The following is a 67,076-nucleotide window of genomic DNA, read 5'->3' on the forward strand; positions in this document are numbered from 1 at the left end:
TTTCCACCAATGGGTATGTCTACATTCCAGTCCTGGGGCGTGACTGCAGCTCACATAGACAGCCCGAAGCCAGCTGTGAAGCTGCGGCAGCATGGCTAGCTCCTGAAGTAATTACCCAGGATCCAGGCAGACTTGTACCACCCGTACTGAAGACCATGCCGCTGTGGCTTCACCGCTCCAGTACCTGAGCTGGCTAAATTAAAGCTGTGATTGCAGCATAGGCATTGTAAGGGCTGGGGTGGGGTCTCGAACCTGCAGAGCTGCCACCTAGCAGCAGTTCTAACCAGCTTGCACTCCACTACCTCTGACCCACTGTGGACACAGATCATGGGAAGTCCCACCTCAAGGGGTCTGACAGGCAGCGGCCTCATGGCTCCTGATTGGCTCCCTGCCCTATATAAACCCAAGGGGCATTCCAGGAAGTGTCCAGACAACAGTGCAGATCTCCTGTAGCTGTCATGACCACTTCTGGTCTTGAACTTTGACCTCGGCTTGATTTGGACTCTGCTTCCTAAGCTGAACCCTGAAACCTGACTTGGCCTCTGACCTTTGGTATTGACCCCAGCCTGGAACCTGACTAAGAACTCCTCCACTACTCCCTGCCTCAGGTTTGGCCCTGCTCTAACCCTTGTTCCTGACTATCCTTGCTGGGATCCTGATGACATACCCCAAGAGTAGAATTTGGCCTACATTGTACACGTGTGGACTGAGTATATTTCTTATGGTATCTAATGAGTCAGATACCAGATGGGTAGGGAGTCATGAAAATCTATCCGAGAGTTGGTCGAAAGATTCATTCGTCTGAAATGTTTTGGCTTAAACTTTCAATTTTTGCTGGAAAAATTTGAAACAGTTTTTATTTTGATGCAATTTTCGAAAACTGAAAACCTTGAAAATTTTGGATGTTTATGTTTTCTCCTTTCTGTTTTCCACTACTGAATGCCATAGAATGAATTATATCTTGCGGTTTACTTCTTTTCTTTTCTTTTCTTCTTTCCCCCCTTTTTCCACTCTGTAATTTCTCAAGATTTCTACAGCTTTGGAAAAGTTAGAGTAGCACATTTATATTCTAAATTCACATTCCTTGTTGTTGTTGTTGCTTATTTTTATTATTATTTCAAGCATATTTCATTTCATACCATATGTGCTTCACAAAAGGAAACTGCCCATATATGACTGTACCCTAAGTCCTGCCTCCAGGGTTCTCCAAGTTTTCCACTCTGCAGAGCATTCTGGGAAAGAAAGACCTTATCATGAGCCAGCTGCCCACCTCACTGCTTGGTTCTCAAATATTCCATTCCGTGGACCACCAGGAAGGGCTCTGTGACCTTTGGTAGTCCCTACACCACAGTTTGAGAACCACATAAGTATATGGAAAATAATTGGAAAATTACATGCAAGGGCTCTTTTTCCATGTGTGGCTTTTCCATGTCCAGTACTGCGGAGTGAATGACTCATCAGTAAATCAGGACTGCTAGCCTGTTGAACTGAAATGCATGGGGCACATTGGGCATGGAGCAGTTACAATAGCAGAAAAGCAGCAAAATTCAGATTAGGAAAACAAATAGTAACATGGGTATTCATTGAAATGGCGGGTCTGGCTTGTACTTGGAACCCAACGGGGTGCAGCCTGTGAGAGCTACGCACAGGCTACAAACCCAGCACCGCGACTGGCAGATCCCTCCGAGAGGCCTAGGGCTGAATGGGTTTGGAGAGTGACCTGGTCCCCCACCCCTAGACTGGGAGGTCAGTTCAGGGCAGTGTACATGGGTGGGGAGGGAACAGGACGATGCGGGGACGCTGGCGCTGCCATTCACCCTATTGTGTTTGTCTTTGCATTAGTGACATTAATGGGGGTTGGATCAGGCCGTTTTCCTGGCCAGGAGGTTGCCAGGGTCCCTGAGTAAGAGGTGAATATTTGTGAAGTCTGTGGGAAGCTGAAGTCTGAGGCCATCCTGTTTTGAAATGTGCCCGTCCATTTTATGCATTCTTCTCAAGATAGGTTACAAACAGGGGGAAGAGGAGTAACATGAGTGAGTGGTGGAAATCCATGTGGCAGGCACAGCGAGAGCTCCTGTGCTTGGAAAAATATGATTTCCTCTTCCGTTTTGTTTTAAAAAATCTCCTAACTGCAACATTACAACTTCCCCCCACCCCACTCCAGACACCCCCCAGGAAAAGGAGTGGGGGTTGGAGGGCGATTCCCTCTCCCCAGCCTCGCCTAGTGGGGCTTCGATGGATGCGCAGTGACACCCTGTGGATACTCGGAGTAAAGACGTCTTTGGCCCCTGTCACAGACGGAGTTGAAGGAGGAGAATTATAAAGTAGGCAGTTTCTTTTTTGCCAGAGAACAGAGGCTCTCGGCTGGAGAAGCCACTGCCACTCCCAACTGATCCCTTCTCTTCATCAAAAATAGACACCAAAAACTCTAAGAAAAGAAATCCAACCCTTCCAACGGAAGATGCAGAAGCCCTATTGACACAAAGATTCCAAGAATTTTCCCGATTTGACTTTCTGGAGGAAACTTCAGTCTTGTTTTCAGGTAGGCAAAGACTCCTGCTTCACCATTTAATATCTCCACAAATCTTCCTGCTTCTTTTGAAGCTGCTGCAGACGTGAACAGGGAAACTAACCTTTTTATCTCCAGGTTGTGTTTGAGCGTATAATCCATCCAGTGCTGCTGGCTGTTGTGAACTCTTGATCGATTGATACAGGAGACTTTTTAGGCATGTTGCTTTCAGAGACTAGCCACAGTAAACAGACGGATATTTCACTTATCTCTCTGAGCTGCTTGATAGTTCAGGGATTTACATGTGTGGATGTTTTGGGCAACAAACTCCCTTAGGATTAGAATAATTGTTAATGAGGTAGCTTTCTGAAGGAAAGCTTTTTGGGAGAGATTCTACAGTCTGCAGTCCCTTGTATAGGAACTCAAGTTTCAGGCATCAGGGCCAACGGGCTAGTCAGTCACTGTAAAACTTGTTGGGCCAAATTAATCCCTAGTGTAACTCCACTGAAGCCAGCGGCGTTACCTGAGGGACAAACTTGGCCGACTGTAGCAGCACCAGAATGTTGATGCTGCTACAAAGCCTGAATTATTAGACCCAAGGGCGGCTCTTGGACTTTCAACCACACACGAGTACAAGATCCTCTTTGCGCCCCACAGAAATCGGGTGTTTTGTTCTGCTGAATTTCACCAGCGTGCCTGTTTTCTGCAAAGAGGTAACCGGCAGGATTTGACCGGGGCTCAGGGTTGTTGCTGGAGTGCGCGTAACTTGCTTTGTTCAGGCTGGTGGTTTTAGGGAGTGTACTCTGATTTCATGCTCGCCACTTGAGCTGTGCATGTGGCTGGGTTGCTGGTACTGTGATGCCAGCTGTTCGCTGATGGCGGTGGCTAACAGGGCAGTATAAGCCAGCCCTGGAAGAGGTGCCGTGTCTGCACAAGTGAAAATGGCAACCAGGCTGAGATTGTTCCTCCCTCTCAAAATGACATTTCCAGGCCTCTTGCCGCCTCCTTCCCGTGCTATCTGTGCTGGTTGAAGTCCTGTGTTGTTTGCAGTAGGACAGACGTGGTACAGCTGGGTGCCAGGCAATGGAGGGGAAGCCTTTATAGTGGGCGATCTGCCTGGAAACCGACAACTGAGCACTAAGGGAAAGATCTAAGCAGATTGTTTGTTTGACACATACTGAAACGACTGGCACCTGCCCTGAGTGAGCCCGGCCTGTGTGTGCCTGAGGGCAGGAGGCAGGCATCTGCCTGGGCATTTCTTACAGATGGAGGCACAGATTTCTCCTAGTCTTATCTTACTTGATTTTCAGAAGAAACCCTAGTGCCTTGGACAGAGCTAGAGCGGAGGCTGCCTTTGTGACTGCAGACCTAGGCACAGGTGTCAGGGTTGTACCCCGAGATCACATATTCCTGCTTCTCCACACACTCAACACAACCCATAGCCACTGCCATGAAAACCATGGGCCTGGGTGGTTCTCCGAGCAGGAATACGGAGTGTGAAACATTACTGTACATTTGCCATTGGTGAGATGATGCACATGGGAATAGCTCTCTTCCTGTAGGCGAAACACATCTCATGGCATTAACTCCACTTCTTCCATACAGTGTTAGCCCAGACACTGGGGCCGGGACTGGTTTGCTCAGGTCTGCTAGGGGCACCTCAGGCAAGTGAGATACTCAGGACTCCCTCAGGGATGCCAAGTAGATCTTCAGTGTAGGAGGTACACAAGATGGGGATACCCAACTGTGAGAGCTGGGAGCATCAGCAGGTGAGAGAGTGGACCAGAGTGATATGGGGAACCCTGGCTATGCAGGGAGGTTCTGGGGAACTGAGCTGGCCCTTCTGGCGTACTAGGGGATCTGCAGGCTGTCTCCACTCTCAAGGATGGGACAGAAGGTCTGTCATGTCTGCTGGCTGGTGTCCCGCTGGTCTGTGAGCAGAGGGAATCTGTACCCCTCATTGTGAGATTACTACCACATTTCACTGGACTCCACACTCCACCAGCCAGAGTCTCCCTTCTGTTGTAGGAAAGGGCAGCAGGGACAAATGATTTGAATGATCTCACCATGTGCAACAAGACTTGTGGGGGAGGACTTCAGGGGAGGGAGAGGTGTCTTTCCATTCTGCCTGCAAGCGCAGAACTAGCAGTCTCCTGCACGGCCACTGTCCTTGCCAGGCCACTGCTTGGCCATTAGGGCGTGCTGCAAACAAACAGAGCAACCTAGGACAGGTGCGGATGGGTGAGCTCCTGGGCTCGCTCCTGTGCATCGCTCCTGCACGCGCCCCCTCAAGTCTCCATAGATCGCTTGAGGTGAGGCCTGAACCACGTGCAGGGAGAGGGTCACAGCACAGGCTGGGGCCTTCCGCGTCCGCTGCGTGGACATGAAGCCAGGCCTGGCGAGTCCCAGGGCTGCTCCCTCCTGTCTCTATCACCAGCAGGGACATCACACTTCTGACTCCCAGACTCTGGAGGAGGGGAGGTCGGGGGAAGCTCTGAGAGGGTCCCCTCATGGACTCTGCTGAATCACTCCTTCAGCCCCCGCAGGCCCATGAGATCAGTGGGAGGCCACTCCCCATCATGCCAGGATGCCCTACGCGGGCCAGAGTAGGCAATACTGTCCAGGCAATACGACCTTCCCTGGGCACCTGTCTGCGGGGCTGCCTGGAGGACGGTCAGTATGTCCGTCCGTCGTCCCCCACTTCCCCCGCTCACACACACCTCCCCAACTGCCCACTACCTCCATGTGGATCCTGGACTCAGCAGAGAACCCTCCACGGGATCCAGGGGGAAGGCAGGGGACAGCGCCTAGCCAGTGACCTGCGGCCCTGTTGGCATGTGGGCCTGGGGAACACGCTGCCCCCATGGGAGGCTGGGGGAAGCAGATGGAATGGTACCACGGGAGATGGGGTGGGTGGGAGCTGAGATGGGGTAAGGACCCCGTCTGCTTTAACTGCTGCTCATACAGCGACTCTTGATGGGAGCAGGCCAGTCCCAGAGGAAACCTCTGGTTGCAAACGCCAGGTGGTTTGCCCGGGGGCTCTTGGGGGGCACAGAGGAGAGAGGGCTCTGGGTACACACCAGCAGCTCCAAGCCAGCCCTACTCTTCCAGTAGCATCATTCCTTCTGATGCAGAAGAGGCCGTGGCTGGCGGAGCTTCCCCGCCCCACGCAGCGAGTGCAGCCCTCTGCCTCTCGCCCTTCCAGCAATCTCTCACCATGCCCATCCCCTCCTTGGCTTCTCCAGTAGGGGGCAGCAAATTGCCATGGGGGGCCCAGGGATAATCAGCTAATTCTTGAGCCAGGCTGTGCTCCAATGACTGGCCCCAGACTGCACAGCAACATCGTCCTCCAGGGCTGTAATCCTCACCTGTCTTTGTTGTTGGGAACCTCGGATTCTCTTGCCTAGAAATGACCGTTCGGCCCGGGGGCTGCTGAGACCCCATGGAAGCCTGGGAGCTGTTAGGAGCCCGCAGACCCTCGCTGCACTTTTTCTGCCTCTTGAGCCAACTCCAAGTCCTTGGTGCTCTGAGTGCAGCTGGACGTCAGAGGGAACCTGGCCCTTTCCTGCAAACTAAACAAACGGGGCGCTGATTTCGCTTTGCGAGCACAGCTTAAGTATTTCTTTAATAGGCAGATGCTCTTTGAATGCTGGCTACAGTCCTGGGGCTCAGGATGGGGCCCAAAAGGGCTGAGGGGTAATACTGCAGGATTTGGGGGTCTCGGAATGCTTGGCACATCTCTCATCCGAGCCCCTCAAGCACTTTGCAGACATGACTGTGTTTTCTCAGCGTCCTGCTGGCAGGCAGGAAGCTATGGCATGGGATCCTGATTCCCAGGAGAGGAAAGAAAGGCACAGTGGTTCAGTGACTGGCATGCGGCCAGACAATGGCTCTGATGCTGATCTCACATCCCTGTGAGTCAGGAATAGCCTTGTTGGACCCAATGGCGTGATGCTGGTGGAACCAGCGTGAACCTAGCGAGTCAGTGCAGTCGGGACAGCCTGACTCCCACGCTGGCCACCAGACCCCATCCCTGGGAGCCACATGGGCTGGGGAAGCAACCGCCCATCTGGCGTAAGGTAAAAGCCACTTAAAAACAACTCCCAGCCACACTCCAAGAAGAGGGGCGTTTAAAATAACGTAGCTGGATTAGTCAGACCTGAAACCTAACTGAGAGTCCCCGAGGTCCGCCACTCTGCGATGAATGGGGGTGGAGCCGCGCTCTGGCCTGCGCAGAGAGCACTTTGCTTGGTGGGTCATTACCAGCTTTGCCCCGTGCTGTGAATTGTAGATTCCAGGCCCCGAAGGTCGCACTGTGATCATCCAGTCTGCCCTCCTGCAGAGCACAGGCCAGGTGACTTTTGGGATTCATTCCTGCTTAGACGAGGGCACTGTCAGAGAAACATCTGCTCCTGATTTTAAAATGTCCAGTCGGGAGAGTCCAGCCCAACTCTTGGTAAGTTGTTCCGGTGGCTAATTACCCTGACTGACTCCTGGGCTCGGTTTGTTCTCCTGCAGGAAGCTGAATGCGAAGTGGCCTGGCCGAGATGTCCCAGCTGGCCTTTTTTGCCATTCTTCTTTGCATGACGCTGGTTCCCCTCCAGGCTCAGTTTGATGAGGACTATGACACAACCTTCAGTCTTCGCCCAACTGCCTGTCCAGGTACCAGCAGGAAAACTTGTCTCTCTGCCTCTGTCCTCTGTATTTAGCATTAACATTGAAAACTCCCCTGGGTTCAGTTCTAAAGGCTGCTCAGAGGGGCCACACAGTGGCATCTCAGAGCTCACTGTTCCTTTACACTGGCTGAAAAGTACCAAGCTCTGAGGAGCTTCCTTGCCCTGTGGGTGGGGCAGGGCACACATGCAGCTCCCATTTCTGAGGGATGAGCTGGGGCACGGATGTCTGGGCATGAGCAGCTCAGTCTGGAGGGGTGGGGGAATCTCCCCGGCTTTTAGAAAGGAAGCAAGATCCATGTCAGGTGTCGGGAAGTAAACCTGTTCTGTCACACACGAATGAGAGGCAGATACTGGCTCAGACTTGACAGATGCGGGGGGCAGGGACCGAGTGGGTATGTGTGAGGGAGGTGGGATGCCACTGTAGATAGCATGGTGGGCCCAGTTTGTGTGTACGTTCTTTGTTACCATTGAGACCCCCCCCACACCTCCCTCCCAAACCCATTCTAAGAAGTCAGTGTAGACAAAGCCCAGTGTAGACAAAAGTGGGTGATTGGACAACAAAATGGCAGATGAAATTCAATGTTGATAAGTGCAAAGTAATGCACATTGGAAAACTTAATCCTAACTATACATATAAAATGATGGGGGTCAAAATTAGCTGTTAAGAGCATAAGAACGGCCACACTGGGACAGACCGAAGGTCCATCAAGCCCAGAATCCTGTCTTCCAGCAGTGGCCAATGTCAGATGCCCCAGAGGGAATGAACAGAACAGGGAATCCTCAAGTGATCCACCCCCTGTTGCCTAATTCCCAGCTTCTGGCAAACAGAGGCTAGGGACACCATCCCTGCCCATCCTGTATTATGAGAAGGAGTAAATAACGCTTCCTGATTTACTTTCTCCACACCAGGCATGATTGTATGGACGTCTCTCATCTCCCCCCTGAGTCGTCTCTTTTCCAAGCTGAAAAGTCCCAGTTTTATTATTCTCTCCTCATACGGAAGCTGTTCCATACCTCTAATAATTTTTGTTTCCATTTTCTGAACCTTTTCCAATTCCAATATATCTTTTTTGAGATGGGGCGACCACATCTGCATGCAGTATTCAAGTGGGCGTACCATGGATTTATATAGAGGCAACATAATATTTTCTGTCTGCTTATCTATCCCTTTCTTAATGATTCCCAACATTCTGTTCGCTTTTTTGACTGCCGCTGCACATTGGGTGGATGATTTCAGAGAACTATCCACAATGACTCCAAGATCTTTCTTGAGTGGTAACAGCTAATTTAGACCCCATCATTGTATATGTATAGTTAGGATTATGGTTTTCAATGTGCACTACTTTATATTTATCAGCATTGAATTTTCTCTGCCATTTTGTTGCCCAGTCACTCAGCTTTGTGAGATCCTTTTGTAGCTCTTTGCAGTCTGCTTTGATCCCCCTTTGTCTGTCTGCTTTGATCCCCCTTGTCCACATGCCTTTTGACCCCCTCAAAGAATTCTAGTAGATTGGTGAGGCATGATTTCCCTTTACAAAAACCACATTGACGCTTCCCCAGCAAATTATGTTCATTTCTGTGTCTGACAATATTGTTCTTTACTATAGTTTCAACCAGTTTGCCGGTACTGAAGTCAGATTCACTGGCCTGTAATTGCTGGGACTGCCTCTGGAGATTTTTTTTTTTTAAATGGAGTCACATTAGCTATCCTCCAGTCATCTGGTACAGAAGCTGATTTAAATGATAGGTTACAGACTACAGTTAGTAGTTCTGCAATTTCACTTTTGAGTTCCTTCAGAACTCCCTTGAGTGAATACCATCTGCTCCTGGTGACTTATTACTGTTTAGATTATCATTTTTTTCCAAAACCTCCTCTAAAGACACCTCAATCTGGGACAGTTCTTCAGATTTGTCACCTAAAAAGATTGGCTCAGGTTTGGGAATCTCCCTCCCATCCTCAGCCGTGAAGCCCAATGCAAAGAGTTCATTTAGTTTCTCCGCAATGGTCTTATTCTTCTTGAGTGCTCCTTTAGTGTCTCCATCGTCCAGTGGCCCCACTGGTTGTTTAGCAGGCTTCCTGCTTCTCATGTACTTAAAAAAATTTTACTCTTAGTTTTGAGTCTTTAGCTAGCTGTTCTTCAAATTCTTTTTTGGTCTTCCTAGTTATATTTGTACACTTCATTTGCCGGAGTTTATGCTCCTTTCGATTTTCCTCACTAGGCTTTAACTTCCACTTTTTAAAGGATGCCTTTTTGCCTCTCACTGCTTCTTTTACTTTGTTGTTTAGCCATGGTGGCTCTGTTTTGGTTCTCTTACTATGTTGAATTTGGGGTAAACATTTAAGTTGTGCCTCTGTTATGGTGTCTTTAAAAAGTTTCCATGCAGCCTGCATGGATTTCATTTTTTGCACTGTATCTTTTAATTTCTGTTTAACTGACTTCCTCATTTTTGTGTAGTTCCCCTTTCTGCAATTAAATGCTACTGTGGCTTGCTACTGTGGTGGGCTGCTGTGGTGTTTTCCCTGCCAAAGGGATGTTAAATTTAATTATATGGTTACTATTACCAAGCTTTCCAGCTATATTCACCTCTTGGACCAGATCCTGTGCTCCACTTAGGACTAAATCAAGAATTGCCTCTCCCCTTGTGGGTTGCAGGACTAGCTTTGCCAAGAAGCAGTCGTTTAAGGTGTCAAGAAACTTTATCTCTCTAATCTCCCTGAGCATTTCCCAATTCCTATCAACATCCTGGTCAGGTGGTCGGTAATATACCCCTAGTGCTAGATTCTTTTTATTCGAGCATGGAATTACTATCCAGAGGGACTCTATGGTGCAGTTGGGTTCATTTAAGATTTTTAGTTCATTTGATTCTACGCTTTCTTTCACATATAGAGCCACTCCCACACCAGCAAGACCTGATCTGTCCTTCCGATATATTTTGTACCCTGGTATTACTGTGTCCCATTGATTACCCTCATTCCACCAAGTTTCTGTGATGCCTGTTATATCAATATCCTCATTTAATACGAGGCATTCAAGTTCACCATCTTATTATTTAGACCCCTAGCATTGGTATATAAACACTTTAAAAACTTGTCACTTTTTAGCTGTCTGCCATTACATGATGTAATTGAATGGGACTTTTTTTCATTTGACTGTTTCTCATCAGATCCTACCCATATTTTATTGTCTTCCATCCTCTATTCTTGACTAGGACATAGGGGAGGATCTCTTAATGGAGATTCTCTAAGGGATGTCTCTGTCCGAACCACGTGCTCCTCCGCACCTGTCAGCTTTTACCATTCAAGAAAGAGATCCTGGAGTCATTGTGGATTAGTTCTCTGAAAACATCCACTCAGTGTGCAGCGGCAGTCAAAAAAGCAAACAGAATGTTTGGAATCATTAAGAAAGGAATAGATAAGCAGATAGAAAATATCATATTGCCTCTATATAAATCCATGGTACGCCCACATCTTGAATACTGCGTGCAGATGTGGTTGCCCCATCTCAAAAAAGATATATTGGAATTGGAAAAGTTTCAACAAAAGAGCAACGAAAATTATTAGAGATATGGAACAGCTTCCGTATGAGGAGAGATTAATAAGACTGGGACTTTTCAGCTTGGAAAAGAGATAACTAAGGGGGGATATGCTAGAGGTCTATAAAATCAGGACTGGTATGGAGAAAGTAAATAAAGAAGTGTTGTTTACCCCTTCTCATAACACAAGAACTGGGAGGGGTCATGAAATGAGATGAATAGGCAGCAGGTTTAAAATAAACAAAAGGAAATATTTATTGACCTTCGCAACAACCTCTGATAAAGACTATAACGGGGTTCAAAAAAGAACTAGATAAATTTATGGAGGATAGGTCCATCAATGGCTATTAGCCAGGATGGTGTCCCTAGCCTCTGTTTGCCAGAAGCTGGGAATAGGTGACAGGGGATGGATCACTTGATGATGACCTGTTGTTTTCATTCCCTCTGGGGCACCTGGCATTGGCCACTGTCAGAGGACGGGATACTGGGCTAGATGGATCCTTGTTCTGACCCAGTCTGGCCGTTCTTATGTTCTTATGATGTGGTTTCTAACCAATAGCCATTTCCAGGAGCCATCACTATAAGCACCTCCAGGGGTGTTCCTTGTGCAGAAGGGGTAGGTCTGTGTCGTGTGCTCACTGCTCTGCGGGGTTTGTACCTGCCCAGTCTGGTGCCAGAGGGGCGCACTCCATCCCACTCTGATGCTATTTGCCCCGTTGTCTCCACACAGAGAAGACCGACTGTCCCATCAACGTGTACTTTATCATTGACACTTCGGAAAGCATTGCCCTGCAGACTGTGCCGATCCAGAGCCTGGTGGAGCATATGAAGCAGTTCATCCAGGCCTTCATCAGTAAACTGGAGACCGAGGTCTACCAGAACCAGGTCTCCATCACATGGAATTTCTGGGGACTTCACTTCTCAGACGTGGTGGAGATTTACAGCACCTTGACCAACAGCAAGGACGTGTACCTCACCAGGCTGAATGCCATCAACTACATTGGTCGGGGCACGTTCACAGACTGCGCGATCTCCAAAATGACCGAGCAGATCATGAGCCATGCAGTCCCCGCCGTAAAATTCGCTGTGGTCATCACCGACGGCCATGTGACAGGCAGCCCCTGTGGCGGGATGAAGATGCAGGCCGAGAAGGCCCGGGATGCAGGGATCAAGCTCTTTGCAGTGGCCCCCAGCCAGAACATCTTCGAGCCGGGTCTCCGGGAGATCGCCAACCTCCCCCACGAGCTGTACCGCAATAACTATGCCACCACCAAGAGAGGTGCCATCGAGGTGGACGAGGACACCATCAACCGGATTATCCAAGTCATGGTAAGGGACGTTGGCTCGCACCAGAGGGCGCAGGGTCAGGCTGATGTGACACATGTAGGGATGCAATAGAGATCTTGTCAGAGTGGGCTGCTGGGACAGAAAAACTGGGGACCAAGGGCAGGCGATCCAGGGGCTTGTCTATACACAAAAGTTGTACTGCTCTGACTGTACTGGTCCAGATAAGCCAGCAAAACCCCAAGTGGATGCAGTTATACCAGGATTAAAGTGCTTATGCCAGTACCACTTAGTCTATGTGTGTGCTATGGGGCCTACACCAGCGTAGCCTTCTTGTGTAGATACAACCTACACCAACAGAAGGAGCTTTTCTGTCCGTGCAGGAACGCCACCTCCCCAAGCAACCTTGGCCACGTCGACAGAAGCGCTCTTCTGGCGACATAATTGCGTCTGCACGGTCGGCTGTCGGGGTGCGTTTTTTCACATCTGTAGCTATGCCGACGTGACTTTTAATTGCAGACCAAGCCTTACTCCGCAGGGGAATGAGGAGGATAAGCTATACTGGTATAAGCAGCTTTATACCAGTAGAACTGTTTCCACACTAACCAGTTGTACCACTCTAACCCTCCCACCGGTTAGCAGCATGGGTGAATCCGTACAAAAGGCGCATGCAAACCAGGCCTGGCCCGGACATTGAGCACCATTGAAGCAGCTGGCGCACACAGTTTAATAAGCTGATAGTAAATATTTTGGGGGGAAGCTTGTGTCAGATCCTGCCCCCCTCCGGACAGTTCATCCCAAGGAGAGAGATTCTGATGGACCACGTCATTGCCATTTATCATCGCCGCGTCTGTGTTCCCTCCGTGTATCCTAGAACCCTCGTAAGCAAGACTTGAGCCACCAGTTTTATGGTGAATTACTTCATAATGTTAGAATTGGTGCCAACACCTCTTTGTGGGAGGAGGGGATGTAAACAGTCGATCTGCAGTTCGCCGGTAGCTCTCCTGGGTGAGGAAGGTTAGCTCCTGAAACTGGCATTTTGTCACTCTGGGAACGGCAGAGTCTCCACTGCTGTCAGTTTCCCTCTATTCGGTATAGGAGTCAGGATGAAAAGAAGCTCCACCCCCAATCCTAAATCCCTCCCACAACCCCTCGGAGCAGGATGTCTCTGCTGGAGTGAAATGAAGGGGAGGGATAGCTCAGTACGGGGAGGGATAGCTCAGTGGCTTGAGCATTGGCCTGCTAAACCCAGGGTTGGGAGTTCAATCCTTGAGGGGGCCATTTAGGGATCTGGGGCAAAAATTGGGGATTGGCCCTAGCTTTGAGCAGGGGTGGGACTAGATGACCTCCTGAGGTCCCTTCCAACCCTGGTATTCTATGATTCTATGAAGTAGTTAGCCAGACTGACACTTCACGGAGTTCTTGCCCCCGTGGGATGAAAAGGTCCGCTCACAGTGACCTGAGGAGGACAGATGCTGTCGGTCTCTCTGCATGCTCGGGAAGACCCAGGGCTGGTGCAACCACTAGGCGGTCGCCAGATGATTGGGGGCGACAGAAAGCGGTGCCCTGGCTCGGCAGGGAGGAGCCGCCTTCCGGAGGCACCGGAGAGCCAGAGCGTCGGCTTGTGGGGGCGGCGAGCCCCAGCCACGGAGGAGCCGGCGAGGCGCAGGGGGGCAGCAGCCCCGCAAAGGCAGCGGTGCCGCTAGAGGGGATCAGCCGCGCCCCGGGGGCTCCTGCAGGCTGCAGCAGATGCATGTGGGCAGCGGCCCCCGTGCGCCCCCTGGCTCCCCCCTCACCGCGCTCGGGCTCAGCGGCTCCCGCTGCCTCGGCACCCTGCGGGGAGGGGCTGTGGGTGCGGCAGCCCGGCAGCATCTTTGCCCCCCGTGGAGCCGGCGTCTGACCAGCATGGGCATAGTAAGGGGGATCCCAGCCGGGGGGCAGGCAGAGGGCGGGGGCGGTGGTTAGATGGGTCAGGAGTTCTGGGGGGGCTGTGAGGGGGTGGGGAGTGATTGGATGGGGCGTGGGAGTCTGTCTGGGGGCGGGGGTGTGGATAAGAGTTGGCAGTCAGGGGACAGGTAGTGGGTAGGATCCTAGGAGGGCAGTTAGGGTGGGGGGGGTCTCAGGAGAGGGCAGTCAGGGGAAAAGGAGCGGGGGGGGTTGGGAGTTCTGAGGGGGGCAGTCAGGGAGTGGGAAGTGGGAGGGAGTGAATGGGGTGGGGCTAGGGAAGGGCCCCCCCACAATCCTTTTTTGTGATTGTTGAAATATGGTAACCCTAGGCGAGGGAGGAGCCAGGGGGCTCATGGGGGCTGGCGCCCACATGCATCCACTGCAGCCTGCAGGAGCCCCCAGGGGGGTGCCGGGCTGCAGCCGGGGCAGAAGGGGCGGGGGGCGCAGCCTTTGCAGGGCTGCTGCCCCCCTGCGTTGCGCCGGCTCCTCTGTGGCTGGGGCTTGCCGCCCCCGCAAGTGGGCACTCTGGCTCTCCGGTGCCTCCGGAAGGTGGCTCCTCCCTGCCGAGCTGCTGCATCGGCCCAAGCCCGGCAAAGCCAGTGAGTGGACTCGGGGCAGGGGTGGGGAGGGCTCGCGGAGGGGCTGTGCACCCTCCAGGGGAGTTCAGGGGGCTGAGAGGGGGGAACCTGGTCTGGGGGAGCTGGCCCCTGGGCAGGCTGGCCCCTGGGGTCTATAAAGGCTCGTTGAGATTTGTCCCTCAGTGAACCAGTCTTACAATCCACTTCAACTCATAGCAACAGCCCTTATTTTCAATGGAAACACCTGCTTTTCATCAGTGCCAAGTACCCAGGAAACTCATTCAAATGCCCAAATAATGAATTAGGAGCCTAAGTTTAGGACCACTTTAAAAAAAAATCTTGGCAAACAAAGTCTATGAGAGAGAGAAGGTGGATGAGGTAATATTGAGCTCAAAAGCTTGTCTCTCACCACCAGAAGTTGGTCCAATAAAAGCTATTCGCTCACCCACCTTGTCTTTCTAATATCCTGGGACCAACAGGCTGCCGCAACATGGCATAATTAAGTTCATGGATCTTTTGTTCTATCCAAGTATTGTCTGACATAAATCCATCCTTTAAAACCTTATTGGCATAATAGCACTCGAAGGCCTGTCCTGCAAATGCTCCTGTCTGTGCTGAACACTCAGCATGGGAGTCACGCCATTGAAATCACACACTGCAACGGAGGGGCAGGATGGCCCCGTGGTGAGGGCACTAGCCCAGGACGTGGGAGAGCTGTGGGGGTCAAGTCCTGGCTCTGGCCCAGATTTGCTGTGTGACCTTGGGCAAGTAACTTCACCTCTCTGTGCCTCAGATCCCATCTGTACAATAAGGACAACAGCCCCTGCCCCGCTCACGGGGAGGGAGGGGGGAAGTCCAGTACCAATTGTGAGGTGCCCAGACCCTGGGGTGACAGCGGCTAGGACATCTCAAAGGACAAAGCTGCAGTGACAAACACTCTCTGTTCCTAACCACCAGTAACTGGGAAAAGGGGCCAAGACCTTGCCTTTCACTGTCACTCACTGAAAACACAGGGGCAAAACTTGACCAGAGCTTTCAATACAATCCAGTTCCCAGCCCTGCCTCCTCAAAGCTCACGCACGTGCTCCGCTTTGGGCAGGGCGTGCTGTCCCTTTGACTGTAGCAGCGCTTTGCGCAGGGCGTAACGTTGCGCCCCAGAGCACGTCTCTGCAGGACTGGCCCCGCGGCCCCAGCTGGGGAAGGCAAATGTAGTGCGCTCTTGCATTCTTTATGGTTTAAAATGTGTACCAGTGAGAAGTGCTACCCTACATGTAAACTAAAAGGAGACAGAGCCAGTTAGCCCTTCTCCTTTCTTGAAAGGGGCTGTCTCTGGCCCCAGGCTGCAGGCTATTCCATCCAACAGGCCTGGGCTCCCACCCAGAGGCCTGGGCTCATACAGAACAATATGCAGAATCGGGGCCTTTGTCCTTGGACAACAGGATCCCAACCTCTGTGTCAGAAATCGGAGTAGTGGGACCTCTGTATCTCACACCTGGGACTGAAAGTCACCACTGCTTGGGTTACTTGTATGGTGCTTTTAAACCATACAACTCCTGTCTCCCGCTTTCCCTGCTCCTCATGGGGAGTGCCAGGACTGCCCAGCTCCAGGAGGGGGAGGCGCTCCAGGTCTCTTCATGCTTTTTATCTAAATGATCTGTTTTCTCTCTCTCGCTCTCTTTCACAGAAACACGAAGCCTATGGAGAGGTGAGTGAACAGCACCTTCACGCAGCTTGCTCACTCCAATGAAATTGGATTGCACCACAGATGAGTAACCCTGATCCTGCACTGAGCTCCATGCAGCTGGACCCCTGCACCCATGTGGAACTCAGTGTGGGGTCAGGGACAAGGTCATGTTGCCTTTTAGTTAAAGTTCCTGCCCTAAATCCCAGGTTAGTTTTGCTGAGCATAAATAAACAGCTGCTGTGTACCCAGAGGTGGCTGCATTACAGTGCTGGGCATAGTGATTTCTGCCTATGTAAAGTTTTGTGAAATGTTCCTGGCTCCTTCAGGCTGGAAGGAAATATATATATGAGATTCTGGGTTAGAAAACAGCAGCAGGACCTAGCAGCCTGCATCACCGCCCTGGAGGCTGCAAAATCACCATCCGATGGAAGAGGCAGACACTGCTCCCATGAGGCTATTTAGTCCACTGTGATGGTTTGTTTTATTGAACTGCTTTGGGGAGTGAAAGAACTTAATGATTCAATGCCCAGGCCAACTCGGGCCCAGATCTTTCTCACTTCTTTATTTGTTCAACTCTCGGGGGGCTCAGCTCTGGGTGTGGATAGTATTTAAGTACCTTAGCTGGCTTTTATATCTCTTATAAAGACCCCTTAAGCCTACTGGAGCAAGTCGGTGGCTGCATTCCTGCTGTAGAGACAGCCCCGCTCTCAGCTGTAACTGCACACATGGAGGCCCAACTTGGACATCTTTGTTCCAATAACACAGGCCCCTCCATGAATTCACTTCGTGTCACCTTGGACCTCTAGGGGAGAACATGGCGTTTTCCTGCCCACCTTCCTCAGGCAAAATCCCCAGGCACTTTGTGGCAGTTTTTCATGAGAAGAGCTGGCTGAGACCATAGCCTCAGATATCCTGCCTGGCTGCCCAGAGCAGAGGGCAGCAGCAGACCCAGCCCTTCGATACCAGCAACGCCCATTATAGCATCGATCGATCGGTCCCCAGGCCAGCTGAGGAGAAAGGAGTAAAAACGTGCAAAGGGGTCTCGGCGGCTTCCTGTCTCAGCTGGTGTCTAGCCTCACCTATGCTCCCACTGTCCGTTTATCTGCCCACACAGACGCGCAGGAGAGCTTCAGCCGCACAAGGCCCCAAAGGGCACAAGAACGGCACAGAGATGCTCTTTAAACCCAGCCAGGCCAGAGCGCAGTCAAGGCTAAGCGTTAACAGTCTCTGCTCCTCAGGGCTACCCCTAGCCAGGCCAGGATTTGGGGGCTCCTGGCCGGTTCCCATTCTGAAGTCTAGGGTGGGATTTTCCAGCACGCTGCCTGGTGGCCCCACTCGGATCCCATCAGCGCAAACGGGGCTGTTCCCTCGAGGCCTGTGGGAGCGGAGCTAGACCGACACGGTGCAGCGTCGGCATCCCAGCCCCAATGTTCCCGCAGGCCGGGCGCTCCCTAGGCCAAAACTCAGTGTGTGCTGGGCCCAGGCCTGAAACCCCAGGCTGGCTGCGGAGGGCAGGGCCCATGCACAGAGCAGCAGCAGTCTCCGCCTTCTCGCTAGCCGGTGGGCACAGCGAGATCAGCACCTGGGGACTGAGAATTAGGCTTCTGAAGGCCCCTAAAGGCTACCTGTTGTTTCCATTACCTCTGTCATCCTGGCCTGGTTCTCCACCTGGCTTTCCCCACGCGTCCTGCCCCATGCCTCATGTTTAATCTGGTTTATTTCAGTGCTACAAGATGAGCTGTCTGGAGATCACAGGCCCGCCTGGGCCCAAGGGCTACCGGGGGCAGAAGGTGAGTGACGCTGGCCTGGTAGGCAGGAGGGGCCATGCTGGGTGAGTCCTTCGACTGGGCTGGGCTTGGAACTGGGCGATGACACCGACCAGCCAAGCCCTTTGCTGGCCTGCAGGATGCAAACCCCACAGCTGCAGCCGGGCCCCCCTTGGCAGAGAGAGGTGCAGGGAAACCAGCCCCCTGCAGCATCACAAACCCAGCACCACCCCACTCTCGCTGTGCTGGAGACAAAAGGAACTGGGGACCCCTCCCCACGCCCAGTAACCACCCCTGCACTCTGGGCTCTAGGCTCACTCATAACCACACCTGCAGGCTGCCCCGGGCCAGGCTCCTGTGCTGACCCTGACTCTCCCTCTCTCCCCAGATGCCCCTTTCTTCTTCTGCTCCCCCACTCCCGGGGTGCCCGGGCAGTACCCCTCCCCCAGCACACTGCAGCCCCAGCCAGGCTGCTCTTTACCCTGGGCTAGTCCCAGCTGGGCTGCATAGTCCCTCCCCACAAAGCAGAGCTCTGAGTCCAGATTGTGTGTCCGTCCCTCTGGTTGTCCATCTCCTGCGCTCCTCGGCGCTGAACCCAGCCCACTCCTCTCTGGGCCTGCTCTGCCGCTGGGGGCTCTGGGGGAGAGGGGCCAGCACATGGTGCCCTCTGCTGACCACGAATGAAAAGTCACGGTGCTCTTTGTGTGCTTTACTTGCAGGGTGCGAAGGGGAACATGGGTCAACCAGGAGGTCCTGGGCTAAAAGGGCGACAGGTGAGTGGTGTAAAATCCCCCTTCCACCGCTGGCGAGCAGCACCGTGATGGGTCAGCTGGAGACTCACTGACTTTGGACTAACTCACCATATCTTCTCTCTTGAAGGGTGACCCAGGTATTGAAGGTCCCATCGGATACCCTGGTCCCAAGGTAAAGAACCCTGCGCCCGGTGGCTGAGCTGCCTGCCTGCATTCTGGTTCGGATTCAGCAGTGGCGTGCGTGCGTGTGTGTGATGTGTGGCTGCCAGTCTAGTGCGCGTCTTACAGCCCCGCTGCGAGGCCATGGGGCTGGATGAGGGCACACAGCCTGCCCCACAGCCTGCCGGAGTCAGTGACTTGTCTCCCAGGGACTTTGGATCCGTCCACGAGAGAGGAGATTTTTGCTGAAGCGAATCTATTCAGCCGAATTTTGGCCTGCAGCATTGTGCCAGCTGGGTGCAAGACACTGTCATAACAAGGCTTCCTGTCTGCCATGGACAGGACAGATGGCCCGTAGCCCATGCGCTACTGCAGCCCACCTCAGACATGCAGGAAGGCTGCAGCCTCAAGTAGCTGCTTGGCCAAAGAGGTGCCCTTTGCACTGCCCCCGGCAGGTTGGCAAACAGGCAGGCTCCCAGCCAGAGAGCGTTCCTCCGCCAGGGCCCTTTGCCAGATAGGCCTGGCCTCTAGCCACTGCACATCAGCTCTGTGCCGCATGAGGGCGCTCGAGCAGATGGCTGGTCCCTAAGGCAGGTCCCTAAGAGCCGGAAAGGGCTGGGTTGGTTGGAACAATCACCCTGCATGGAACCTGGAAGCGGATGGGAAGCCAGGGCGGCTCCTGGGGCACATCGGGAGTGTTACGTGCTCCTGGCCCCCATTCTGTTCAGCAGTCAGGTCCGTCCCCGCCACCACTGCACCAGGGGATGGTTGAGTGGTGCCGCAGGTTAGCCCTGAGGAGGGGCATGGCAGAGACCAGCCTGGAGACTGATACTGCCTGTCAGCACAGATCATTATAAAACAGGCAGAGTCCCCATGTTCCTGGAGGGCACTGTATGTTCGTTGGGTGGGAATGAACATGTGTCCAAAGGGGCCGGGTCTGACGGCCACTGGCCCTCAGCACTCACTGGCTGAAGGCTCCATCAGGATCCAGACACTGCTGTTCTGTGTCTGCACCAAGCAGTGTGGAGTGCTGGGGATCTCGGCCTGTCTCTCTTCACTCTAGCTGGCCATCTCCTACTTGCTGCAATAGTTGCATCTCTGAGTCCACTTGTCTGCCTGCCTGCCCAAAGCCCCTCGCTTCCCCCACCTCCACCTGCCCGCCCACAAACACTAACAGAAAGGGTTTTGTGTTTTTTCTTGCCCTAGGGTATTCCTGGTCTGAAAGGAGAGAAGGTAAGAAAGAGCCTCTGATCCTGATCTGCGAGCACTGTGCAAGGGGCCAGCGGGGCATTTCCACGGGAGCGTTGTTTCTAGTGCATGTTTAGAGACGAGGCTGGGAACAATCGTAGCAGTAGCTGGGAAAATGAGGAGGAATATTCTACAAGTATTTTGCTCACAGTGGAACTTGATTGTGGGCATCTCTCCATGTTTGTGGCCTCTCCCCCAGCACGCCTGTGCTTTAACTTTGCTACTTTTACTACATGCAAAGCACATTTCAGACTCCCACGACTGATACTCATCGACAGTGAACTCAGAATTGTATATTGAAAGGTAGTGCACCTCCACCCCGATATAACGCGGTCCTCAGGAGCCAAAAAGCCTTTTACCGTGTTATAGGTGAAACCACGTTGTATCGAACTTGATTTGGCCTCGGGCATTTCCATTATTAATAGTCACTTTCTGCCCCCTGATTGACCCCTCAGAATCCCCGACCCATCCAACCCCCCACCACTCCTAGTCCCCTGACTACCCCCTCCAGAACCCCCCCCCCCCGTCCTTAATCACCCCAGGACCCCACCCCCTACCCAACCACCCTGCTCCCTGTCCCCTGACTGCCCCGATCGCTATCCAAACCCCCACGCCCTGACAGGCTCCCCGGGACTCCCACGCCCTATCCAATGCCCCCCAGAACCTCCGAACCATCCAACCCCCCCTGCTCCCTGTCCCCTGACCGCCCCCCAAGACCCTCTGCCCCTTATCCAACCCCTCAATCTCGGCCCGGCACCCTTAACGTGCCGCTCAGAGCAGCGTGTCAGAGCCAGATGCACTGATCCACAGGAGCGCGCAGCCCTGCCCGCAGAGCACTGCTTTACCACATTCTAGCCGACTTCGTGTTATATCGGGTCGCATTATATCGGGGTGTAGGTGTATTTGAAATTGAAGTATGTTGGTAAATTACATAAATCATCCTATGTGGGAGCAGAAACAGCAGCATGTGATTTATGCAACTAAGCAACAGGTGGCCAGACCAGGACTGGTGTAGGTCAGGGTAGTTCCTATGAAGTCAGTGCAGATATGCCAATTTACGCCAGCTGAGGATCTGGCCCAGGGTGTGGCGCATTGACAACAAACTGCCCCATGTCTGTGCCGGGGGAGTGAGGAGGGGGTGCTGCGAGGATATAACTGAATGGTTGCCAGTAACGAGCAAATCTGAGAACTCGGTGATCTGCTTACAAACACTTTTCATGAGCAGAAAGGTGGGGTGGGGAGGCACCTGGGACACGTGGTCATCATTAGGAGGGGTAAGCAGTGCAATGTACCCAGAGCTGACTACGCATTGTCCCCTTTCTCTGCAGGGCGAGTTTGGAGGCGACGGCCGGAAGGTAAGAAGGCACCTTTCATGCAGCACCTATCCCAGCTTAGAGCCTCAGAGAGTCTCTAGCAAGATAATTACTTCTTTTCCTTTGGTCCCAGGGGGCAGCTGGTTTGGCAGGAAGGAACGGCACCGACGGACAGAAGGTAACGCCACACAAGGGACGAGCCGTGCCCAGTCCAGCTCTGGTGTTCTGGTCGTTAGCTGATGGGGGTTCCCGAGGCCTGAGGCTGGAGAGAAGCTGTTACCATCGATGAAAACGAACCACAGGAAGATATCCGTGAATTCTTTCCCGGGGTGGGGGAGGTTCCGTCCCACTCCCATACCTGCCCAAACACCTTCATAGAATCATAGAATATCAGGGTTGGAAGGGACCTCAGGAGGTCATCTAGTCCAACCCCCAGCTCAAAGCAAGACCAATCCCCAATTTTTGCCCTGATCCCTAAATGGCTCCCTCAAGGATTGAACTCACAACCTTGGGTTTAGCAGGCTAATGCTCAAACCACTGAGCTATCCCATTGCTTCCACAGAGCAGCCTTCAGCCCTCCCTCTACACTACCTCTGGGCACTGCGGGGGTCTCAGCCCCCACAGAACCCAGCCTGAAAAAGGGACCTGATATATAGGCAGGGCATCACTCCCGTGCCCCCTCCGGGGCGTTGAAGCTGCCTCCCTGCACCGCCTGCAGGGCGTCACTGCTGCCTGCCAAGCCTTTCACCAAACAGGGCCAGGCCTGTGCTCTATTTTTGGTTTAAGGTCGATGTTTGCAGTCCCTTCTCTAACTGGCTTCCTTGGGCCAGACCCTTGTGATTAGCTGTGGGTCAATTATTATCAATTATCAATTATTTACTGTGATAGAACAGAAACTCCTAATTCTTTCCCCCTAACTCTCAGGTTTTCTCTCACCTCTTTCTGTTGTAATCCCCGCAGGGCAGGCTGGGACGGATTGGATCCCCTGGCTGTAAGGGAGACCCTGGGGACAAGGTAGGAATGTTTTCTCGTGCTTAATCAGCCAAGGTGCAGTTCACCATAGCAGGGCGGGCTTAGCCCGGCCTTACCTGTCGCCGTGGAGCTGCATCGCGAGCAGTGAGTCTTCCTGCCCAGTTGTCCTGATGCAGAGTGGAACGCACACCACGGTGTCAGAGCGCTCATGTCTCCTGCCAACGCACAGGGGAGCACCAAGGCGATGAGAGCTGGCCTCTGTTTTTTGTTCCCACTAGCAGCAAGTTGAGGCCATTCTTGTATCTGAAGCTGCTCTCCCTGCAAAGTGATCTTCTAGGGGAGGTGTTTTATCTGGAGCAGAGCAGCACACTGTTATTACTGCAGGCGGACAGTTCCTTGTCCTCTCCCTCCCTAGGGCCCTGATGGTTACCCAGGAGATGCAGGAGACCAAGGAGAACCAGGAGACGAAGGCATAAAGGTACGTGAATTTCAAACCAGAGAGCAGAGCGGCAGAGTCTGGACAGAGCACCAAGCGGGAGAGCTTAAATCCCCGGGCCAGAGCCAGAACTTGCAGACCAGGGGGCAGCCGTGTCCCCAACAGCGGAGCAGTGCCCAGTACCGCCCGCGGAGAACACAGCCCAGTGGGGAATGGAGCAACGCCGAGAAAGTGGGAGACTTCCCCTGACAAAGTGTTGCTCAGTTTCACTGCTTCCTTTACCCGGCGTGCACCCGGGTGACCCGTGAAAGGCACCTGTGCTCCCCCAGCCCTTGTCTGTGCCCTCTGGGGACCTGTCAGAATAAGAGGTTGCGTGTGTGTGAGCGCGGAGTTGGCCGCAGTACAACCGTGGGAGTGACACAGCCACTAGGTGGCGCACGGGAGAGACTCCAGCTGAGAGGAGGAGGTGACTTGTATGGAGTCCTGCCTGTGTCCCTGGGAGGCTGTAAGAAACACAACACAACACATTCCGCACACACCCCGCACACACCCTGTTCTGATGGGGGTTCCCGCACACACCCTGTCCTGATGCCCTGACTGAGACTCTCGTGTGAGCACTTCTCCCAGAGCCGGGAGTGTGATGGCCCCACCGTCAAGGGTAAGTGCAGGTGGACGGCGCTCCCCACTTCGCTCTTGGGGAGGGTGGAGTTCAGGTTACTCACTCCCCCACGGGCACAGATCAGCCACGAGCAGCAACTGGGACCCCTGGGGAACAGGACGGTGATGTCCCTCGTGACTGTTCTTCTGTTGCTGTTTCAGGGAGATCCTGGCCGACCTGGCCGCAGCGGACCCATGGGATCTCCAGGAGAAAAGGGAAACCGGGTAAGTTCCCCGCCATACCGGGATCAGGCCCCTCCCGCTGGAACCCGCCTGTGATGCTCTGGGGCCACAGATAAAAGTACTCACAGACCCAGTGGTCCTGGGGCACCTGCAGCCCCAACACGCGGGCCATGGCCCAACGAGGTAAAGAACCAGCCATTCTGGGAGCTGAGATCGGCCCAGTGGGTAGGGCTCACACCTGGAACAGGCAGGGGATGTGGGCACACCTGCCAGTGCCCCAGGTGGCACTGAAGGAGACACTCCTGCAGCTCACCAGGTGGCTTGGAGCAGGAGCCGGGCTAATAGTCGCTGGGAGATACGGGAGCAGGGCTGCTGGAGTGGGAAGGGAAACCTGTACTCTGCTGCACAGCCGCTCCACAGCCGAAGTGGAAGTTACACCTGGGAGTGGTGGGGGTGCCAAAGAGTGCCTGCGGCCAGGTGCCTGGCCGGGGGGCTGGAACCTCTTCTTCCTGGCCCAGGGGGCCACGCAGGCTCTGCCGCTCCAGCAAATCCCTTGCTTTGGGGCCCTCCTCATTCCCATCCCTTCGCCGGGTGTGCTGGGCCCCGGTGCAGCCGTCCCAGCAGTAACCCCGGCGCTCACCATTCGTTGGCACTGGGGGCAGCTGTGGCACCATGAAAGCAAAGCGTAGGGAGGAACAGCTCACAGCCTTAGCAGAGGTCCTGCCCCCTCGCTCAGGCCAGGGCCTCCGTGTCCTCCAGGACACAACTCCGATTGCGCACGGCACAGCTGCTGCAGGGGTACCTGGGCTGGGGGACACCGGGCCAGGGGCTGGGGGACACAGTCACAGTCCCTGGGCTCCCTGATCAGGGACAGAGACAGGGAGGTCTGGTGGGAGGGGGAGCCAAGCCCCTCGGAGCCCGATCCCCCTGCACTAGCTAGGTGAGAGGGGAGTGCACGGCACTGCTCTGTGCTGGGGCTGGAGCCAGGGGGGCTGGGCAGCGTGTGTTTGGTATGGGTGGCTGGGTGGGGAGGGGGGTGGGTGGCTGGGAGGGGAGGGGGGTGGCTGGGGGATGTTGGGCAGCGTGTGTTTGGTATGGGTGGCTGGGTGGGGAGGGGTGTGGCTGGGGGACATGTGGGCGGAGAGGGGAGGCAGGGTGACCCCTGCTGGCTGGCCTGTCTGCTCTCGTCAGACACGCTCTGACTATTTCTTTTCTTTGCAAAGGGACCTAAAGGCAACAACGGAGCCCCTGGGAGCCCTGGTGCCAAGGGAGGCAAAGGCAGCCCAGGACCTGCTGGACCCAAGGGAGAGCCGGTGAGATCCCAAGTGGTTCCCCTCTCCCTGCATGCTACATAACGCCTTGCAGTGGGTGATCCCGGCACCCGGTGGGCACACTGACTGTCCCTGCAGGAAAGGCAGCTAAACCGCATTCCTGCAGTGAGCTGGCAACGCCTGGCATCCCCTGCCTGCCCTGCTCGCGGCACCCCCAGGGGAACCCCAGCAGGGAACTGCAGGGATTCGAGCTCCTTGTCTGTTGCAGTCGGAACTGGGATGTAAGACGCTGTCTTTAGCCCTCTTGATTGCAAAGGAAACCTTGAAAACCTGAAGTGAGAGGTCTGCCTGAGTCTGCAGGCAGCCTGAAACAATAGGTCAGAGGGATGTGGGACTGGCCCCATTTGCCTGCATTGATTCCGCAAGCCCAAAGATGACCAGTTAAAGTCCACATTGTTAACTAATTCACTGCTGACCATTTTAACAGCATCACCCAGCCAGTGTGCTACCCCAAGGCCCAAATCACCTCTCTTCTCAGCTGCCCTCTCCCCAGTTCCCCCCGAGCTGTGATTGCAGGCAGTGCGATACTAAGAGCAGAAAATGACAATGCAAGGGCAGTGGAGAATCAATTGATTTTCAGATCAAAAGAAAATCCTGGCCCCTGGAGCTGCGGGACTGAGCGTAACATCCATTGTCAGATTTCCTCCATTCAAACCCTCCGCGCTTCACTTACACGAAGCTGCTGCAGAATCCGCAGTGCTCTTCTCGGGCGTGACAGAATCCAGGGAACTTGCTACAGACTGTGGGCCAGCTCCCCGCCGGGGGGGGGGGGGTAAATCCACACAGCTCCTTTGGAGCCACCGGGCCAGCTCCCCCCGGCAGAGGTGTAAATCAGCACAGCTCCCCCCAGCGGGGGTGTAAATCAGCACAGCTCCCCGGGGGGGCGGGCAGGGGGTAAATCGGCACAGCTCCCCTGCGGGGAGGAGTAAATCGGAGTCGATCCGTCCGAGTCAGTAGACAAGTGCCAATGGCGGGAAGCTGACACTAGACAAATTCAAGCTAGAACTAAAGCCCCGCCGAGGGGAATTAACCATCTGTGTCCCTGTGGGAGCTGCGCTGTGTTGACTCTCCTAAGAAAATGCTTAACGACAAACGCAGCCGCTTCCCGCCATAGGGCAGCGCAGCCCAGCGAGGCCATGGGGTCCTCTGCTCCCCTCCCGGGGGTCCCGCACTGCCAAGGGAGGGCAAGGAGAAGTGAATCTCGGGCGGGGGGGATGGGCAGCAAAGCCGCAGCAGGTTTAACTGAGCTGGTTTCCACCTTTGTGCCCCGTCTCTCTGGTTGGTGTCGGTGTGCGCAGGGTCGTCGCGGGGACCCAGGGACAAAAGGCAGCCCGGGGAACGCTGGGACCAAGGGAGAGAAGGTGAGTGCTCGGGGGATGACGTGCACGGCTCCGTCAGGCCCAGCTGCCGGGCTGAGAGCGAGCTGCTGCTTCCCCACAATGCCACCAGTCTCCCCTCCTGCGGCCCCGGGGGCCAGCGAAGGCAGGCCGGGCTTGGCTGGGACACGCTTGCTCCTGCCGAGGAGAGCAGGCTGAGTGCAGGGCGCTGAGCCGGGCTCTCCAGCTCAGGAGGGAGGCGTGGGCGTGGGCTGCCTTCGGGTCCATACCCTGAAAGACCGAGCCATCCGTTCACCCCCACACCGGCCCTGGCTCTGGTGGGGTCTGGGCTCTGGCAGAGGAGTGCCCTGCACCATTCTAGCAACCCCTCTAGCAGACGCGGGAGCAGCTACGGGGGGGCCTGTTCCACCTGGAGCCTGGGGGGCCTGACCTGGGGCTGAGGGGGTGGAGAAAGGGCAGTGATGGATGCTCCAGGCTGTGCGGGCTGCTGAGGACACCTGGCCCTGATCACCGCCCCCCCAAAGAAAGGAACCGGGTGTGGGGCTCTCCTGAGATGGCGCCTCTCCCTGGGCAGGCAGCGTAAGCAGCTGGAGCTGGGCTGGGGGCCCTGGGCAGCTAAGACACGGCCCAAGGGCAGTGCCGGACAGTGAGTGTATCTTCTGACCTTTTTCTGCCAACAGGGAGACCCCGGCCCCGAAGGCCCCCGGGGCCTAGCAGGAGAAGTCGGCAGCAAAGGAGCAAGGGTAAGCACAAATTCGAGGCTCGGGGCAGCCAGCAGAGGGAATGGCTCATTGACGCCCTCCCCAGCCTGTGCAGGATCGCTCCCTGCAAGGCGGCCCTCAGATGAGCTGTCTCCACAAAGCGTCCGCCCCCCATGTCCGACTGCAGCGCGTGTGCCCTTCCTCCAAGCCCCCGGCAGGCCCCGCTCTCGCTCTCCAGCCCCGTGTGGAGCTGCTGCCCGTGGCTGTGCGAGAGCCTGGGGGGGATCAGAGCCAAGCCTGCCTGCAGCGTGTCCCCTCGTGCCGACCTCCATCACACAGGAGGGCTGCCCAGAGGGCAGGAATCTGTCCGGATGCTGTGCACGGTCACGCAGGCAGGTCTCCCAGCCATGAGGAGATCAGAGCCCGGTGTGGGAAGCCACGTTTCCCTCTCCGCAGTACCCGCCCCCCCCGCCCCCCCAGCCATTCCCTGTAATCTGGGTGCTGGAGAGAGGTTTTCTTAACCCTTCTCTCCCTTTCCACAGCGCCACAAACTTGGCCACCCGCTGCCCCTCTTGTGCTTGGCCCCGGGATGAAGAGGCAGCTGCTTGCGGCTGCCCTGTGGGCGTCAGCTGGGAAGGAGCCCCCAGAGAGCCAGCCGGGGGATGGCCCAAAGCAGAGGAAGCTGGGAAGATGCCCACTGGCACTGCACCTGGCAGGGACCCTAAGCTAGGCCTTCCCTGGTAGCATAGCCCTGCCCGGGGAGCAGAGTTCGAATGCTGAGCACTTGGCCCCACTCCTGCAGCGTCAGCCGGGGAAGGGAACATCGCGCTGCGTGCTCAGGCGGGCGGCTCTGCCGTGAGTTAGTACAGCGCCAGGAGAGCGTCCCTCGGGCAATCTGCACCCCCGGGGCAGCAGCGAGAGGCTTCCCCGGGGAGAGGGGACGCTACCAGCCAAGGGCTCACGGCTCAGAGGTGCCCAGCTGGGAGCCTAGACTGCCCTGGTTGACCCCACCCCATCCAATGCCCTGCTGCCAGTCACGCCTACCCTGACGGCACTGCGTACGCTCTGCGCTGCCTGTTAGCTGCAGAGAGCTGGTGTGTGCCTGGCCGCTCAGCGTGGTGACCTGTCTCCTGGCTTTGTTCCTCAGGGCGATCGAGGAGTGCTGGGGCCCCGAGGCCCGCAGGGTGCCGTGGGAGAGCCAGGCAGGCCTGTAAGTTTCCCGGTGATTGTGGAATAGTGTGTGACTTTGATAACAGCCCCTAGTATTTACAAAGAACGGTACAAACATCCGCCCACCCTGCCCACCTCCCCGCAGTGGGGCCAGCATGTTTTACAGATGGGCACAGGGACTTGCCCACAATCCATGTCAGAGCCAGGGTCAGAATCCGGGGCCCGTGCAGTGGCTCCCGCTGCTGTGCTCTGTCCACTAGGCCGCACTGCCTCTCTCCGACCTGACTTCCTGGTTGCTTGGCCAGAGCTGGTTTCGTGTGTGGTTAATTCCAGCCTCGTTTGGTGGCAGTGGTGGTTTCCTCCTGGAGCCCAGTAGTGCCGAGAGAGCTAGGCGCTGGGCCCTGCGGGGGTGCGAGCAGTAATTGAAATGGGGAATTGTTCTGTGTTATATTAACCCCTGTAACTCCCAAGCCATCCGCAGCACCATCCCCTGTGGTGCGATCGGTGCCCTCAGCTTACCCTGCTCTCTCCCACACTGTCTTGCAGGGATCTCGTGGGGACCCAGGCGACATGGGCACAAGGGGCAACCCAGGGCCCCCAGGACCAAAGGTAAAGTCTAGATGTACGTCCAGTGCAGTAGAAAGGGGGGAACCAGCGACTTCACCTGTGTGCTTCATGGGGGCCGTGAACACCCCCACCTCAGTCTGCACCTCTGAGATCTCAGCTGCCCCCTCCAGTCCTTCCCCCGGCCAAAGCCACGCTGCTGACACCTGGGTGAAGTGTCCAGGCCCACGACGGCTCCCTGCCCAGCCTCTGCTGCCATCAGGCAGCCCAGCTGTCTCTGGAAGACAGGTGCTGTTGGTGCAGAGTGCTGTGCTGAAGACATTGCTGTCCATGGCTTCTCTTAGCCCCGTTCCTCTGCCTGACAAACCAGGACACTCCTTCTAGAGAAGGGAAACTCCCAACTCGGTGACGTCGCGAGCTCAGCCCGCGCTGGGTTTTAATGTTCTGCTTTCACTGACCTGTTCTCTCTTTCCCCCCAAAGGGAGACCGAGGCAGACCTGGCTTCAGCTACCCTGGCCCCAGAGGACTTGGGGTACGTATGGCTCAGGCAGAGGCGGATTAAGCTTTTGTGGGGCCCTGGGCCAGAGCAAGTGGGGGGCCCCTCCCCACCCCTTCTGCTTGCAGTCCCCCCCGCCTCCCGCCCTGCACTCCTGCTGGGGAAATGGGCTTGGGTCGCAGTCCCCTGCTGTCCAGTAGGCGGAACGGGTTGGGGCACAGGGGCACCCATTTTTCTGGGGGCCCCCAATTAGACGGGGCCCCTGGCCACGGGCCCCATTGGCCCAGTGGTTAATCCGCCCCTGGGTTCAGGCAGCACATTCTGGCCCAGCATACTAGCTGCTAGGGCTGCAGCCGGCTGTGCAGGGGAGATCCCAGCTCTCCCAGCGGCCTGGCCTCACTCTGCAGAGGAAAGCAGTGGGGAATCCTTCCCCCGCAGCAGAGGGGCAGTCCTGGAAGGAACGGTGAGAGGCTGGCAGGTGGGTTCCATTGGCAGGGGTAAGCATTATTGCTCCCCTGAATGAGTAGGAACAGAATGATCATGTTGGAGGGTCCGGTTCCCTCACACCCCTTTGAATTCAGTGTAATAAACCAGGGTTTGCACGTTACGAATCCCCTGCTCCCTGATGGGTAAAGGTGGTGTGAGGAATGCAGGCCTGCTCTAAACATCCCCTATGAATCAGACTCTGCATCGAATAGGAGACTTACTGGTCTCTGTGTTAAATAGCGGCCTGCGGATTATCCCAGCCTGAGCCAGCTGGGCAGGGTGCAGAGAAGTGCAGTGATACGTGTTCCCACCACAGATCTGCTGGGGAATCTTACCCTCTGCTCACAGCCGTCAGCCAGTCGCTTGTGGGGCGCCAGGGTCAGGGCCAGGGTCAGAGCCCATTCGACTGTGGAGAGCCTCCCACTGACTCCAGTGGGCTCCTCTGGCTGGGCTGTCAGAGGTGCTGGGGACCTGTAGTCCCCACTGAAGTCCAGGGGAGTTGCAGGGGCTCCACCCCCTCCTAAAACCAGGCCACAAGTATATTGGTGTATTATTTTGAAATGTGCCCATCACCATTGTCTCTGGGCACATGTGCAGCAAATTTCAATCCAGCACAAAACTGAAGCTAACAAACTCCTGTCTGTTCCCAGGGCGACAAAGGCGAGAAGGGACCGCCTGGTCCAGAGGTACGGGGTGTGTGAGTGTGTAGGGGGGTGTATTTATGAGGTTATCGAATTGACCACTGTGCTAAGCAGCTAGTTCCTGGCCTGTCACTGAGTGACGGAGGAACCCTGCACTGATGGGCATGGCTGACCCGTGACCTGCGAGCAGCTCTGTTGATCCCCGGGGGGCACTAACCTGGGGGCCTGGCAACCTGTGTCCTACAAGCAGCCCCTTTGGTCCCAGGGGTCACTCACCTGCGGAAGGGCGTGCAGGACCCTGATGCATTTGCTTGGATTTAGCAATCCGTGTACACACAGACACAGGGGTTCGGGTCGCTGGGTGTGCTGCCCTCTCTTAGCACACGCAGTCCAGGGAGGGTGCATTGCCCTGGCACGAACATCTGTGCCCCCCTTCTCTGGTGTGGGGGCTGAGGATGGGGCTGGTGCAGCAGCACTGTGTGGGCGCCACCCACCCTAAGGATTCCCCTGACCCAAGGGAGCTCCCCAAGAGCCAGGCCCTGCTCTGCGCCAGCTGCCCCCCCCCCCCCCCGAGAGCCCTGCCGTGACAGCCGGGCACCGCTGGTGTCTAACAGCGGAGCAGCTTTCCCAGCACACGCTCTGGACTGCCGTCACATCTCTCCCTCCTCTGAACAGGGTGCAAGGGGCGACTTTGGACCGAAAGGCGCTCCTGGGGTGAAAGGAGACACAGGGGAAACTGTAAGTATACTGTCAGTGCCGCTCCCACGTCCAGGCCCCGCTTTCCTACTGTGCTGGCAGAGGTAGGGGGGACGCCATACGGACCCTGCCGCTCTGCACGTCTAGCCTCTGGGGCGCCTGGGTGTGGGTACAGGTCAATAGAGCTCCCACCTGGCATTGCTACTGCGCCCCAGCCTGGGCAATGCCTGTCTCTGGACACTGGGAGTGGAGCTGGAATCGCAGTCTGCCCCCGCTCCCACCCCCCAAGCCAGAACCCTGAACCAAACTGGCAGCTTGCGGGCCAGGCCGCTTGCAAGACCAGAGCACACCCTGCGCGTGGCTGGACGCCGGACGTGTTGCCTGCCGGCCCCTTGGCACATGTGGCCCCCGCACCAGGGGCACCGTGTCTCGCAGCCACTCCTGCGGCGAGGAGCTAGTGTCCAGCAGCCCTTGGGGTACTCAGCTGGGGTGTTGCTGACCAGGGCGAGTGGGAGGGGCTTTTCCTTCAGCAGTATCACCCACGTCATGCCTGTCCAATTCATTCCTTTTCTCTTCCTGCCAGGGTGACCCCGGCCCATCCGGCGAGCCTGGCCCCAGAGGCAGCCCAGGCCCAAAGGGCTTCGAGGTACCGTACCGTGCCACCGTGAGATCGGTCACGCCCAGCTGCTCCCTTTCTCCCTGCATCTTCCACGTGCTTGCAGCAGCTAGGCTGAGGAAGCCCTGGTAGGGCCTCCCCCCGCCGGACTGGCAGGGGGCTGCTCCCTTACGGGCCAGCCATTAACGATTCCAGCTGGGCGCTCTGGGGTCTGTTACCGTTCCCCTTCCTGCCAGCGCCTGCCTGAATCCAGCCCCAGCAGGCAGCTGTGTCTAGATCCCAAAGGTGAGTCCCGGGAAAGGGCATGACACCGCTGTGTTCTTCTTACAGGGTGATCCGGGCCCACCCGGAGATCCTGGCCTAACCGTAAGTAGAGCCAGGCTCCTAGTTACTTCATAGGGATACAGCTGGGGGGCAGGGGGATGGCGCCCACCCAGGGACGGTTCCCCTGCAACATGCTGAGTGGGACTGAGACTCAGAGGCAGATCCCTGCTCTTGGTGCCAGGGATGCAGCTCTGGCTGGACTTACCCTGTAGCACAGAGCAGCAGCGAATGCCCCTGTTGGCCGCAGAACTCGCAGGAGATCGGTGTGGGACTGGCCACAGCCAAAGCGGAGTCTGAGGGAGGGAATGCAGAAGGGCATGATCAGAAGGGAAGCCGGGCTGCGGGCCGGGAAAGGTTGGGGCACCCCCACCGTACGGGCAGGCTGGCATTCACCAGCGCTCTGCTCCTTGTGTTTTGCTGGCAGGACTGCGATGTGATGACCTACGTGAGAGAAACCTGCGGCTGCTGCGGTCAGTCCAATGCTCTTCTCTTTGGGGGCTCGGTCAGTGCTGAGCAGCTTGGCTCTGAACCCCGGGGGGGTCCCTCCCCAGTCATCCCCCTCCGCGCCTCTGGTGTTAGCAGGAAGGTCGTACGTGGCAGACCTCACCCCGAGGAGAGGGCCAGCTCTCCCCCATGTGCCACTGACGGCCTCAGAGTTGGGGTGCAGCAGACCAGACTTGCTGGGTGGGTTTGCTCACAGACCGTATGGCCCGCAGGCACAGCTGCTGCCCGTTGGCACCGTTCGTGCCGAGCGTGCCCTGCCCGTGGCGGCGATGGCATTCCCAGCAGAGCACAGACCCACTGCTCAGGTTCAGGGAAATAACGACCCCGCTGGGCCTGACTGTCCGTGCTGGCCCCTGCACGCTGGGCCATCGCAGCGGTGAAGCTGCCCAGACGGCGTGAAACAGCCCGGCCGGTCTCTAGTGCTCTCCCAGCAGAGGTGCTGCAGAAAGACCTCAGGGAATGGTGGGTCGCAGCTGGGCGCAGCCTTCCTCTGCCAGGGACAGGGATTGAGTCCCTGCTGAGCTGGGTGTGTAAAGGGCTAGATAATTCACTCAACTCTGCAAACTCAGATAAGGCTAATGAGCGTCCAGCCACGTCTGTGCCTCAGAGCATCAGCTTCCTCCCAGAGGTGCCCAGCTGCCTGTGGATAGCTTCGCTTTCCTTCAGGTATTGGCCGGAGGCCGGATGGCAGGGACCTGATGGGGGATCTTCCCGTGGACGGCCTCCCATGCGGTGGAGACCCTCCCTGCTCTCTGGGCAGTCCCTGCTGGCCTTGTCCCCCCTGTGATCCGCTCCTCTCTCCCATCCCCAGACTGCGAGAAGCGCTGCGGTGCCCTGGACATCGTGTTTGTCATAGACAGCTCCGAAAGCATCGGCTACACCAACTTCTCCCTGGAGAAGAACTTTGTCATCAACGTGGTGAGCCGCCTGGGCTCCATTGCCAAGGACCCCAAGTCAGAGACAGGTGCGGGATGCGTGTGAGCAGGGGCGCGGCGCTCTGAGGGAGAGACAGACGGGGCCCTCGGGTCCCCACCTCTTAACCACCTGCCCTAAGGGAGGCATCCACACGGCAAGCAGCCTATAGGTCCTTGTGCAGACTGGGCTCCGAACCAGAGGAGAGCCTGGGAAGAGGCAGCTGCTATGTTCATGACACGGCCGGCGGCCATTGCTGACTGTCTCCTGATTGCTGGGGGCAGTCACATGTTTCTCATAGGACTCCCTTCCCTCCCCAGGCTCCCACTGATACCAGAGAAACTCCATTCTGTGTCCCTGGCTCCCATTTTAAATAAGCAAGAGTCACTCCACCGTTAAAGGTCACAGTAAAACTGGCGGGAAAACCAAATTAAGGGAAAGGTCAGCAGCTCATAACTCTGCGGTAACGAGAATGGTGGGACTGCGAGGACTGTTGGCGTGCGTTCCAGCATGCTTGGAATTGGGCGTGCGCAGGAGGGAGCTTAGCAAACGTGCCTAGACAGTTCGGACAGGACAGTAGAAAAGGCAGTGTGGCAGTGGGCAGCCAAAGGCACTGACAGGAGAGAACAAAGAGAGAAGAAGGAAGCTTGCTGGGTGGTCCATTGACATTAGCAGCAGAGGGAAAGAGCTCAGGAGAAACCGTCAGCAAGTGGAGTAAATCTGTCAGCCAGTGTGGTGTAGGGCGGTGGGAGTGTGTATGTTAATAAAGACGAAGGTGTGTGTGTTGATGGTAAAGGGAACGTTTACATGTAAGATTTAAAGAAGTGTTACCACTTGCTATCAGCGGCCTGTGAGAGATGGGTCAGCTGTCATAGAGCGCAGCTACTTAGGAGCATTTCAGACTGTAAGGCAATATGATTTGGGGTGCTCTTTAGCTTTGTATTTGTGTTTTAGAACAGCAATAAGGGATTGGTGGTTTAGATTATTATTGTATTAGGGATTGTTCTATACAAAAATCTATTGTTCAGAGCCTGAGAGAATTGGAATTGTCTGGATTTTGTTTTAACCCCCGTTGTTTTGTAACACCGTGTCAGCACTTTGACCATGTGAAACCATTCTGTCTTTCGGTGCTTGTCACTGGTGCATGTCATTGGCATGCATGACGCAGCGTGGCAGTGTCGTGATGTCACACGTGATGCTGCCGTGCAGGGGTCTGGAGTGATGACGCCCTCACCAGACAATTTGGCATTTATAGCATGGTGCCAGTGTGTGCCCTGCCTAGGGAACACACCCCAGTTAGCTGCGGGAGGGTGCCAGGGGAGTGAGAATGGCGGGGCGTCACCATCTGTCTCCCTGCAGGTGCCCGGGTCGGGGTGGTGCAGTACAGCCACGAGGGGACATTCGAGGCCATCCAGCTCAACGACGAGCGCATTAACTCCCTGTCCAACTTCAAGGAGGCGGTGAAGCGTCTGGAATGGATCGCCGGGGGCACCTGGACGCCCTCAGCCCTGCAGTTTGCCTACAACAAGCTCATCAAGGAGAGTAGGCGAGAGAAAGCCCGTGTGTTTGCCGTGGTGGTGACAGACGGGCGCCACGATCCGCGGGACGACGACAACAACCTCCAGGCCTTCTGCCAGGGAGACGTGATCGTCAACGCCATCGGCATCGGCGACATGTTCAACCAGCCAGACCAGGACGAGACCCTGCGCTCCATTGCGTGCAACGAGCAGCAGCGCGTCCAGAAAATGAGGCTCTTCTCAGAGCTGGTGGCTGAGGAATTCATTGACAACATGGAGGACGTCCTCTGCCCAGGTCTGCACCTGCCACCCTGGCTCAGTCACCGAGCGAGGCCAGGGCTGGGGTGCGAGTTGGTCGGTTGTATGCAGCACACGGCGCGATGACACCGGGTAACAATGCATGTGGTTGGGTCAGTTACACTGGAGAGCGCATCTCCCTAATGCAGATCAGCACAACCGGCTCTTCCCCAACCGGAGAGCAGATCCCCATGGATCCATGGAGAGCAGATCCCCATGGGCAGCACCCACCCCGGTGTGTGTCCTCGCCCACCACGGGGCAAGAGGCCTGGCCTGCTGCTGAGGCCATCTCGCTAGCTGCTCCTTTATTCTCGTTTCAGATCCACAGATCGTCTGCCCAGAACTGCCCTGCCAAACAGGTAAAAATAATGCCAAACGGCTCCAGATCTTCCGCGCCGCACGGTAGTGTCATGGGCTGTGGGGTGGGTGGGGAACGGCAGCCTTTCCAGCCACGCAATAACCCGGCGGGGGCAGAGAAGGGGGCTGTCACTTTATCTCAAGAGAGGCCCCAATTTCCATCTCCCCCGCTTTGCCTGTCTGGCTGAGGGTTGTCCACAGGCAGGTACGTGTGTGCAGTACAGCCATGCTCAGCCCTCTCTCCCTTCTCCTCATCCCAGTGGAGATGCCTAAACCTCGGATCCTAAATCCCCACGGGACCTGGCAGGGCTTGGAATCCAAATCCAGGAATGAACTGCTCACATGGTCCCTGTCTGTTATCGGACGAGCCGAACCCCCAGAGCCAAACTCCCCACCCTTTGGAAATCCTGCCCTGCAGGTCTCAGTGGGGCTGGGCGGGCAGTACAGTGGAACTGGAAGGCTTCCAGTGGAGACTTGGCTCACACTGGCTGTACTGAAATGAACTAGTAACACTGAGTTGGGGAGCAGGGTGCAAAGGGGCTGTGTGGTGGGGCGGGACAACCCTGTGGGGTAAGAGAGGCAGGTGCTGCTTGGTGCAGATCCCAGTGCTTGGACCACGTTCTGCTTGTTAAGTGGTAAAACTCCAGCCTCAGCTACTGTTGCTAGCACGGAAAGTGCAATCTCTCTCTGTCTGCAAACCTGCCAATGAGCTCTGTGCAGCTTGGAAGCGTGTCTCTTTCCCCAACAGAAGTTGGTCCAATAACAGATATTCCCTCCCGCTCCATATCTATCGATCTAATCAGAGACCCAGTGTTTGGCGATATGCGAGTCGTGCGGGTTACAACAGGTCACCCAGTGCTGCCGATACTTGTGGTTTAGTCATGAGTCTCACCATGTTGTTTTCCGAAAGCCCCCGCTCCACAGGTCAGGGGACTGCGGGATCTCAACTTACGTGGACTGGAAAGTGACTTGTTTAAAAAGGAATCTGTGGAGCAAGGCTGGAAAACGGGCCCCCTGCAGGCTGGGAAAGCAGACGGAAAGAAAAAGAATCCCAGTTTCTTAGCTCTTTAAAATCTCGTGATTTTTCAGCCAGTCTCATGACGTTGGGGGCCCTGACTTGTGAATTTGGAGTGCAAGACTGAGGAGGGATTGCAGGGAGCTCCGGGCCATGCCCTATGGCGAGGGTTGTCCTGGAAAGCCATGTGTAGGGAGCTCTACTTCCCGACTGCCCTGGGGAAAATACTGTGCAAGCTTCTTTAGAGAGAAACCTCTTCCGGGCTGCCAGCCTCCCTCTCTGGGGAAGACTGGCCAAGGACTGCCGGGAGGAGGGAGAGATGGCAAAGCCTTGAGCAGGGAAGACGGTGGAGTTTTCCACCTTGTGATGAAAGTGCCAACCTGCTGTCCCAGGCCAGAGAGGGGCTAGCTGGGCGCCTTCCCCTCCTGCCGATCTGCTGCTGTGCGTCGCGCTGACCATGCCTGCTGCTGCAGCCGCGCCTGACACCTGAGAGTCGGGTCAGTCTGTGTGTTGTGCACGAATATCCAGTCGGGACTGTGCAAACCCCGCTGACTCCTTTCGCTGACTCAGGTTTAACCCTGCGCTGCGGAGCTGAACGGCTAGCCCCGAATGCGGCACCTTCCCCCCGACGATGCACTCCAGCCCCTCGTCTGATGGAGTCCTACCCAGCTGCTTTGAATCTGGGTCTGGAGAGATCTCAAAAGGATGCAGCAGCCTGCTCTTCCAGCTGCTGCTTTGTCTTAGGCTGCGCCAGGCGTCTGTGCTTCAGAGCCCTGCTTTGTGCTTAGTTGCGAGGTCAGACTGGCAGTGGGGTGGGAGCAGTGCCATGGGCTCAGGATTGATTTGAAAAGAGGAACCATGCCAGGGCAGCGTCGCTGGCAGCTGGAACAGCAGCATGTTCGGGTTCTGCTCGGTCTGGGCCAAGCGTCCATCAGACCCCGGGCCCGGGCGAATGTGGCCTTCGTCACACAGCAGCTCTCGGCCATTCTCATTGCCCGCGCCAGGTACGGCACCGCTTAGAACCACTTCCCTTTTCCTGCACTGCATACGGCTGGATCAGAAACCCCCTGGGGGGAGACAGGGGACTCTAAAAGGGTCCCCAGCGGAATTCCCCCACCCAGGCCTTAGGCTGGACAGGGCTCAGCCTGCACCCACAGAACATGGCTGTTGTAGAACGACTCCCCTCGGGAGTGGTGGCCGAGAAGGCGTAGGCCTGGCGGTGACGGGTGGGTGTCGCTTTGCTCTGGGTGGGTGGAATTCCCACTGGGCTGGGGAGTGAGTGGGATTTAGGGGGCGCCCGGGTGCCTCCCAGCGCTGTCCTGGCTCTGGCTCCCTGCCAGGCTGTGTGTGACATCTGGCAAGGTCCAGCTGGGTTTGGCCCTGGGAAGGCGGGCCATGGCCAAAGCTGGGAGGAGCCCAGTGACGGGCAGCATAGGTGAGCTGAGGGCTTGGTAGTACGTAGCTGCAATGCTGTGGTGGGCTCTGCTAGACAGAGCCACTCTGACCTTGAGCTCTCTGCCCTGTGGCTGACAGCTGGGTCCGTGCTGAGCTCTGAGGAGCTGCCCGTTATCTGGGGTACATGAGATGTGCATGTGTCACCCGCCCCTCGGATGGGTCAGTGGCCAGCCAGGGCCTGGAGCCAAACACAGGCAGGCCTGGCCCGGGAGCACGCCAAGGAGCCCCACCCCCACTCATGCCAAGCCCTGGGTCTTACAGAGCGCATGTCAGCAGCAGGCCTCAAGGCACTCGCAGTCTCTAATGGCTTTCCCCTGGCCCCGGGGCAGGGCAGGGCTGGCATACCCTGGGCAGGTAGGGACTGGCACTGGGAGGCTGAATGCCTCGCCCAGGGTCACACAGGCAGGTCTGTGGCAGGGTGGAAATTGGCCTCCGTGTAGCAATCTTGGGGTTCATTAAACATCCAGCCAGGGAATTAGAAAGGAATAAAACTTGTAATAAAAGAAACTGAAGAGCATCTGAGGTGAGGTGCTGAGCACAGCTACACTGGGTTCCCCACCCCAGCCTCCCGAGCACCTCTCTAAAGTCCCGTATGTATCACACTGTCCCTTATGAGGGAGCATCTCTAAATTATAATCTTCCCCAAACATGGCTCTACATCGTCCCTCTTAAAAAACAAATGAACTCTTTATATACATATCGATTAATAGCTAACAACCATCTAACAACACCTGCATTAAATTCTCAACCCATCTAGTACATTTCCATAAACCCAATGTGTCCTCTCTAGAGAGGACAGATTACCAGCACATCACTCTGGAGTGTCTTCACCACTCACTTTTCTCAACTACCCCTTCTCCAGGCAGGTTAGCAAGTCTCTGAGTCTTTCAGGATGTTTGAGCTCCCTCTCCAATCTTCTCAATATCAGTCTTTTCTTTCATTAGAGTCTGAGTTCTCTTGTTCCTTGACAGTTTCTCCTTTCTCTGTTGATGATAAAGGATCAGTCAGATGGGAAATGCCGGAGTCCACCTCAGCTGTCCATGTGTTGGAACTTTCTGGGATTACTCATAGATCCCTTCAGTTATGCCAGAATGTGTCTCACTGATCTATCGGGACGACATAAGACCTTGCACACTGTTCTTCTTTAATGGAACCCCTTTGGCTCCAAGTATCAGAGGTGTGATTCCTCAGGCACACCCCATCACCTGGGTTAAGAGATGGGAGATCTCTGGCCTTTATGTCAAAATTATATTTCTGCTTCCACTTCTGCTTTTCTTTCATTTCCATATGGTTTCATTGATATGAGCTTTCAGCAAGTTATCAGTGATTAGTACCTTAGATCTGGGCCTTCTTCCCATTTACAGCTCAGCTGGAGAAAAGTCATTCTCCAGAGGTGCACTTCGGTAAACCAGTTACACTTTACACCAATCACCCCCACTGGCAAAAAACCTTTTTCATAAAGTTATTTACTGTCTGTAGAGACTTTTCCACAAGTCCTTTTGATTGGGGATAATTTGGACTTGATGTTTTGTGATGAAAATCCCAATCTAGGGCAAATTGCCTAAAATCTGCACTAAAGACGTCATCTGGAATTCCATGTCTGGAGGAGATTCCCGTCATGCCAGCTATCACTGACTTACTATTGGTACTGTGCAGTGTACACATTTCTGGCTACAGAGAATAATCTGTGACTATTAAATAATCCTTTGATTGCCAGGTAAATTAGCCAGCACAAACCTTCTCATGAGGCCTTCGTGGAACTGGGTGAGATCTCAGTGGCTCTGCCCGTTGGCTTGGCTTGTTCAAGCAGGAAAAGCAGTTTCCTACCACATTAGTAATGTCATGATTGATCCACAGCCAATACAGCACCCCTCGTGCTCATTGTTTGCACTTCTCAATTCCTAAACGACCCTCGTGGATCTTCTGTGGCATTTCTTTTCAGAAGCTCACTGGAATTACAACCTTACTGCCCTTGAAAACCACCCCATCTATCACAGAAAGTTCATGTCTGCAGTTCCAATTGTCTCTTATACTTGGACAGCAACTGCTTATTTCTTCAGGCCATGCTTTAATTATCACTTCTTTAAGGATCCCCAATTATTCATCTTTCTCCATTTCTCCTCTTGTTTGTTGCAGTTTCCTGATAGCTATGGGAATTGACTTTACAATCAAATCTACATAGGCTTGCATTTCTATCTCTAAAGTCTTCTCTGGTTTTGTGGGAGCCACTGCTCTGGAGAGTGCATTTGCAGTGAACATGAATTTACCGAGAGTGTAGTCACAACCAAATTATACTTTTGCATCTTTATCATCATGCTTTGAATCATTAAGGTGCAGTCATTTAACAGTTTGCTAAATAACACTATCCAGGGCTTGTGGTCCATTTCAACTTCCACTGTCTGGCCATAAATATACTGATTGAATCTCTCACAGGCAAACAATATTCCTAAAAGCTCCTTCTGGATCTGTGTGTATCTGGTATCTACCTCAGTCAGTGATTTGGCTGGATATGACACTGGTTGCCAACAGTCCTCACCAATGTTCCCTCTAATTTTTTCCATCCATGTGTGGAATGAATTTTGTTACGTGCACCGAGGTAATATGCGGATGTGCGCCACCAGTAGAAACGAAAAACCTACATAGAATATTTATTTTTAAAAAGTTACCATAGGGATAATTTACTCCAGCCAGGACAGGTTAGGCATTTAAGAACTCACTATTCAAAGAATTAAACTTAAGCATAAGAGAGAAATAAAATTATGAAATGCACAGACCAGTCAAACTAAAATAACAGCACTTTGACAGCATAAAATTACAGAGACTATCTGTGCATTGCAAGAAGTACCAAGAAGTAATAACAACAACAACACAAAAAGAACAGGAGGACTTGCGGCACCTTAGAGACTAACCCATTGATTTGAGCATAAGCTTTCGTGAGCTACAGCATCCGATGAAGTGAGCTGTAGCTCACGAAAGCTCACGCTCAAATCAATGGGTTAGTCTCTAAGGTGCCGCAAGTCCTCCTGTTCTTTTTGCGAATACAGACTAACACGGCTGCTCCTCTGAAACAACAACACAAATACGTGTTGGGAGATAAGTATGTCAGAGACTGTGAGAGTGTGTGTGTGTGAGATTGACACACAGAGACAGAGTGTGTGTGTGCTGGGTTCTGGGGAAGTCTGAGAGACCATACGCCGTGTCTTTAAGGCACTCACAACAGAAGGCTCAGATTCAGATTACAGCAGCTGAGCTCTCCTGCTCCTGAGCCCTGTCCCCCCTCCCCGGCTCTGGAGAGACGGGGTACGTGGGTAGGGGGGAAGCAGGGCAGAGGGACACCCTGACATCAGCACCCCCTTCTCCCCCCGGGTTCTGCGCAGCCAGCAGGAGGGTCCCGGAAGCAGCTGCCAGGGGCTCCAAGGCAGAGGGCAGGAGCAACGTGGCTGCAGAACTGTGGGAGGAGGGGCACCTGGACACACGTTGCCGTGCGCGACTCTGCTCATCAAGTGTGTGGCACTTGTTTCACTCCTGGGCCACTGCACAACCGCACAGCTTAGGGGGAACACAGATCTTCACGCGTCTGTAAAATCGCTGCACCTAACCCAGACTATGAGGCGTTTGCTCAAATTTCTAATAGGCCATCCTGGTGCATAGAACTTCAACACTGGTTCGTGTATTAGTTGTTTGTTTTTAAACCTTCCTATGATTCCTCCTGTTCTGCACCCTGATTTTTATTCTCTAGGAGTTTTCTCAAAGCCGCTGCTTTGGGAGATAGCTTAGGTATGAATTTTCCAAGGTAATTAACCAATCCCAGGAACCATTGGACATCTTTCGTTGTGTGGGGACATGGCATCATTTCAACGGCTGAAATCTTCCTCTGATCAGTTTTTACACCTTTGTTGGAAATAAAGTCCCCAACAAAAGTCAGTTCTGTAACCCCTAAAACACATTTCTCCCTATTTAATTTGAGGTTTGCAGCTCTAGTTGCATCTAGGACATCCTGAAGTCTGTAATCATGTTCCTCCCTAGTTGAGTCCCAGGTGAGGATGTCGTCCATTGAGGTGTCAATGACATTAATGTTTCCATAGATCATCTGTATGGTTTTGTGGTACACTTCTGATGCTGAAGCTAAGCCAAAGGGTAAACGTAAGAATCTGTATCTTCCAACTGGGGTATTTAATGCGCATAGTTTTGAGCTTTCTTAGTTAATTTTAGCTGCCAAAATCCTGAGGCTGCATCCAATATACTGAAATACTGAGCATTTGCAAATTGCGCCATAATCTCTTCTCTGGTTGGTAGTTTGACATGTTCTCTTTTTATAGCCTTGGTGAGGTCTCGGGGATCTAAGCGTCTGCCTAGCGGGCCGCTGCCTTTTCTCCACAACGACTAGCGAGCTCACCCATTCTGCTGCCTCCTCAGTTGTTTGTGTTACTTTCATTGCGTCCACCCTTGCAAGCGCAGCCTTGAGTTTGTCACCGAGTGCAAATAGCACCTTTCCTGCAGGGATGGGCACTGGAGGGACCTGCTTGTTTGTCTGGATTCTGTGTTCACCCCGCAAGCAATCCAGCCCTTGAAACAGATCACAGTATTCCTGGACGAACGCCAAGGAATCAAATTCAGTGTGGTCTTGATGAGAGAGAGCGACTGATCTTGCAGTTTTACAGATTGAGTTGCTCACGTGCAGCCAGGCCTAAAGTTGGTGTCTCCTCCTTTGGCACTACAGTGCAAGGGCCTGTACGTGCTGCTATCAGTTCACATCCCCTTCACGGGTATATTTGTTCCAGAATAACCAGTTACTTTTATTTTTGTTGGTCCCAGTTCTGGTCTTATTTTTAGTCTCTCATAATCTTGTTCGGACAGAATATTAACCTAAGCTCCTGTGTCCAGGTTCAGTGGACTAATTGCTCCATTCACTGTCATAGGCAGTATCCAGGCCCTCTCATCCGGCTTGCTAGATCCCAGCATGTCTGTGGGAAAACTCCTCAACCAGATTGTCCTTAACTGAATGCACTTGACTTTTCTGCAGTTGGGAGCGGCAGCATTTTTCAAAATGCTTATTTTTCCCACATTTATGACAGAGTTTCCCAAAGGCAACACGCTGTCCGGGGCCATGCTGTGATCCACACCTTCGACATGACGTTCTGTCCCCAGCCTTCAGCTAGAAGTGGTTTTCATAGCAAGTGGTTCCACTCTTTGATTTGACCTGTTCCGGCTATCTGCCGTTGTACTTAGTAGATGGAGAACCCCTTCTGGTGAATGCAGCTCTCTGGCTTGTACGTGCACAGTTTCGGCTGCCCTGTAGGTCTGGAGAGCTTTTTCTAAAGTGAAGTTGTCTTCGCAGAGCAGTCTCTCTCTTAGAATCATTGGTGGCATTAAAGGCCATGTGCTATCTCTGATCAGAGACTCTGTCAGCTCACCAAAGTTTCCTTAATTCTGTCACATGTTGCTATTGGTGTCGCCATTTTTTTTTTTTTTTTTTGCATGCATGTAAACAATTTGTCTCTCTCAGAGGTCTCATTCCTTTTTGGCATGCAACGTACCTCAAATTTAGTCAGTATTTTACTTAACTTCATACTTTCACTGTCTCCAAACTTCAAGTTGTTATAACTGTCCAATGCTTCCTCCCCAACCACATGCAAAAAGATCGATGATTTCACTTTATCACTTTTCTCAACTGCCCCTTTATACAATTCAAATCTCTGTCTGAATTTTTTCCAGTTCTCTGCAACTTTGCTGGACAATGACAGACTGGATGGAGGTTGCGACATATCCATTTTTGCCTTCTTATCCCCTTCTGAAGCTAGTCAAGCTATTGTTGTGCTCACAAAATGCACACACGAGCCTTGGCTCTTCTCTGTTTGCTGCTCCCCTCGCCTCTGCTTTCAGTTTCAAACACAGGAGCTAACCTCACAATGAGGGCAGTCTCCTCATGTGGCACTTCTCAGGCCGTGTAACGCTCCTGGCGTTCATTTAACAGCCAGCCAGGGAATGAGAGAGGAATAAAACTTCCAGCAAAACAAACCAGAGAGGGCTGTGGTGAAGTGCTGTGCTTGGTCTCTCGCCCCCATTTCCAGGGCACCTCTCTAAATTCCTGTGTTCACCCTGGTGCCCCCTGTGAGGGAGTGTCTCTGCATTATAATCTCCCACAAACACGTCTCTACACTCAGGTCTCCAAAGCGGTAGGCCAGCCTGCGCACAGCCCCTCGCCATTGCAGTGCCAGCCCTGGAGGGGTCCCAGTGACTTCTTCCGCCACATGCTGCCCCCGGGCTCCATCGCCCAGAGGAGGCAGCCCATGGAGCCAGCTGCACCGCACCTACTCCCCACCGGCATAGGAGGCCCAAAAAGGTTTCTGCCCCCCAGCGCTGCCAGCTCCTCAGGGCAGCTGGGGCCTAGCAGGAGCCCCAGAGCCCCAGGCCGCTCCCATGCACAGGGCTGCTCTTGCTGGAGAATAGGGTATTTATTGCTTTGGGGCCCATGCTCAGCGTGTGGGGCTGAGCACAGAGCCCACCTGAGCTGAGGTAAAGGCTGGCATGTGAATCTCTGTGGGTCTGGGGGGCCCCTTCTAACCCAGGCAACCGTCCGCTGCAGACGAGCGCTGCGTGGTGTTTCAGGGGGCCGGCTCAGTGCAGTGCGGGAATGTAGCCTGTGTTCGTGGGGTGGCTTCTGGTGGATGCCTCGTTGGCTGCCCGTGGCTTTGCCCCGATGCACTCTGTTGAGTTCTGCATGGATGGGCCCTTGGAAACGCTCTGACAGCTGCCCAGAAACAACCTGGCAAACCCTGCTGTCTGCTGCCAGCTGACCCCTTGCTCAGAGGGAGGTTGGACAGTTTCCTTCTTCAGCAGCTCTCTCCGTAGCAGGATGTGCAGGAGGAAGGAGGGGACATGCATCAGTAGCTGTATAGAAGCTTCATACATTTACTGCAAATCCTCTTCCAAGTACTGTCTAAGGGCCCAATCCAAACCCCATGGGAGGCAGCAAGCAGCTCTCCCTTCACTTTGGATCTGGTCCTTTAGTGAGATAGGGCTACAGCGGAGCTTCCAGGCTTTGGTCTTTGCTGCTCCCTCCCGTGCTGGCTGCCTTTCCTACAGAGCAGGGTACGTAAGAGAACCGAGCAGCAGTGGGGGACACACCAGTGCTAGCGAGCCCTGAAAATATTCTTTTGACACTCACTTGCAGATGACAGGAACCCTGGGAATGCAAACCCACTTATTTTCCGCCCCATGGAAGAGGAGGTCAAGATACCTTTCCCCTACACCAAAGAGTCAATCGCCCAGTTCCTAAACTCTACGCGGGAAATCCAGGACCCCAGCACGTACAGCCAGCTGGTGGCCACTTTGGCCTATACCGCCGAGAACGCCAAGTTTGCCACTGGACATGAGCGGCAGGAGTGGATGGACCTGTTCATTGACACTTTTAAAATAGTGCACAGTGAAATCGTGGGGGATCCAGAAACCGTGCTGGGGCTCTGCTGAGCTTTGCACTAGGGACAGTGTACAGGACTGGCAGCTGAGTGGAGCAGGAGCTCTTGGGAAAAGCAATGTTCCCTGTAAACAGCGCCTCTTGAGAATTCCCAGGAGGGGCTGGGTACCATGGTGGACGCGTTGAGCTTAGGAGGAGCCCAGAGAGTCTCGGTGGCTCCCAGCCAGTGATTTGATGGCAGGGGCGGTTCTCTCAGCACGGTGCATCTTCCCAGACACCAGGAGAGATGCTCCTGCTTCACTCACTGTCTCTGCAGCACTTTTTAAGGGAACATTGGGTGCTGGCAGAGGAGCTGTCCTGTCCCAAAGAGACACTCCTATTCTGTCCTTCTAAACACGCCAAGCCCACAATGACAGGCTAGCTTGTCAAATAGCCCTCATGGGCCCTCAGTCCCACCTGGGCTCCATGGCCGAATCAGGGAGGTTGCTTGCCGATGTGTACCTGAGGGCCAGAGCAAGCCCTGTCTCAGCGATGGGTGTAGGGATGTGTGCTAACATGTGTCTGTTTTCCTACGTAGCTTTTGTTCTGATTGTCCTAGAATTTTCTCCTGTGTTCTCTTTTTGTGTTTAACTAACCGGGCTTTCCTTGGGTTATGCCAGCCCCCAGAGAGGCCAGGCTCCCAACTGAGAAGCCCCACCACGCTACCCCCTTTGCTATAATCACAATGTTTAATCACTCAACTTGCGCTGTAACCTGTGCTATTAAAGAAAAGAGAGCCGTGCGAGCGGTTCGGGGTGGGCCCCCTTTGTGTCTCCCTTGGGCTTTGCTGGAAACTGCCCCGGTCTCAACATGTTCCCTGTGTCTTTGTCTGAGTGTCATTCTGCCTGCATGTCGTATGCATACTGGACTTGCTCTTCTCACTGTCCTAGAAGCCACATGCCTACTCCTAGGCAGGAAAATCCAGCACATGTCGGAACAAGGAGCTAAAAGCTATTCCCCAGTGACTGCGCCGTTCTGAAATACCATAATGTACCCTACATGTGCGAGGCACTAGGTGTAAACATGCTGTTGTTCTGGGCATGGAAAGTTCGTAACCAGCTGTGTACACGATTCAGAGAGGTTACAGTCCCATCGTGTGAGCCCTGGTCATAATAACCTGCTCCAAGGGACCACATGGGGAGAGTTTCAAAGGCACCTAACTCCCATTGACTTTGAAAGAGAGTTGGGCACCATGCTGCTATCTGTGCTTTCAAAACTCTCCCCCATAGCTACAGAAGAGCAGACCAAAGAGTACGGGGCACAAATATTAGGTTCCAGTGGGTGAATTCTGCTAGCCCCCTGGCATGGAGGTAGCTTCATTGCAATGACTTCAGCTATCTTGTGCATTTCATTAGTTAATATGCAGATGAAAATACCCGGAACTGGACTGAGCATCCCATCGTGCAGTGATGTTTGGGCTATAATGCCGTCTGCTTTCAAGGGCCTTCAGCGGGTACATTTGCCAGAGCACTAGATGGGGCCAGGGTGGGAAGCAGGACCTGGAACTGGGAGTCTGCAAACCTCAGAAATGTTTTGTGACTCTGCACCCCAAATCCTGGCTAGGTGCGAGAGCTTCACCAGAATGAGCCAGAGCTCTGGGGCTTGCGAAACCAGGCTGAGCATTGCATGGCAATAGGCATGCTCAGCTGGGATCTGCCATTTTCTGCTTTGGGTGGGGCAGATGCCCCTCTTGCTCTGCTGCCGGACCCTTTTGCTGCCAGCCTGCTCCGTGGGAGGGAGCTTGGAGAATTCCAGCGCTGGCAAATATCGAGAAAAGGGCTGACAACGCTTGGCCAGGCTTTTGAATGGCTTGAGCTTTGGGCAAAGGGTTGGGAGCAGGGCGAGGTCCTACCAGTGGTGACTCCATTTGTCCGTCTCTGGATGTAATCAACGTAGGTAAGGTGGGGTGAAGTGAACAACCCCCCCACACACCACCACCATTTTGGTGTGTGACACTAAAGAGAGCCGTGGCTTTAGCTTGCTGGGGTGCGGCTGAGAAGCGCTAAACTCAGAGCATTGTTGCTGCTTTGACCTGAGCCAAAGACACACAACAGTTGGCCCAGGAGGAATCCCGGCTGGTTTCTGCGGGGCTGCCTGAGGCCTGGCGTGTTTTGCTGAACCGGCTCCTAAGTCAATACTGCTTAGTTTGTTTTAGCAGGTGAGTTTATCCCTCCTCCCCCTCAGGCTGCGGCTAGTTGTTTGGTTTCCTGGGCGGAGCTCGCCCAGAAAGGGAACATGACAAATCAGCAGAAGTCTAAGTCCCCAGAAGACAGGAACAGTATCTCCAAGGGCAGCCTCAGGATCTCTGTGCAGTTCTGAGCCCGTGCGTGGAGAACCTGCCCCTGGCAAGTCCCTAGCAGCCCCCAGGCAGGCTCTGACGCAGAATCCACGTCTTTCCCTCTGCCTCACGGCGCAGCAGACAGGTGGGGGGATTGAGGGGACAGATGATCTCAGGGGGAGGGGGTTGCCGTGAGACTGCCCACCATGCAATGGCAAAGGGGTTCCCTGGCTGCTGGGGCTCTTCATTGGAGGGAAACGATAAAAAGACATGGAGAGAATTGCGAACAGGGCCGTGGGTGGTTCTGTCAGAGCTCGGAATTCCCCGTATGTAAACTCAGGTGGTCGGTGTGGGAAGCAGGAGTGGGCGGGACGGGCTGGGTTATCGGTGTGGGACAGGCAGGGTTCTCCGCAAAGCACTGGTGGTGCCTGTTCGGTTGATCTGCTTTACCCACCGTCTCCATTCGCCCTGCGCCGCGTGCTGCAAGCTTCTCGCTCCTGGTGCAGCCGTAGCCTCCTTGCTCTGTACGCTGCAGGGGATGGACCCGTACTGCAGTTGCAGCTGGCTGTGAAGAGCACAGGCTGCCAGCCCTGGGCTGGCTATTGCGGGCCTCGAGGATGCTCCTGGGGGTGGGGGTGGCAGATTTGCCGAGCTTAGTGGCAGCCCTCCCGTCACATCCCAGTGGGTTAGTTGATGGAAGCAGCCCCCATCCTTCACGGGAGAGGAGGAACATCAGCCCCACCTCTGGGCTGCACCCACAGCCTGGCTGGCAGCTGGGAAGACAAATGATGGGCAGCAGCCTGACACCAGGGACCACTAACGCTATGGGGGGCTTGTCTAGATCTGCTTCCCCTGCCCCACCTTGGGGGAGCCTCCTGCCTGGGGGGGGCCCTTCCCTCCCTCACCTGAAATCAGGCCATGCCAAGCAGGGATCTCGGGGGCAGCTCATCCCCACAGAGGCGGGTGCATAATCCCCCTGACTCAAAGGGCAGCCGTACCCACAGCCCGGGGCAGGGAGCCACCCTGAGAGTGGAGTAACGTCCCGCTGGTATGTGGGTGCAACGTGAACGGGCAGGGAGCCCGCGGAGGTGCCCCTCCACGCCGGGCAGGGAGCACGCCCACGTTCCAACTGGCTCTGAGGGCGCCCGGCCATTGAACGGGGTGGCAGGAGGCTCAGGCTGACCTCTCTGCTGCGGGCCACAGCACAGGGCTGAGGTGAGTGACGGGTGAGCCCCTTTCGGACACTGCCGCAGCCCCACCCCTGGGACAGAGCTCTCTGCGCCCAGCTCAGCCAGCCGCTGGGCTCAGGGGCCTGGCACGGCACAATGGAAGCGCCCACTTGTTGAGGGCAGGCCGTGCAGAGTCTAAACAGCCTTTTCCCCCATGGCGTCATCCCTTGCGCCTACGATCAGTAGCTGCCTGCAGCTCTCCTGGTCTCGCTCCTCTGGGGCAGGATCCCTCCTGGAACTGACTGGTGGCAGGTCTCAGCCCCGGGACGGAGGGGCTTGGGCAGGGGGAGGTGTCAGGGAGACATTCAAACCCTACAAGGCTTTGTTATACTCTCCCGCTTCCAACAGCCCCGGCCTGAGGGTGCTGGGGCTCTGTGAGAGGAGCCCAGCGAAGACACACCCGGCAGAACAGCCAGTGCCCCCAGGGAGCCCAGTGCCCCAGTGAATGACCAGACCATGGGGTACACAAGACAGCTGCCAGGGAGAGAAAGAGAGTCAGCCCCCTCTTCGTCTGTTCTGACACTGAATGGGGCTTCCCCTTCCACTGGGCTGTGGCAAGGAGACTGCTTCCTGGCCTTTGTCTGCCAGCCCTTGTGCTGGCCTGTACCCCACGCCAGGGGTGGCTGCAGAGCGGCTGCTTTCCCACGGCACCATTGCCCCCTGCCCCGGGCTCGGGGCTCCTCGCTGCGGCTGCATGGCACAGCCCGTCCTCAGCTGCCTCACACCCCTGCTCAGACTGCGACTCTGGCCTGGCGGGGAGCAGAGGAGAAGATCGGGGCTCCAGGGAAGCAGGGGGGGGTCGCCCCCACAAACACATCGCTCTCGTCCAACCCAGGCACTGTGAGGAAATGGCGGTTCCTTTTCCCCAGGCTTGACGTGACTGTTTTCCCTCTGCCCACAGAGCTGGCGGTGATGCAGTGCACACAGCGCCCTGTGGACATCGTCTTCCTGCTGGATGGCTCAGAGCGAACCGGAGAGGTGAACTTCCGCAGGGCCCACAACTTTGTGGAGGAGGTGTCCCGCCGCCTCACGCTGGCCAGGGCTGACAATGACAACATGAATGCGCGGGTCGCCCTCCTCCAGTATGGCAGCGAAGAAGAGCAGGTTGTGCTCTTCCCCCTGACGTACAACCTGACCTACATCTCAGAGGCCCTGTCCACGATCAAGTACCTGGACTCCTCCTCCAACATTGGCTCTGCCATCATCCATGCCATCAACAACATCGTCATCAGCCCGCAGAACAGGCAGAGGGCTGCCCGGCGCAACGCCGAGCTCTCCTTCGTCTTCATCACCGACGGCATCACGGGCAGCAAGAATCTCAACGAGGCCATCAACTCCATGAAGAAGCAGGACGTCATGCCCACAGTGGTGGCCCTCGGGAGTGATGTGGACATGGATGTCCTGCTGAAGATTGGCCTAGGGGACCGAGCTGCCATCTTCCGGGAGAAGGACTATGCCAGCCTCTCCCAACCTGGCTTCTTCGACAGGTTCATTCGGTGGATCTGTTAGTTCAGGGGAATGCGCGTGTGCCCCGTCACCAATGCACACACCCATGATATTCCTTGGTTTGTTTTGTTCTCTTGCCATTCTATGGTTGTAGGCAGGCCCGGAGCGGTCAGTACAAACTGCCCTCTGGACGGTCTCTTTTTCTGATCTTTTTATTTTCATGATGAACAACAGTGTCACTCACGTTAATGGTGCTAATTATAACCAAGATCAAAGAAGTATTCAGAGCGATACCATGTCATTTGTCATGCCCTACGCAAGCTAAACGTGCCCTTAGTGTGTGTGTGTGTGCTGTGATCCTATGGGTGCTAAACCATGGGGCAGCAAAACTTTCCAATTCAGCAGGAAGAAGAGTCATCTCTGGCATCCAAGAATGAGTCCAGCCACCAGCTCCACAGCCCCCGTCTCCACACCTTCCCAAGCACTCTTAGGTGGAGCTTGCATCATGCTGAGGGCAGTACATCCCCGCTGCTGTTGCTCTTTGTCCCAGGATCAAGCTCAACGGCTTCTAAGTGGGCCTGTGCACTGAGCTTGGACCTCAGGTTTATTCATAGTTAAAAAGAATAGAAGAAACATAATTGGAGCCTTCATTATCCTAGTGGCATCCCCAGGCTTTGACATGTTCCACTGGTGCGCACCTTCTTTTCCCGCTCCCCTCCCCTCCTGCCCTCGCTGAGGGGCTTCAGGGGCAGATTGCCTCTGGTACATCATGGTATGTCTTGATGTGGCCAGCAAAGTGCACTTCCATTGCCTTCTTACCAGGGGGGTTACCTGTCCCCCTCCCTAGCAATGATGCGTTGGTCTGTTAGCCAAAGTTCAGATCTGAACCATTCCTTATCCAGATGCTCCCAGGTGACCCATTCAGCGCTACATCCGCCTTGCATTTCACTGGCCTTCTCCTGCATCCAGATTGTTCTGTGACTCTCCTTATCTTGCTTCCTTCTGCTGCCATCACCCATCTCTCCTGAGTGCTTGTGCATTTACCACCTCCATTAGAGTCCTCAGGGGGAGGACCAGGGTGCAGGGGGGCTGGCAGCACCCAGCCAGGCTCCTGACGGGGCAGTCTGAGCTTGAGCGCACCCCAGGGTGTGCATGTGAAATCAGGAAATTGCAGCTTAGAGCACACGTGCGACTGGGGGCGCCTGAATGACAGCCAGCCCTGGGCTCCGCTTGTGCTCTGCAAAATAAATCAATAAATAAACTACCCCACCCTAAAACTATTGTGTGGTTTCTGTGTGTGCGTGTGCGTGTTGGGTGCATCTGGGAAATGAGCTCAGGTTCCACCTGGGGCATCTCAAGTGGAGTCAAAGGGCCAGATCCCCCATGCTGCTGCAAATCACCATGACGCAACTGAAGTCCCAGGCCCTATAACTCCTGAGTGAGTCCCAGCAGCACTGGGAGGCTAGGGTTGTTTCTAAGAAGCCTCTGTTCCATAGGATCTCTGTGCTGTGGGGAGACAAATAAGAGAGATCATGTCACTGGCCCCTGCCTGGCCACTACAGCATGTTAATCCTGGCTGGACCAAAGTGGAGCAGGGACTTCACTGGGGACACTCTCCGCCAGCCTAGGATTATTGTACTTGGAGAGAACTGAAGGGACTGGTTGTGCACACCCAGCACCTCCTGGGGATTGGCCACCTCGTTCCATAGTGACCCTGAATGCCCACCCACCTATGGATAAACTGGGGGAGCGGAGGAGCAGACTACATGTCCATAGACACACCTGTTTCCCCAGTGTGCTCGGCAGACAGACCTGCTTTGTCAAGGTGATCAATTTTGGCTGTTTTGGGTTAAATTTCACGTAATTCTTGGAGGTGGGGTGATGAAATGTTGTTCTCCTTATTGTATGAGTCATGTGCAGCAGAACTTAGCGTATCCTGATTACTCCTAGGGGAATTTTGCGTTACTGCGCAAAGCAGAATTTTGCAGAAATTGATGTTGGGTGAGCAGAATTTTCTTTTTTCCCCACAGAAATGGGCTGCAGAGATGTTGGCTGCCACTAGCCACAAATATAGGACAAAGCCCGGGGGGGGCGGGGATGTGGCGGGAACTGGAGGGTGTCCAGGAGCTGCAGTTCCCAGCATGCCCAGAAGGAAGGAGAGGGTGGTGCACAGGAAACTCTGTGCAAGCCAAGGCCCCAGCATCTGGATCCCTGGGCTCCAGTGTGTGTGTCTGGGAGGGCTGGCCATGGGGGCTGTGGTTGGGCTCGGGGGTAGGGGGTGTTAGGGGGCTTATTCCTTCACCCGCTTACTTCCCTGGTCCTTCTCGCATGAACAGAGAGCAACAATACCCGAAGTCCAAAGGTGCAAACAATTCGATGTTTATTGGGGTGAACTTCCAGCAAGTTTAAATACAAGTTCCTTTTTCCTTATTTTCGAATCCCAACTTACTTCCTGTTTGCCCCTAATGTATATAGTAATATTCTTAGCTATACCTTAACCAATCATTCTACTGAAATTTAACTAACCAATCCTAACATATTGTAACATGATTAGCTAACCAATTATACCCCACCACCTTAATTAGTTTACACCCAGCAAAATTAATTATACAGCAGACAGGAACAATCACAGAACCAGACAGAGACCATGCCAATAAACAACAGCAAAGTGGGAACTATAATGACAAAACAATACAGAAGTGAGGATTTCACAACTACATCTATAAAGACATAAGAAGAAAAGGAGGACTTGTGGCACCTTAGAGACTAACCAATTTATTAGAGCATAAGCTCTAATATGTCTAAAGACATAAGAGTTTCCCAGCTGTGTCTACTGATAAGCGAGTTCTTACCAGACAGAAAACTATCAACCTCAATTTCCTTTTACATCTTCTAGGCACTTCCCTTTCTCTGGAGGTGACAGGCACTATCAGGACAGGATTGTATTCCTAACAGCCCAATAGCACCTTATTTCAATGTGACTAGTTTGGAATGTGAGGAAGTGACCGGTCGCTTCCCAGCTTATGGCTGCCTCTGTCGCTTAGCCAAAGGCCTTAGCCTAAGAACAGGGCCTCAGACTGTCACAGTAAGAGAAGGACCTTACACCGGCAGACAGTGATTTTAATTCTTTCTTTTATACCTCTAACTAGCCAAGTGACAAGAATACACCTAAATTCTTAAAGTACAGGCCTTTACAGACAGGCCTGAATATCTATATCCTAACAGGGGGGTTGTGAGTGTCTGGGCTGCAGGGGCCACTAAGCGAGGGGTAGTGAAGTAACTCCCAAGTCATGGGCAGATGAGGTGGGGTCAGGTGTTTCTAGGGCGAGGGGAGAAAGGACTTTGTTTAAGGGTCCTAGATTTCATTTGACCCTCCCCCTCCAGCAATTAAAGATGAAGCTGCATAGACCCCATGGAGAGTCTTTGTCCCTTCTCAGTGACCATGAGAGTTGAAATCACTGATGAGCTGGTCTGGGGCTGAGCCTTAGACCCTGGGAGGGGCTGGAGCACTGGGGAGCAGATGCAGGAGCAGTGCAGCCCCCACCCCTCTTAAATCACTGGGAGCTGAAATCACAAAGAACGAGGCTTGGCGGTGGGACCTCAGATCCCCCCCCGGTGCAGCCAAAGGCAGCAGCGAGAGACAGAGCAGCTGCATCAAAGATGCCACCGCCCCAGCAAATTCCACAGCTGGGATTGCCACTAGCTGGGCTGGGTGGCCATGGCGCTGCAGGACCGGGCTGAACTGGACCAAGGACCCAGCAGGGCAGCAGCCAATGCAGCCGCAGACCAGCAGTCACAGGGCATCACTCGCCCACCACAGGGGCACAGGAGGTGAACCCACAAACGCCATCCTGGACGCTGGATCTTTGCTCACCTCACACAACAAACCGTGAGTGGGGTGCAGCGGAGGGAACGGGGGAGTGGCATGTTAAAGGGCCATTCGGCCATTGGACTTTACCACTGCCGGGTGGAAAACTGAGGCAAAGGACACTGCCCAAGGTACTGTGGGATGGGGTTTCACATACTGTTTGTGAATACTTTGGACTCACTGCTCCCTCTTCCCAAGTTAATCTGCTGTTCCTGCTCCGCTCACTACAAGATTTCTGTTTGTTGGGCCCAGACTCAGGGCTCACGTGTGGGGAAGAATGGCCTCGTAGAGGCGCCCAGGGCACTGTGTCGCTTTCCCAGACATCTGGCTCAGGGCGCACACCGTTCTGGTGTGCATTGTGAAGAGGAACCCTCAGGTATCGCCCATGGCCCTGGCTGCTTCCGATACCACCTGGCAGAGGGGTTACATAGGAGGGGGAAATCTCTTCAGTGGCAGAGGGGAAACGAGCCAGGTCATGAGTTTAAAATGCTTCCAGACAGAAACTGAACAAACCAAACAAAAGAAAATCACTAGCCACAAGGTTACACGACATTCATTTCGAAGAGGGAGCAAAAAGCAGCGGAAGGGCGAACTGGGGCCAACTAACAGACGTTCTTAAACTGTATTTGGCTTCTGCTGCTGATGTGCCACCGATGTGAGCCAGGCCGGCGGGAGACTCTTTCTTAATCCGAGTCAGAACTGCTGCTCGATCCACTTCCATGCTGAAAGGGACAAGGATTGACGTGTATTAGATGCCATGGGACTAGCCCTCTCCCACGGCTGTCTGCATTCACAGCAGTTACCGTCCCACAGCCTGAGTCACAAGGCGGGAGCTGGCCCTGGGGCCGGCCAGCTACACTCCGGTTCCTCTTGTGTCAGCTGTACGTGGTGCCCTTCACTTCCTGACCAGGGTTAGTAACTAGTTTCTCTGCTCCCCCGTACCAGACAGAGCTAGGGGGGATGATGGAGGCTCTCCTAGCCAGGCCCGCAGCAGACATGGGGGGAGCCAGGGCTGATCAGGCATTGAGGAATGGGCTGGGGTGTGAAGATGGAAGGTCCGACCTTCCAGGGGAGTGCAAGCCCACAAGCTACCCTTCAGGAACAGCCCTGGCAGTCTGGGGGACACTCCTGGCCAGGCCTAGCCAGCAGGAAGGATACAGGAGGGCTGCAGCCCTGGCCCTTGAGCATGCCCAGTGTGATGAGAAGGCCCTGGGCACACAGGAGGCTACTTCACCTTGGAAAGGATTCGCCCCGGCAGTGACGAGCTGCGCAGGGAGACACTGAGACAGCCCGACCGGCAACCCCTGGCACTGCCCAGGGGAGGCTGGGCTTTGAGTCCAGTTCTCAGCCCCCAACTTCTGCACCCCCCATTCCGCTGGGCGTCTCTACATCCGGCAGGTGATTCCAGGGGCCAGGCCCCGCTCCTGAGCCCAGCCAAGTAGAATGGCCGCTAACTGCATCCCCACAGCAACCCCAGGGGCTGCGGCGGCCCGTGTGTGCAGTGCTACGTCCCCTGCCGGCCGCCAAGGCCCCGCCCTGCAGTGACGTACACATGGCTGACGGTACCTCGGACGTAGCAGCACTGATTTCCAGGTGCTGCTTACAAGCTCAGGCTGAGGATGTGCACACGTCTTTGCAGGCTCGGGGCCTCAAGCAGGGAGTCAGCCCCTGCAAGGGCTCCCAGCGCGGGGCTCTGGGGCAGAGGGATGTTCTGGCTGGATGACGTGTTTTTACAAAGGCATCACACCCGGCAAAGTGGGCTGCTTTGTTGCAGCCGCGTGGGCCGGTACATGAGTGAGGCTGGCCACAGAATGCAGGCCGGGCACGGCGCTGGGCAACATGCTGGAGAGGAGCCTGGGAACCCAGCCGGCATTGTGAGGAGTGTCGAGATGCCATGTCACGGCTGTGACATTCTGTGCTGAATAGGATTCCCACCTGTCGAATCGCACAAACCCAAACACCCTAACCCTGCCCCGAGGCCACGCCCGTCTCCTGCCCCTTCTCTGAGGCCCCGCCCCTGCTCACTCCATCCCTCCTCCCTCCGTTGCTCCCTCTCCCCCCACACGCACACTCACTTTCACCGGGCTGGGGCAGGAGGTTGGGGTGTGGGAGGGAGTGTGGGCTCTGGGATGGGGGGTGGGGCTGATGGGTTTGGAGTGTGGGAGACAGCTCCAGTCCGGGACAGGGGTTTGGGCTGTGAGAGGCGGTGTGGGCTCGGGGAAGGAGTTTGGGTGCTGGAGGGGGCTCAGGGCTGGGGTTGAGGTGCAGGAGCGGGTGCAGGGTGCAGGCTCTGGGAGGAAGTTTTGGTTTGGGAGGGGGCTCTGGGCTGGGGCCAGGGGTTGGGGCGCAGGAGGGAGTGAGGGGTGCGGGCTCTGGGCGGCACTTACCTCCGGTGGCTCCCGAAAGCGGCGCCATGCCCCTGCAGCTGCCATTGGCCACAGTTCCCAGCCAATGGGCGCTGCAGATTCAGCACTCGGGGTGGAGGCAGGGCACAGAGATCCCCTGGCCACCCCTGCCTGCGCCTAGAAGCTGCAGGGTTATGCCACCACTTCCGGGAGCCACCCGGAGCCAGGGCAGGTAGAGAGCCTGCCTTAGCCCCACTGTGCCGCCCTCGCCAACTGGACTACTGGCTTAGTAAAATCTCCCAGATTGCTTTCAATAGCAACTGGAAGATTGATGCTGATTCCAGGAGGCTCCCGGCCAACCCTAACGCTGAGCTGAGTTCTCCGTCCCAGTCGAGTGCCCTGAGCTGTGGCTGCATGCTAGTCCTGCTCCCTCTGTTTGGGTTCCTGACGCTGACTGTAGGAACACCGGGGTTCCCAGCAGAGCTGGGCCGGTCCTGCACTGGTTTGGCTGCACAAGGTGCGATGCAGCAGCCTGTAGGGGAAGGAGGGTTTGGTTTGGGGTTTGAATACAGGAACCAGTGATGCCCTGGTCAATACAAATCCTAATCCGGAATCCAGGGACCTGATGAAAACAGCCGACTCCTAAAGGAAAGGAAAATGTTTCCAGGGTCTGCTGTAATATCCCCTGGCTGCAGGGAGCAGAAGGGTGGGTTCTCATGTCCCCACAGCCCCACGTACGGGCTGGGAACAGAGCAGTCCCTAGCCCAGCTAAGCTTTGGGCTGTGGGCTCTGCACGGCATCCCAGCACAGAGCTGATGCTAATGGTGCAGCTTCTTCTGCAACGTGGGCCCCACACTCCAGTGACCAGGGCTCCGTACCTTGTGTCCATGGTGACCATGGCCATGCTTCTTATGCTTCTGCTTTTTATGATGCCCATGAGGGCTACCTGGGGGATGACACCCAGGAGGGGGAGGGCAGCCAGGTCCACCGGGCATCGGCGGTCCATGCGGGTGGTGTCCATGCGGATGGGGTCCATGAGGGTGGGGTCCATGCGGGTGGGGTCCATGAGGGTGGTGTCCATGCGGGTGGGGTCCATGCGGGTGTCCATGTGGGTGGGGCACACCAGGCCCAGGGCATACAGGACAGGGAGGAGGACAGACAGCAGGAGGGAATGGATTCATGCCAGGACCGGGGTAAGGCCCAGAGCATGGTCCAGGGGGAGGGGGACAATTTGGAGCATTGGGTGGGGGCATCCCACCAGGCGGTCCTGCCAGACCAAAGGAAAGAAGAGGAGATGCGTTAGGGACCACGGCACAGGCCCTTCCCCCATCCTGACAATGGCCCAGTCCATGGTGCAGTCGCTTTGGCCAGACGACTCACGCTGAGACGGGCATTGCCTGGTTTCAGTGGCCTGCCAGCTCCGGAGTAAGGGGCCTGGGGGAGGCGAGGAGGCAGAGTGGGGCCAGCATTTGGCGTTACTTTCAAACCGGGCCATGAATCTGACCCACGTATATGTACACACATCACGCTACTGTCGGGCTGGGTGCTGCAGTCCTTACACAGGCAAATCTCCCAGAGACAGCCATGCTGTCTGTCTCACAGCCAATCCCTGCTTTGGCCATGGCCCCACACAGAGAGCCCTGAAAGCCATCTGTGTCCCCGTAGAACAGAGGAAGTGGCCTTAGCTTGGGCCCAGGAAACAGCCCTTGATTTCCCCAGCTTTAAGCAAAGCAGCCGGAAACAGCCCGTCCCGGCTGCCCCCGGCAAGCTGGCCTGTGCTGAGCCGGGGTCTCACCTGCATTCGGATTCCACATGTCGGGTGTGTCTGTCAGCACCTGCCAGGGAAGGAGAGTCCTGGTCAGAAGGTTTCTCCCCCCGACCCCGCCCTCCATTCACCTGCCTCGCACCCCCGGAGCCGCTCTCTGCACCAGCGCAGCAAACCACGGAAAAGCCCCATCAGCAGGGAGGCAGAACGGTCCCCGCCCGCAGCCTGCGCCCCCTGCACTGCCCCGCTGCCTGGGGAGGTCGGGGGGGGCACAGCCCTGCCTCCTCCCTGGGGAGTAGGGAGTGAGCAGGCCCTGCACCCCAGCACTGGGGCTCGGGTTCTGCTGGCCCTTGCCCACGCCCTCCCACAGATCCAAGCCGCTCCAGAGCTGGGAGGGGCCGGGCACGGGGCTCAGTTCAGAGCCAGGAGCAGCCGCAACGGGGCCTCCCCCGGCTATGGCCTGTCTCCCCTTGGCCAGTGGTCTCCCAGCCAAGGGTTAGAGCAGCTCCTGGGGGCTCTGCCCAGCTCCGCTGCCCCCCCCCCATGGGGCTGGGGCAGGCGGTGGTGCACACCAGCTCCCCCCCACCTGCACGAGGAGGGGAGCTGCTGCCAGCGTGCGACGGCACCGCACACACACGCCCTGCTCCAGCGGGCTGCCGGCCTGGACGCCCATCCTGCCTCTGCCACAAGCTGCTGGGTCACCTTGGGCGCTTCCCCCGCCCCTTGGTCTGCCTTGGCGGCAGCTCTTCAGAGCAGGGCCTGTCCCAGTGCGTATGCAGCACCCAGCACCAGGGACCCCGCGGCTCAGCTGGGGCACCATGGGGCTGCTGGAAAACACAGCGCAAGGATCAGGAGCCGCAAACCCACAGGGCCGCTGCGCTCACGGCCCCGCAGCAAAACTGCCATTGGCTTCAACGGGGCAGGTGCAGCTCGGCCAGCACGTGCCTGTCTATAATGGGGTGGGGGGCCCCACACTGCCGTGACCTGTGCCCACTCACACAGGGGCTGCGGGAACGCCCCGGAGCAGGGCCGGGTACTTCTCTGCCTTTTGGAACGGGGGATTGGCTCCGAGCTACCAGCTTGGAGCCACCTGAGCAGCGCTGTGTGTCCAGCCCTCTTGGCGTCATGCTCTTAATGCCCTGACTGCCAACCCCGTGCAGCCTGGCACTGCTGGCACACAATGCCCACCGCACTCTGCTAGCCTGGCATTCCTACTGCCCATTGCAGCGTGTGCCCGGGCGCCTTACAGCACACAGCTGGCATCCCGCCGTCTCCAGACCGGCCTCTCCATAGCCAGCGGCTCTGGGCTAGATCGGGATTGCGCAGAGCCATGGGCGCTGGCTCGTGCAGACGTGGCACCCCCGAGGGCCACTGTCACTCCAACGCCGATCTAATCTCCGAAGTCTGACTGCGTGGCTGGCCCTGGCAGACATGGCTCTGCTGCCGCAGACATGGAGTAGGTGAGACATGATTGGCATTTGGCATTGCGGCAGTGCCCAGGGACCAACCAAGAGTGCCCCCCCGCCGTGCCAGGCACTGCCCTAATCCAGTCCAAATGTTTGCCCCCAAAGAGTTTAGGATCTAAACAGACTAGACAGACAAAGGCTGGGAGAAAGGGATCGGAAACACACACACACACACACGGCTGGGGAAAGTGTTGCAAGGAGCAATGCTATTTCAAGCCTAGCAAGCAGACTAAAGCTACTAAACAAAACTGCCTACGATACCAGCACGAGACGGTTACACAGACGCCGCTCCCTCTGGCTGCTCTCTCTGGTCCGGCTAAAATGTGCTGAGAGAACAGACCACAAGTCCCTTAAATACGCTCCCCCACCCCGCCCATCGTCGGCTGAGCCAGTGAGCAGCAGGGCGCACAGAGCACCAGAGATGCTGTGGGCAGGGTTGGGTACAATAAAGCTGCGTAACTGGCTTCTCACCTCTTGCCTCCCTTGTTGCCAGGCCCTGGCGCTGTGTACAAACATGACGTCAGTACTCCACACCCAGGTGAAGAGCGAAGGTCACACTGGGCTGGGAAGGGCTGGCACAGTGCCCTGAGTGGGACTTTGTTTAATCCCACTCCTGCTATTGTCCCACTGCAGGGCTCGACACTGGTCCTGCGCAGGGCTCCAGGCAGGTGCACAGGCTGGAGGGGTGGGTGGTCACTTCTTCTCCTGGCTCAGCAGTGATAAATCATCAGCTGAGTGAAATGAGTCCTACTTATTCCGATTGCTCTTGGGCATGGGCCTTTCCCGTGCCCCCACTGTCATCAGCGCTCACCCCCGTGACTGCCATGGGCAGAGGCCTGGACCTTGGGGGCAGGCTCTCCTTTCTGCTCTGGCCCCCTAAACTGGGCATAAAGGTAAAGCTGATGTGGGTTGGGAACGTGCATGCAGCCCCGGGGCCTGTGGATGGCGAACAGCACCAGGCACCCCCTGCCCCTCCCGCAGGGCCCAGCGGCCATGACGCGGCCCAGGGAGGAGACACTGCAGCTGCTCTCTCCAGACAGCAGGTACCAGCCCTCACCTACCGGCAGGGCCTGGAAGGGAGGTCAAGGCCCCGACAGGCCAGGGAACCCCACAGCATCTCCCCCCTGCCTGCAGAAGGGAGAGGCCTGGGGCACCCAGGGCAGGGGGCTGGCAGTGGGGAGGAGCCTGGAGAGTCCTTGCGGAGCAGGAGGGGCAGGGCAGCCAGCTCTCGCAATGACATCATCACCTCCGCGGACGCCGTCCCGTCTGCCATGACATCATTGCCAAGGCGGGCTCCCCCCAGGTGCCATGACATCATCACCACAGCAGAGGCCCACCCTTCTGACATGACAGAACTTACAGCCCTGTCTGGGATTGGCTGCTCTTCCCCAGGAGGCGGGGCAGTGGAGATGGCAGCCACTCAGCGCTGCTGCAGGAGGCAGGCAGCGACCCCTCCCCAGGATCCAGAGGAATTTGGGGTCTGCTCCCTCCTGTGCCCAATGGGTCAGTCTGACCCCACTCCCACCCCATGAGCACTGAGTCAAGCGGCTCCCGCAGCTCTGCCCCTACTCTCCCCTGCCATGCAGCACCAGCCCTGGGGCGGGGGGAGGTGGGTGAAGAGCCCCTGGAGGGGCAGGCGTGGGGCTCAGAGGCAGAACTGCGTGGGGCTGGGAAGGGGCATAGTCCCTGCTGGGTGGGGGAGGGGCAGGTGTGGGGGGGGCACAGAGTTAATGACTAAGGATGTGGCACAGGGTGAAGCTGGGAGCTCTGTCCTGTCCAGCAGCCACGAGAGCCCCTGCAGGGGCCACGATCACCTCCCCGTGCAACCCCAGCGATCTGGCAGCACAGAGTCTGTCACCCACACCCCTCCACCCTCCCCTAGCCCGGGGGGGCGGGAGTCAGATGGCAAGGTCACAGCAAAACAGAGGGTATTTAAATCTCCTGAGTTTAACGGTGAGAGTCCTGATTTTTAAACTTTTGGGGTAGGCAAAACTGAGGGACTGGGGGGCATGAGGGAGGGGTGATGGGGGTATGCAGGGCAGGGGCACTGGTGCCAATCATTGCTTGGGGGAAGGGCAGCTGCTCAGGGGTACTGGAACAGTTTGTACCGTGGGGGGCCTGAGAGCCCTTGAACCAAACTGTAAACCCTGGATGTGGTGGAAACCACGACAAGCCAGGGGATGCAGTAGCCCTGCCAGCCCCCTCGGGCCACCTGTGGGGGTGGAGTGTGAGTAACACTCCTCGGTGAGCTGAGTCCACGGGCAGGTGATGCTCGGCGCGGCTAGCTCAGTGCCATGCCTGTAGCAAGGTGAAGACAGCCAGGGGTGCGGTGTTACCAGGCGGGTGAATAGAAGCAGTGGGACGTGTCCAGAGTCAGACGACTGCACCGTCACGACGTGCCGGCTGTATGACTCACGTGGGCTGGTGCCGGACACTGGGCGAGGAGGGGGTATTTTTTCCTCTGAAGCTGTTCCTGTGCAAGGCCCTGCTGACAAGCCATGGGGAACATGTACAGGAGTGGACAGTGGTGTGCTAACTGGCCCTACACATTTACCCTATGTGAGCTCAGCTGTAACAAGTCCCAATTCTTATTGTGATGCTGGCAGACCAGGTGCCAACTCATGCCAAGGCCCCAGGCCCCACCACCCACTGATAAGCGCATAGCTGGAGCAAGTCTGGCTCCCCTGTGTGTTTGCGTTGTTAAAACAGACGTTATGTTGCTACGAACATGTTTAGTGTGGAGACGTGAGGAAACGTGTTGGCTGCTGCATGCAGTGAACTCGCCTATGACCTCTGGATCCCATGGTGTGAAGTTATAATGAGTGTTTGCATTGTAAAGCTCTGTAACTGTGTAACTCCCCCATCAGGACAGCAGCGTTAAATGAGTGTAAGGAGCTGATCCTGCCCACAGAAACGCCCATTGAAACCAAATGAGCCATTGTGAAACGTCGAAGGACAACGACTGTGAATTGCTCCCCCCACACCCACGAAGAGGGGACCTGCGTGTGAGTTTGTCCCAAAGGCTGGAACTCTGGGGGAAGGAAGGAAGGAAAATGCCTGACAACACACTGGATCTCCCGATGCCTCATGGAATTCAGAGCAGGCAATACTTCTAAGCATAAGCCAGGGATCCCCACTTCCTAGCTTGGGTTCGCTCTGGAGGCCATAGAAACCGTGCACATTGCAGCAGTTTCTATTGCCTTTTGGAACTTAAGACTGTAGCTCATTTGTGTGTGTGTGTTTACCTGCTTTAACCTAGTAAATAACTCTCTCATTTCTTTTTCTCAGCTAATAAATCTTTAGTTAGTTTATTATAGGATTGGGTACAAGCGTTGTCTTTGGGGAGAGATCTGAGGTACAATTGAGCTGGGGTAAGTGACTGGTCCTTTGGGAGTGGGAATAATCAGACTATTGTGACTTTTGGTGGAAGGGACCATCTATCACAAAGGCAGGCTCAGCTGTCTGTGACTCCATGGTAAGTCTGCTCTAGCACTTGAGTTCACACCGGATACTTGAGTCTACAACACACAACCCATTTGGGGTTTGTGCCCTGACTGCGAGCCACTCACGACAGCCTTACACGTAACAAGTCGTAATAACCTACAACAATCAATGTTTATGGGAAAAGGTTCGAAAGGGAGACAGACTGAATTTGACCAAAGTGGCCTACTGCTGTCATTCAAAGAGTGTATTAAGATCATGCTGGGTAAACCAGAACACTGTGAGACTGAAAATGTATGAACCAAAATTGGTAAGAACATAGGAGTGGCCACACAGGGTCAGACCAAAGGTCCATCTAGCCCAGCATCCTGTCTTCCGACTGTGATCAATGCCAGGTGCCCCAGAGGGAATGAACAGAACAGGGAATCATCAAGTGATCCATCCTCTGTTGTCCACTCACAGCATTTGGCAAACAGAGGCTAGGGACACCATCCCTGCCCATCTTGTGTTATGAGAAGAAGTAAATAACATTTCTTTTTTTACTTTCTCTGCACCAGTCATGATTTTATAGACTTCTATCATATCCTTTCTTAGTTGGCTCTTTTCCAACATATGGAAGCTGTTGCATACCCCTAATAATTTTTGTTGCCCTTCTCTGTACCTTTTCCAATTTAAATATTTTTTTTTGAGATGGGGCAAGCTGATCTGCATGCAGTATTCAAGGTGTGGGTGTACTGTGGATTTATATAGAGGCAGTATGATATTTTCTATTTTATTATCTATCCCTTTCCTCATGATTCTTAACACTCTGTACGCTTTTTTGACTGCCCACTGCACATTGAGTGGATGTTTTCAGAGAACCATCCACAATGATGCCAAGATCCCTTTCTTGACTGGTAACAGCTAATTTAGACCCCACCATTTTATATGTATAGTTGGGTTTATGCTTTCCAATGTACATTATTTTGCATTTATCAACATTGAATTTCATCTGCCATTTTGTTGCCCAATCACCCATTTTTGTGAGATTCTTTTATAACTCTTCTCAGTCTGCTTTGAGTAGTTTTGTATCATCTGCAGATTTTGCCACCTCACTGTTTACCCCTTTTTCCAGATCATTTATTAACATATTGAACAGCACCGGTCCCAGTACAGGGATAAGAGGGAAGGTCCTCTCATGGATCCCTAACTGGTTAAGAGATTGGAAACAAAGGGTAGGAATACATAGTCAGTTTTCAGAATGGAGAGAGGTAAATAGTCGTGTCCCCCAGGGGTCTGTACTGGGACCGGTCCTATTCAACATATTCATAAATGATCTGGGAAAAGGGGTAAACAGTGAGGTGCCAAAGTTTGCAGATGAAACAAAACTACTCAAGATAGTTACGTCCCAGGCAGACTGCGAAGAGCTACAGAGGGATCTCACTAACCTGGGTGACTGGGAAACAAAATGTTTGCAGTGTAGTTGTAGCCATGTCGGTCCCAGGATATTAGAGAGACAGGGTAGGTGAGGGAATATCTTTTATTGAACCAACTTCTGTTGGTGAGAGAGACACGCTTTCAAGCTACACAGAGCTCTTCTTCAGGTCTGGGAAAGGTACTCCCAGTGTCACAGCTAAGCACAAGGTTGAACAGATAGTTTAGCATAAGTAGTTAGCACATATTCTAAAGGACCATTCGAGGTGGAGTAACATGTTAACACCCCGGTAGTCAGAGGACAAAAAGAGGGGGTTAGTGGGTTACAGATTGTTGTAATCAGCCATAAATCCAGGGTCCATAAATCCAGGGTCTTTAGTAAGACCATGGTTTTTTGAGTCTAGCAAATGCTGAATTTAAGTACCAGGCGCGAAAGTGCTGTGCAGGTTTCCTTTGAGGATGAGGACTCAGAGGTTGGAGATAGAGTGATTGCTTTGTGAGAAGTGTTCACCCACAGGTGATGGGAACCTTCATCCAAGAGTGCAGTGATTGTCTGGTCTCACCCACACCGTTGTTATTTGGGGCAGTTAGGGCACTGGAGGAGGTACATCATATGTTGTGAGAGGCATGCATCAGACCCAGGGGTCTGGGCAACAAAATGGTAGGGGAAATTCACTCTTGTAATACAAAGTAATGCACATGGGATTATGTTTTCCGAACTATACATATAAAATGATGGGGTCTAAATTAGCTGTTACCACTCAAGAGAGAGATCTTGGAGTCATTGTGGGTAGTTCTCTGAAAACATCCACTCAATGTGCAGCGGCAGTCAAAAAAGCGAACAGAATGTTGGGAATCATAAAGACAGCGATAGATAATAAGACAGAAAATATCACATTGCCTCTATATAAATCCACGGTACGCCCACATCTTGAATACTGCATGTAGTTCTGGTCACCCCATCTCAAAAAAAGATATATTGGAATTGGTAAAGCTACAGAGAAGCACAACAAAAATTATTATTAGGGGTATGAAACAACTTCCATATGAGGAGAGATTAATAAGACCAGGACATTTCAGGTTGAAAAAGATGCGTAAGAGAAAATATGACAGAGGTCTATAAAATTGTGACTAGTGTGGAGAAAGTGAATAAGGAAGTGTTATTTACTCCTTCTCATAACACAAGAACTAGAGGCCACCCAATGAAATTAATAGGCAGGAGATTTAAACAAACATAAGGAAGTATTTCTTCACACAACGCACAGTCAATCTGTGGAACCAGTTGCCAGGGGATGTTGTGAAGGCCAGAACTATAGCAGGGTTCAAAAAAGAATGAAATAAGTTCATAGAGGCTAGGTCCATCGATGGCTATTAGCCAGGATGGGCAGCAGAGACACAACTCCATGCGCTGGGTGTCCCTAAACCTCGGACTGCCAGAAGTGGGGAGTGGATGACGGGGTGGATCACTCGATAAATTGCCCTGATCTGTTCATTCCCTCTGGGGCACCTGGCATTGGCCACTGTCAGAAGACCGGATACTGGGCTAGATGGACCACTGGTCTGACCCTGTATGGCCATTCTGAAGTAAGGACCTTACATTATCACACAATGGTGCACTGGGTCATTCTTTTCAAAGTTATCTGAAAGCACGATGAACTCCATGAAAGCGAGGGGGCTATGGAAAGTAAAGTACCACAGTCACTCTCCCTTTGCTTATAAGACCCATGAAACCAAATAGCTAAGGCGGTGAAAGAGTATCCATTGGATGCGTGGTTATTGTCCCCAGCTCTTCCTTCTTCAAAACACCTCCCCAAACTTTGGGGGAAGTTGGCTGTTGTCAGACAACAGGGCAGCTCTGACTTACGAGAAGCTGAAAGAAGAGAGGAGGCTTTTCATTCTTTGTAAAACTTCCTATCAGTCACTGGACCATGCCCTCTCGGCAAGGGCTGGCTGTGTTATCTTTGTCCTCACTGAGATCTGGTGTCGTGGGCTGCCTGGGACAGGAAGTGCTGAGCCGGATCACTCTCTCCTGTGGAAAGCCTTGCTGGAAGGGGTAGGGAGGCAGGGGGGCATGAGGTTTTCCTTACAAATTGCTCCACTGGTGGGATGGATTTGCCCCACAAACAGATCACAGAGCCTGTCTGCAAAGCCAGCAGTTCCCCAGGAGTTGCCTCAGCCCCGCTGTGGAGGTTCTGGGTGCTGGTCACCCCTGGCTCGCTGGCAGCTGTGCTGCCAGGCCCTTTCCCACCAGC

General features: G+C 54.9%; 1 protein-coding gene across 2 annotated transcripts; it reads left to right on the forward strand.

Moving 5' to 3' along the window:
• Positions 1 to 2,297: 2,297 nt before the first annotated feature.
• COL6A2 (collagen type VI alpha 2 chain) lies at positions 2,298 to 51,803 on the forward strand. 2 transcript variants are annotated; one of them, XM_073306927.1, is made up of 28 exons: positions 2,298 to 2,542; positions 7,028 to 7,171; positions 11,450 to 12,048; positions 16,213 to 16,233; positions 17,937 to 18,002; positions 18,698 to 18,751; positions 18,858 to 18,902; positions 20,096 to 20,122; positions 21,466 to 21,492; positions 21,584 to 21,628; positions 22,411 to 22,464; positions 22,838 to 22,900; positions 23,678 to 23,740; positions 24,922 to 25,011; positions 26,328 to 26,390; positions 27,047 to 27,109; positions 28,215 to 28,277; positions 28,784 to 28,846; positions 29,283 to 29,333; positions 30,434 to 30,469; positions 31,100 to 31,162; positions 31,704 to 31,766; positions 32,067 to 32,102; positions 32,485 to 32,530; positions 33,376 to 33,528; positions 34,836 to 35,288; positions 35,611 to 35,649; positions 45,292 to 46,860. In XM_073306927.1, exons 2-28 carry the CDS (start codon positions 7,036 to 7,038, stop codon positions 45,585 to 45,587), a joined length of 2,778 nt encoding a protein of 925 aa, XP_073163028.1. In that variant the 5' UTR covers positions 2,298 to 2,542; positions 7,028 to 7,035; the 3' UTR covers positions 45,588 to 46,860. The 2 variants fall into 2 exon arrangements, with proteins under 2 accessions (XP_073163028.1, XP_073163027.1); XM_073306926.1 differs by lacking the exon at positions 45,292 to 46,860 and adding an exon at positions 49,982 to 51,803 and having other exon boundaries at positions 2,305 to 2,542.
• Positions 51,804 to 67,076: the final 15,273 nt, after the last annotated feature.

The sequence above is a fragment of the Lepidochelys kempii genome, chromosome 11 (genome assembly GCF_965140265.1).
Source record: "Lepidochelys kempii isolate rLepKem1 chromosome 11, rLepKem1.hap2, whole genome shotgun sequence".
Lineage (NCBI taxonomy): Eukaryota > Metazoa > Chordata > Testudines > Cheloniidae > Lepidochelys > Lepidochelys kempii.

Bases quoted from the DNA above. Each gene is read 5' to 3' on its own strand.
- COL6A2 (XM_073306926.1), top strand. From the start codon at position 7,036: ATGCGAAGTGGCCTGGCCGAGATGTCCCAGCTGGCCTTTTTTGCCATT. The intron at 16,234-17,936 runs GTGAGTGAACAG...GGTTTATTTCAG, and splicing joins AACACGAAGCCTATGGAGAG to TGCTACAAGATGAGCTGTCT. The intron at 29,334-30,433 runs GTACGTATGGCT...GTCTGTTCCCAG, and splicing joins CTGGCCCCAGAGGACTTGGG to GGCGACAAAGGCGAGAAGGG.